General features: G+C 38.0%; 1 protein-coding gene across 1 annotated transcript; it reads right to left on the reverse strand.

The window, feature by feature from the left end:
• Positions 1 to 6,826: 6,826 nt before the first annotated feature.
• On the reverse strand, positions 6,827 to 39,376 carry LOC150089808 (uncharacterized). Its single transcript, XM_090368829.1, has 6 exons — positions 39,358 to 39,376; positions 24,272 to 24,455; positions 13,244 to 13,302; positions 11,197 to 11,331; positions 8,975 to 9,073; positions 6,827 to 6,950 (listed from the first exon to the last, which is right to left on the reverse strand). Exons 2-6 carry the CDS (start codon positions 24,360 to 24,362, stop codon positions 6,906 to 6,908), a joined length of 429 nt encoding a protein of 142 aa, XP_090224955.1. The 5' UTR covers positions 24,363 to 24,455; positions 39,358 to 39,376; the 3' UTR covers positions 6,827 to 6,905.
• Positions 39,377 to 72,089: the final 32,713 nt, after the last annotated feature.

A 72,089-nucleotide genomic window follows, 5' to 3' on the forward strand; every position in this document is an offset into this window, starting at 1 on the left:
TTGAATTATTTTCTTCCATGAAATCTTTAATAACATTTCTCACGGTGATTCGAGACTGATATAGTTGCTTATACTTCTCTCACGAGTTCTGATTTCTGTTCAGAGGCTTCTGAGACGGCGTTCTTGACTGCAACTCTTGTTTCTTTCATTACCTGCAGAGGATAGTTTCGCAGTTCAATATTTCTGTTCACAGTTTCCATGACAACTTTCTTAACAACTATCCAAGTTCTGACCACTGACTCTCTGATCTCCCCGTGCATATAAAAATCATCATTGAAGATTTCAGTAACAGCTTCCATAGTCGTTTCCTTTTCTTCCTCACAATTTCCAAGATTATATTCTTTAACTATGGATTGTATTCGATAGCATCGGAAATCGCTTAACGTATGTTAATCCGACCATCTACGACTGCTTCTTTTTCCCCTCTCTTGAGAAACAGTTCTCTCTTGATTTTAAAATTTACGAAACTGGGCATTTGCGATCATCCATATTTAATTGCTTTCTGATTCCTGCACGTGTATTTACGACGCCCTCAACAACATCCCACCCATTTGATTTTCCATTTCTCAGAGCTTTTCTTGTCAGAGTATTAAGTTCCGGATAACTCTTAACCGAATCTCGAATGCCTTCTCGTATACCACGCCTTGTCTAAAATTGATTCTTTTATTCTCCTGAGGAATTCTACATTCTTCTTGATTCCGTACTGAACCAGTTGCCTCAACTGTGATGATCACTAATTCAAAGCTTTAATAAATTAATCTCGAAGATCAGCATCCTCTCGTATTACATTTTCCACATCTTCCAACACGTTAATCCATACATCTTCTATCGCTTTTTTTTTAGATCGCCAAGTTCAGTATTTCCGTTAATAGCATCCCTAATTTCTTCAAATATTTCTAATCTCCTCTCTAAAATACGTTCTCTTATTTGTCGAGAGTATTCTCCTTGGTTCTGCATTATCTGCAGAAGTAGATCCCTTAATTCCAAAAATGTTCCTTTTGCTTTTTCTTTATAAAGATTCCTCACTTGTTAATTTTTCTTGATCACATTTTCGATATCAGTCGATTCGTCTGCCCAACCATCCTCGATGGCGTATTGTCACTCTTATGGCATTTCGGAGTTTCAGTCTCCATTCTATACTCTCTCTGATGAATTTTCCAAGAACCCAGTCACAATTTATTGCACTCTTTAGTTTTATGTTGATGAGGTCTTGTTTATCTTGCGCTTAAAGTCATACGGCTCCAATTTGTACAGTTCTTGATCAATTTCACATTCAACAGTATCAAACACTTTCCAGAAATCGAACCACATGATATCAAAACTATTTTTTTACCCCTTTCCTTTGTGACCACATCATTGTACCCAATGAAATTAGTCAGACAAGATCTCCCCTTGACAAACTCATACTGTCTGAAGTATAACTGTTGTCTTCTCTAGATGATCATGAAATGCTTCTTTAATCAGTGTCTCCATAATTTTACACAGAACAAAATTAACAGGTCTGTAATTACTCGTATCACCCTTAGATTCCCCTTTGTGAATTCGGGATATATTTCGACTCCTCCAGTCCGAGGGGACTTCCCATGAGTCCAAGGATCCTCTCATAATTATGGCTAATGGTTTGCTTACATCCTTAGTGACCTCCTTTAATGTAACTGGATAGATCCCACCTCCCCAATTGACTTTCTTACCTTTATCTTCAACTATTTTCCTCCACTTTCCTCTCCATTACCAGGAAATCATAAAGCTCCCTGTTAGAGGCTAATAAGCTTCTGTCCTCCACTTCCCTGTAGAATTCCTCATGTGTTAAATCAGTTCTGTATTTAATTTATAGATCTCTGCACCAAATTCATCTTTCTTTGGCTGTGTTGTTCAAAAGGCGTCAGTCTATTAAAACAGTTATTCGAAACCCCGAATTTCCTGAAGAAAAATAGCATGAAACCCTTGTCGGATAAAAATAACATGAACACATTGTGAAGAAGCTCACCGGAAGTTCTTTTTTCTGGGAAGATATATTTCTCGACTTTGGTTGTAAAATGGGTAAAGAATATCAAGTATTAACTGTAATGCTGATGATCATCGACGATTTTGAGTACGGTACTGCGAAGATTACGAAAAAAGCAGTGACCTGGGAGTCACTGAACTTTAATCATCGTGTAATAGTATAAAAATCCATTTTTTTTTATGGTAGGGAATGAGGGTGAGGGCTGTAGCCTTTTGTTCTTTTTCTCAGACCTTCACTGCCGGTATTAATTAAACTCTTACAACATGAAGCTTTTGTTCGGATGTTTTTTTACTTTTGTTTTAACATATTTGCTTAACACATTACATGTGTCAGCTACCCACATAGTATGTGAAGCTTTCAACCTTCCACCATAGCTCAACATCCTACTGGACACACGTTGAATAGGCTGCAGCCATGATCCATCTCACTTAACAACGCACAAGGGGTGAAAATAGATTTGACCTGATTCTATCTTCTGGTAGCTGTCTAATTGATGTACAGCCTGAAATATCTTTTCTATGCGATCATAGTCCTATTGCAATCTCCATAATGCTACAGTATATTGACTTTAATGTCAAGAAATAACAAAATACAAAACAGCATCGCTGCTCTAAATACAATCGAAAATGTCATTCAAGCCGATGAAGCCGATGTGGTTGTTCAATTTGCTAATGGTGTTATATTTTATAATTCAACGACGACAGAATACATGGATTTTTCAGTTTACAAATATAATTTATTTTTGGAAAAATAATAAAGAGTAATTTATTTGTTTGGCCTATTATTTGACGAGTAACTCGCCTGTTGAGATTAGTAAAAAAGGACGTTCACATGAGAAAAGACTTCGAATATTAAGGTGTCTGTTTCGAAGGCTGTGGATTACACAGCCTTGGAAATAGGCACCTTAGAGGAGAATTGATTGAGGTGTTTAAGGCTCTGAGAGGCATAAGTAAAAGGAACGAGGACTAAATGTTCACGGTTATAAATGATCTAGAATTAGGGGCCATAAATGTAAGTTAGGGGGAAGTTGTTTAGACGCGATTGCAGGAAGTTTTATTTGAGTCAGCGAGTTATAGATTACTAGAATAAGTTACTTACATGGGTGGTAGAGGCTGACAGTTGGGGAAATTAAAAGTCAGCTGGATAATTACCTACGGAAGGGAGGAGGGAAATGTATAGATTGTCTATTTCCTTTTCTCTTTTCTGAGGCTGTTAGGACTTGAGAACGGAAAGATACGAGGAGAAAGAAAAGGGGCGGGAAGGCAAAAGAAACAGAAATGAAAATTACGGGAGAGGGGAGGAAAAATAGGAGAAAACAAGATGAATGCACAGGAAGGTAAAAGGGAGGGGAGAGAAAATTAAAGGTTTTGGGGAAATAATTGAGCCAAACCTTAACAGGGCAATGAAATCATTCAGAGAAGGGCATGAAAACTGAAGACTATGTTTCTCCGCCCTTAACGCAACACCAGAGACTCCAACATGGGATTTATACAAGTTCCTTAATTTCTATAAAAATAGAAATTAAGAAATTTCTTAATTTATATTTTTATATACGTACTTGTTTGACCGCATACCTGGCTGCATATTTGGACAGATTCCATCCTGCGACAGATCCTAAAATCTTTTGCGCTATCTATAATTTGAGAGTCTTTGGAAGGAAGTTATATCCCATCCGCCAATAATGCTCAGTAGTTGATGATTAATGGATGCGCAGTAATTGTCAACGCAGTCCTTCTCACAACGAATGGACTCTGATATAGCTCGCATTACAATCTCATGAGAGTTTTCCAGAGGGGTGAGCGTAAATAATTTATAACTTTCTATCAGATATTTCCATTGTACAGTGTAATTCTACAAAAACCTAGCAATTCCCGTGAAATAATACCCCACTTAGAAAGGAATGCAGGCTATACCAGAAACTTGCTTGAATCTATTCATACCTGCAAGAACATGAGGGAGAAAACATTGCCTCCTACGTGCTTCTGGATCGAGAAAAGTTCCAAACAATTTAAAGTTTGTTCTGAGAAGTGACATTTCTGGAGATCCGTCCTAACCTTTTTTTATTTCGTCTGGCTGATTGTATCATTTGTAAATATGATTATGTTTTTCTTGCCCGTGAATCCCTGGTGGGAGGAATATAGCTTCATTCCAAGTGATGCAAAATTCATTGATATGCACTGGACTAAGTTCCATTACTGGTTGGAGTCATATGTCCGAACATCCTCAGAGATGTATGGTTACTCACTGCTTTGATTCAAATCACTTTATAGTTGAAAAAGGCATCATATGGATGCCGACAGTTTTTTAATTTCTATTCATTTTATTTTGTCAGTTTTAACCGTTTTATTTTTATTTAAAGATTTTAAAAGTTAGACTGTACAGAGAAGATATCGAGAAAAATTATATGTCCTCAGTTTCCTCATAGACCCAACCACTTAATCGAAGATACAAAAAAGTAATAATTAATAATAATAATAATTATTATTATTATTACTATTGTATTATTAATTATTATTATTATTGGTCTTATATTATTTCTCCCTGATTGGGTGTTCCACCTCGTGACCGGTATTGCTACCAAGAACACATGGTGGTTGTTGTTATGTCTGGTGTTACTGTTGATAGAGGAACTCTCTGATTATCCTACAGGTGTTCAGGATTGCGACTTTCTGGAATTCCTTGTAGGTGTTCTCTGGGATACCTATTGCTGCTAGGCTGTTATGTAGGATCTTTGGCACCATATCTGTTGTGGTTGACATGATGATTGGGGTGGTCGTTACTTGCTGCATATGCCACATCTCTTTAATCTCCTGTCTTAGGTTCGTGTACTTCCTGATTTTTATTGCATGGATTTTCTGCAGTTTGTCACTGTTCGGTACCACTATGTCAATCAGATATGACAATCAGCCTTTTCCTTCTTAGCCACAAGGGTTATTTCCTGTCTCTTGTACGGAATTGTCCTATCCGTTATTATGGCGCGGTCCCAGTATAGCTTGTGGGTTGGGGTCTACAATACTGCCTAGGGCTCGTACTCGTAGTACGGTACACTTTCTTCACCAAACGCCATCGATCTAAAAGATCAATTTTAAGTTTTCTTAACGAAATTTTTCCATTATTATTATTATCACGATAAGGTTTCCTTTCAAGTCCATCCTGCTGTTGGCAGGTCGAAGGTATCGTTGGTATGGTTGCGTCACATTACAAACAAGCATCATCATACTTCTCTCTGAGGACTGCTATTTATTTATAGAGTTATACCAGAGTCAATTTTTTTCCTTTAGCAATGTCATCAGCAATCTGAAAGATAATTTTAAGTTTTCTTTAGCGAAATATTGCCATTAAGCAATCCACTAATTTTGCAAATATATCAAAGCGCATCGGTTTAATTATAAAACACATATTAACCAAATTTAGGATAAAGATGAATACAGTACTCCCAAATATTGGAAAAATAATTAATTTGTTCTACAGAAAAGGAACTGCAAATTACGTTTCAGGCTTGTTCTATAATCTGAGAGACTCTTCAGAATTCGTGATTTATAACTTTTAGGTAAATTCCCTAGTTTTCTACACTGCGACTGACTTGAAAACAGGTGACCACAGACATAAAAATTCAGTTGAAGACAGGTTCTTACGACAGCAGTGACAACACTTTTTCTTTCGCGCTCGACTAATGAAACTACAAGATCACACCATTTCTTTTCCGGTGCAAAATAAAAAAAAAATAAAAGACAGAATACGATAATATCCTCTCGCAATATAGCGATTACTTATTTTGGAATAAGTTAATTTACACTGAAAATAGCATAAAAGATAATTTACGCACTCTGACAACTTAAAGTTCTGAAAGCACGAAATAGTCAGTCTGTTCACATAAGAGAATAAGCATTCTTTCTTTAGTGGTTTCAAATGCATTCATGAAAAATCGTGTTAAAATTCGCAGTGTCATAATTCCATATAAAATCAGAACTTGGATAAACCAGTCCTGGTTGCAATATTTAAATATGACGGAAATATGTTATCAGGAAGCTTTATGGAAATGGCAGCAAAAATGCAAGGAAAGTTTTTTTACAAGAAATATTACCTTCATTTATTCGAAGTCAGTTAGTGTTTTCTCGATCCTGAAATGGGGTTTCTAGAAGTAGTGTGACTGTTGGCCTGCCTAGAATGGCTGCATAAGTACAAGGCTCTATTGTAATGCTCAACTGAATTTTTTTTTTGTTGTTGTTGTTTTGTTTTTCTAATCTATTTCACATCGATTGTTATGCCTGTTGTCTGCACAAGTATTTGTTTCGGGATAATTTTCATATTGTGAGGGATGAAACCCTAAAAAAGTCAGAGAGGTAAATTCTATGTCCCACATCTAAGATTGCTAAACAGAGGTTTTGAGAATTTTCCAGTCTCTGAAGGGATGGATTCAATTTTTGCTCTCTCCAAATAACTAATGTGGAATATCGAAACTACTGTAATGTTCACGGAGTACTGGGCTGCTTTGAATCATCACACCCAAGGAATTTCTGCCAAGTAAAACCATTGTATCTTTTCTCTTTGCTGGATTTAAAAAAGTGTCGAGAGGACTCCATGGCTTCCATCAAAACTAAGTAACCGTGCTCACTTGAAAAATCCAATTAATTTCCAGACATGACTTTTGCAAAATAAAAATAAAGAAATAATTTATTCATATGAATGTCCAAAACCAAACGAACACCCTCACAAATAAGCAATGTTAAAACAAAAAAATTATTTATTTATCCAATTTTCATTACATTATTAAAAATATATTATTTGCCAATAAAAGAATTTATACATCATATATTATACATAAAATTAATAAAATGTGGTCTTTATTTTTTCTGATCAATACCTATTAGACAGTTAAGCAACTATAAAAGGTTTAAGATCATTCAAATGCACACAGAACAGGACTGACATCAATTCCACATTCCTGTAAAATAAAAAAAAAGATCAAAATTTGAAGTTAGAACAAATCTATAAAATATAATGAAGCTATAGGACAAAATTAATTTCTAAATGAACAAACTATAAGATATTGCTTCTACACTGTCCTATCAGAGCAGTGTTCCGTGATAAGAAGACCCCACTGATGGAATTAACAGCTAGGCATCATGAAGGGGTAAAATTTTTATCTCTTTTCTATTGCTCAGTACCTTAATAATCCCGAGTTGGAGCACATAATTAAGAGTAGCCCAAGGCGATCGATTCTTTTGTGGAGCTTACTGATATCTTAAAGGCAGCATGGAAAAAAATACCACTTGTCTCCTGATAATTCTCTTAGAAATTAGAAGAAATATTTTTCAGAATGAAACGACACAATGAAATTTGTCATTATGGCTAAAATGGGTTAATTACTTTTCGCTTCACAATAATTATTTGTTACTTCCAATGGAATCACTGCCCTTGTGACCATGAAGGATCAAATTTCTTTCCCTCTCTCTCTCTCTCTATTATATATAGCTGACATTTACAATACATACACATAAGCTTACTTTTCAATTACATAAATGAGTAATATTTACAAACAACTTCAAATTATATAGTAAAATTCATAATACGTTCATGTGAACGTATTATGAATTTTACTAATTCATAATACGTTCAGAATATCCACTGAGTGTGCTTTATTAGCCAATTTATTGGGAAAACCTACCTAATAGGAAATATGTTTCCCTGTAGAGCTCAGAAAAATCTGGATTTTTTGTGGGTTTGACACAACGAAGTGACGAAAGAATGCCACAGGAGTACTAGTCCATACTGGCTCAATTTCTTGCCGCAATTGTTCACAGATCTAATGGTTGCAGATCTCTACTACAAAGAGCACCTTCTACCTCATCCCACAGGTACTCAATTAAATTGAGATCTGATGACTTAAGGCAACCGCAATATGATGAATTCACTTTCTTATTCGTGGAACCAGTTTAGTAAAATGCATGCCTTGTAGCGTGATGTTATCCTGTTGTAAAACCCATTCGCAGATAGATAGACCTCAATTACAAAGGGATGCTCATGCATCTGGTCGGAAATAATTTCCAGATAACCTGTGGCATCCAAATGTTGCTCCACTGATATAAAGGATTACAAATGTGTATCACTAAAACCCTACGCACAACATTGCCGAACCACCATCTGCGTTCATTGTTGACACCTGACAGGATGGGCCCCGTGCTCTTTTCATTATGTTCTGGTCCTCCCGTCAGCGTGAAACACTAAGAACTAGGATTCGTCAGATCAGGCAACATTTTTCTTATCCTCCACTGCCCAACGTTACTATTCTTGAACCCGCTGTATATCGTCTTATTTGTTTATTTATTTATTTGACAGAAGTGAAACCCTAGTTCGGTCCAAGCTACGATACCCTCATTTGTGACAAGGTACGATGCGTTCTACACTCTGAAATGCCTCTTTGGTTACTACTGTTGTAATGGCTTGCTATTTGACAAACTGTAGCATTTCTGTTGCCCTGCACAAGCCTGTCAGCATCATTTTGTCTCTCGCATCAACGAGCTGTTTCCGACAACTGAATCGCCACTGGCCGAATATTTTTGGTGATTGGAACAATCTCGCTACTCCCAACGCATAGTCGAACGTCGAAACCTCATCAGGTTGCAGTTTCCAAAATATTCATATATTTTAGAAACTAAAATATTCATGCCGTGGTAGCCGGCATGTGATGCCAGCTACCACGCCACGTTCAAAGGCACTTAAATCTTTCGGCTTGCCTATTCTCGCAATGCACTCCACGCATGTGCAGTATCCCTGTGTATCTGCCCACCTACTTTATATCGCATGCTATGAACAAGTGATGTTTTTGCTGAAGATGAACTCTATTTCATGAAAGAGTACGTATGCTTCATAAAGTGGCACTCAGTGTACATTTCCGTCGAATGTATAATAATAGTGCAGGCGTAATTGTAAAAATTATTTTTGATGGCATAAGGAAGCCTAGCTTACCGCACTTGTTGCAAGCAAGTCTTGTATTTTTGTCTCAAAAGGAAACCCAGTAGCATTTTTGAATTCTTCAACGACACAGTCCACATATCGTTTCCGAATCTACACGAATAAATTATTTTAAAATAATTATAAAGTATTTTTTATCGCTATTTAAGTTTAATAATCAATACTCATATTGTACCACCAAAAGAATTCAGACAACCTATCCAAAGTATTGAACCAAGCGGACTAAATATGTACAATAGAGGAAATAGGTTTAAAAGCCAGTAGGATGTAGGGATATCACAAACAAGAGGAGTTTCGAAGAGATTTGTGTCGGATGCCAATCTTCAATTTCTAATTGCTTGACAAGCATACGTTTGTGCCTCAAAAGTGAACAGTAGTCGATATATTTAAAAAGGGAAGTCGTGACCATGTGGGCGTTTGTATAAGCGTGAGTGCTGATGGTCAGATAATGAAAAAAAAAAAAAAAAAGAACTGAGCATTTGGGATCGTCGATTACCTGAAGTACGTAGTGAAGGAGAATCGAATGACTTCTTTGGAAAAACGCCGAATCGCTTTCAGTTTCACATGGGAACAGTGAAATTCTTATTATTTAATTCATTTGAATTATTTTATTGAAATTAACAACATTAAGACGAAGTATTTATTTTATTTTTTTTTTTTACTGACGGTGAATGGACGAAATATAGTTTCCCATCCACGACCATCTGTCTATAAATTGCGCACATTCTTTGTCGCATTTGTTTCTTTTACTTAAAATGAAATCTGTGGAACGTTCCTCTGCGATTGACTGCATAATGAAAAAGCTTATACAACTTCTCCACAATCGAGGGTAATCGGACCCAGGCCTTTACAACACATTGTGTGGAAGGAGCAGCGATCGTAACCACCGTGCAACACAAAGTGCGTCTAGGTTGCGGATCCCCAATTTTTCATCATGCCAACGAACTGGAGTTAGAATACCACACGGTATAAAGACGATCCACTGAAGCCTCGTGGCTTTCATTGTTTAGAAATTAATCCAAAAATCCAATCCAACTTCGCAAGAGAGAGATGTACGAAATAAGCTGTCCACTGACTGTAAATAAGTGTTCGTTGCTTTCCACCAAAATTCTTCCCAGTAAACCCAACTAAATCCACAATGTACTGAAATTACTCTGTTTTTAATGAAAAGAAAAAGTTACGTAATTCTGTAGCAGGTACATAATGTGTCCTGCCGCTAGCATATTTAACGTGTTTTACATTTAGGAGTCATCGGCAGGCGATAAAAGCGTTTTAATTTTCAGATATTAATAAAATTCGTGGATAATAATAGAACAATGTTTTTATTTTATTAATAATAATTACATATCGGTTACTGAAAGTATTGGTCTGTGATCACTAAAGTAGGATATATATTTAATTTTTACATTGAAGGGTTCACGACTAAATACACCATCTGTAGTTTCATTACGTGTAGGAAAGATCTGATGACATGGACGTACAGCTGAAGATAACGTCAATTCCGTATCGCTTTCGCATGATTGTTTTTCGTTGCAATTTTTTTAGAATAACGCTAGTAAAAACGTTTTTAACGTCAATCATTATAGAATTTATGTACAGGAAGTGTAAAGTCTTTTTAGTCACGCTAAGTATAACTTTAAAAGAACTGAAAGGAATTTTTCTTTCTCAAATACTGCCAGTAGATTATAAATATTGCTGAATTAAATGCAACGTCTTATAAACTTTTCCCATTACAACTAGCCACCAGTTTATGATTTAATCTAATTATAACGTGTTGTAGATTATTAATTGTTTATTTTATTTTGACATCCCAATTTTGTTTTGGTTTTATAGTTCACATTTATTGAAAATTACTAAAAATATACAGTATAAATAATATTTTAAAAATAAGATATGGCGTTTCACTTTAATGAAAATAGAGGGAAGGTATTTGGGGCTCTTCGTGTAGGGATCTAAAAATTCTAGCTACGCCACTTGGCCTCAGTCAACTATAACGTAGCTAGAAATTTTAATTACGATTTAAATTCTTACTATTTATAAAATTCAGTAATCATATTGACTTTTAATTACTATTTATCCTTGCAACTTGCTAATAAAAGGTTATGAAAAGTATCATTTCAACTGCTTTACTCCTCGCTGAATTATCATTAAAAGTATTTTCATGAGAACCTTTGTAAGGCATTTATAATAAACCCCAGGATCAAATGTAAGTTTACCTCACTAGCGTTATGGTTACAGTTACAGTCAGAGTCATTCCAAACATCTTTGCAGATGAATTTGATAAGATCTTTGTAGCCCTGGCAGTAAGGTTCTCCGACAGCTTTCAAACAATTGAGTTTGATATCTACTATCTGTAAGAATAAAATGGAAATCTGTATCAATATTACATTATAATTTGTTACATATGTTATTATATATAATATAATATATGTATAATCAGGCCTGACGTAGCCGAGAGCATAGTACACGTTCCTTGAGTGGACCGCGTTCAAGCCCGTGACTACTAAATTGGATAAATATTTGTATTGAGGATTTATTGTAAACTCTACTGACTTGGTGGTCGTGCCGGAGTATAAACAAAAAATTTATTATTATTATTTTTTTTTTTTTATAATATCAGTGTAGATACACCATATAATAAAACTTAAAAAAATCACATAAAAACTACGGTAGTAGTGGGAAAGGCATAATTTTATGTGTATCTCATATTGTGCTCATCCTTCACAACGAGTTACCAAGTATTGCACTACCTCGAATAAGTAACGCTTCATTAATAGAGAAGACTATTGTAGAGAAGCGCTACTTATTCGAGGTAGTGCAATGCTGGGTAACTCATTGTGAAGGATGAGCCCAACACGAGATACAGATGAAATGATGTTTTCACACTACGATCGTAGTTTTTCTTTAAGAGTTGTCTGTGGTGTAACTGCACCGATATTACATAGATATAGAATCCTAAACTCTTAAAATATTATGCCTAGTTGCATCTATTTTATTTAAATAATATAATATTATAAAACATATTGGGGCATACAGTTTAATTATTTAATAAATTACGATACTGAGAGAACGGATACGCTCTGAATTTGTCTTTTACTAAGTAATGAATCGTAAACTTTATCAATTTGCGTTGGTAAAAGCTCGAAATATTAACACTTTTCGTTGTGTTTTCAACTTGAACACTCTGATACGGTAAATCCTTACATTTGTGAGTTCCTTTTGAATAAAGGTTGATGCAAGTGATTTGTAAAAATCAACTAAAAATAAGTAGAGTCGTTTATTTAGTTATTAATTTTTGTCAAATAGAGAGAATAATCCGTTCCCATCTTAACATCATGCGTGTACACGTGGGCAAATAAAAAAATAATAATACTAATGTTAAAATTAACTGTACAGCATTTAACTGAAGAATTATGAGATAAGGTTAGGGTCAGCTTGTAAGCAGAAAGGAAAGGTTGGGGCAAGAGCGGCAGTGCGTAGCACACGCTTCTTGATTAGACCGCAGTTCGAGTCCGTTACCACCAAATACGGAAAATCGGAAAGGTCAGGGAATGACCAACGGGGCAATATGGCCTTAGTTGCTAATGCTCCTAAGAACCAAACAACAACAACAATATTTCACACCTTTCAAATGATGTTTCTCAACGGAGCATAAACAGGTGCACTCATGAAGTGCGTGTTTCATAATAATAAATCTTCATTTATTATTATGAAGAGGACACGTTTGTTCTTGCAATCAAATTTCCCGTGTTTCAATCTACAAATAATGGTACACGTCTCTGCTCCACATTAATTATTTATTATGAGCAGTTCGTTTTATTTTTATTTGTATTTTAAAAGGCATTCCATTTTGTTGTTGTTGTTTGTTCCCCAGCTTTTGAGAATTCATGCAGCTACAGTCACATAAATTTTATGACTTTATCAATTAATTTTTCAATTAATTAAGGTATCTGAATTTGTTATTAGTCATGTTGCTCAATGATTATCAGTAATTCGATCTGGACGGTTGAAGAAAACTTCATTTATGCGAGAATTCGATATGATATTAGTTATAAAAATATTACCATGGATACTAGAATCATCCGATACTAAAATTTGTAACCTTATTAGAACCTTAACGATAGATACAAATTTCTTCAGGGAAATAAGTATACTGGTCGATCCAGATATTATAAATTTCAGGCAGGATTAATACAAACAAAAATAGGTATTATAACATTACATTTTAAGTAAATAATTGTACACTGAAAGAAGCATATTTACATTGTAGAACTTTTCATTCCAGCATTCCAGATACTTTAAAAGCTGGTCTTCTGTTAAAACTGCAATGAAAATAAAAAAGGTTCGTTTCGGTTTTATGTTTCTTCTTTAGAGAATCTAGAATGATGAAATTTTGAATTTATGATACTGTAAGATATAAATCTTACAAATTTAAATAAGAATATTTGGTTTTTTTTTTTGCTAAAAGTAAGGGTAAAGTTTGAAGAACACTCTAGAATTAGTAATGGACAGTTTTAAGCGTGAGAATTGAGAATAGCAGCAAAGGGGTAAACAAGTAATTCAAATAATATGAGAGAGCAAACAGGGACAGCACGACTAGGCAAAGGGGTGCCATTTGAGAACAGACGTGAAGGGATTGCTTAAGGAAGAACAATAGGATGTGAAACCGGATTATACGAAGCCCCTCCTTTGATCTATGACACCGTTAGAACCAAAACAAGAAATGAGGGGACGTCCAGAGTTCGCGTCAAAATAAACCGGCGTCAGGCTGACTGATATTTGGGTGTTCCGATGCTTTTAGAGAGAAAGGTGTGAAATGAAAATGAGTGTTTTTTGGAGGTTGCCTGTGGACATGAAAGGATCATGCCGCCTGTGAGAAAAAAATAAGAAAGTTCTAGAAAAGAGTTGGTTTGTGCGCTGAGGAGACAGCTTGCGAGAACTGTGTGTTAGCAAATAGGAATGAACGGAAATTTAAACAGAAAAAGAAGATTGGTTGGAGTCCTTGGGAGAGGCGTGCCAAACTTGAAGGGAAGAGTGAATTACGGGAAGAAAAAAATTGAGAGAGGGAGCATTCTGTGTCTGACTTCTGTATGGTGTGGTCAAAGTGGAGAAGGTCTTGAGTGCGGGTTGAAGTGGAGGTAAGCGAATTTGGTAATGTAGGCCAATGTAAAGAAAATGAGCCAGGTATGTACACCTGTGAATATATCGTCTACACAAGAAGGTGCGTCATGTCAAGAGTGCCCCAGCCGTGAGCCCAAGCCCGTCAGCCTCGAAGAAAAACCGGAGAGCCCAGAACTAGAGTAATCCTGTCAGCCACGTAGGAAGACTGAACTCAAGGAAATTGGAAGTAGCGGAGATATCGGAATGTAGGTCTGTTCCTTGTTTATTTATTAAATCCTGAACTCAAGGACTCATAACCTAGCTCTGTAAGCCATTGAGTGATAGTCCTTGTAAAAGAAAGGAACATTCCTGTTGTTAATGGTATGAATAAATGTAAGGGTGGTTCAGGAGTAGTAAAGGGAAAGTAATAGTATTAAGGAAGTAGCAAAGAAATTATATTTATAAGGGTAGTACTGTAAGGATAGGTTAATCTATTTCATTAAATTAGGCCACGTGCCAAACAAGGTAACATATCAGATGAGGTGCAAAGAGAAATAAATTTTATTAATAGAAAAACCTCTTGAGTAAAGAGGGATGACTAAGGTGATAACTAGGGTGTCTAAGATATTAATTAAGGCAGAATGGGTTACCTATAAGGAATGTTATTGAGATAAGAGGGTACCAGATGTAATACGTTTTATGTGTTAGAGGCTAGAAACGAAGATTCTAAAGGAGTAATAAGAGCTGAAATAAATATTATTGATGTAAGAGAAAGACAAAAACAAATTGGTAAGGTAAGAGAATGATTGGGTAATCATTGTGGAGTCAATTTTATGTAAAATACAACTGATGCAAACTGATGTTAATAATTCGTATATTGAGAGTAATTTAGGAGAGATAGTGTAGTGCATTGTAGCATGGTTTACATATGTATATGGAAATAGCGATGCTTGTTTGTAATTATTTGTTTCTTTTATGTAAATGCTGTATTTATGTAAATGTTGTTTTATGATCATTAAAGGTTTGTAAATTTTTGTAAATCAATGTGTGGCTTTAATTTTCTGCTAACGATGGTTTTACACAACCTAGAAATCGGAATTTTCTGAAATGTGTAGTCAGGTTTGCGAATGTGGGGTTGTGAAAGACATCAGTAGGATGTTTAGAGAATTGCAAATTGCAAAAATTTTAGTTAAGTTAATAAGAGAATTTAAAATAAATAATAATAATAAATAACAATTCAACATCACATCCCCCCAACACAATATCATAGAACATATTCAAATTAACAGATTCAAACGTTTAATTTCACAAATTAAAATGTTTAATTTAACAAATTAAATTTGAACAAATTCAAATGCTGTAATTTAAATGATATTATTATTCATTGGTATTGCAACAAAGACAAGTTACAACCGTAAAATACTATAGAAAATCTTTGTAGAATAAGAGGGAGATTTTCTTATAAAACTTAATTAGATTGAGTTTAAAATTAAATGCCTGCATTTTCATGAGATCTTCATTGTTCAAAACTGCTGGTCACTCCTTCAAAATTCAGGCATTTATGAGAAAATATTATTACTCCTCACAGTGTAGCAACTTTGAAAAAGAGCTCCCATGCAGTTTACAAGTCAGATAGTAATAATATTACTAAAGGATTGAAAATACGGTGCAAGGAAGCCAAAATTTTCTTCACCAGCAAAAAAATAAAAAATAAAAATAAAAACACTTCCATTTGTGTCTTTCCTATTCTCTCAGCTCTCAACTTCAATGCCCATGGAGGCACTGAAATGACACAACCTTATAATAATATATAATAAATAAACCTTTATATTTAGTTGTAATGGATATTTAGTTGTAATGTAAATAAGGTTAAAGTTGGAAGAAACACTGGATTTGGGAATGGGAACGGTGTAGACGAATAATAGAGAGGACAGCAGGAGTAGGTAGAGGGTGCCATTTGAGAACAGGTGTGAAAGAGTTACGGAAAGCAAGAACAGTAGGACCGTGAAACGCGATTACGAAGCCTCTCTTTTGATCTAAGCCACCGTTATGAAGTAAACAGGAAAGTAGTGGAAGTCCAGTGTTCGCATCAAAACAAAACGGCGTCAGGGTGACGCCGTTTTGTTTTGATGCGAACGTCACAGAACCTGCGAGAGAGAGAGATGTTTTAGCAAATAAGAAGGAATGAAAAATTAAGCAGAGTATGAGAATTGGTTACCAGTCCTTGGGGGAGGCTTTCCAAACTTCAGGGAAAAATAAAAGTTCGGGGGGAGTAATAGAACACGTGTCCACTCGGTATCTGACTTCTCTTTGGTCAAGAGGAGAAGGTCGTGAGTTTGAAAGTTGCAGTGGGAGTAGATCGTTTGGTGGGCGGAGTTCACATCTCTTGGCAGCAAGATGAAGAGGAGAATTAAGAAAAAACGTGAGAGAAAAGGATAGTGAGGCGTAGAGAATGCGAGTAACTGCTGACTGAAAGTTATGATGGTTTTTTGGAGGTATGGAACATGTGCGTCGACAATTGTGCAGCTAAGTGAGCCAAGAAGAGAAAGAAAGCCTGCACTTGTGTCTAGGTCAAGCCCGTTGAGAAATATCTAGTTGTGCATATATATGAGCTAAAAAGAGAAAGAAAGCCTGGTCCGGCATCGGAAGGCAGTGTGCCCAAGAAATGGAAGAAAGCCCTTCTGCCACGAAGGAAGCCTGAACGCAAGAAAATTGTAAGTAGCGGCCATTCCGGAACGTAAGTCTCTTCCTGTTATCTTTTTCTCCAATCCTAAACTGAAGGACTCATAATCTAGCTCTGTAAGCAATTGAGTGATAGTCCTTTTAAAAAAGGAACGCTCCTGTTGTATTAGGCAAGTTAGTTACTAAGGTTGAGACAATTTCTTATGAATGTCCATATACTGGTGTTGCTTTATGGCTTGTGTTGCTTATACAAAACCAGTCATAAAACCGCCGTCTTGCTGAAGGCAAATTTCCGCACATTTGACCTATCCTCCAACCATCCTATCGCAATTTGAATTTATGCCCCCATCATGTGTTTAGTCTGAGAAAGAGGAAAGATTCCACAGGAGTGAGCTCACTGAATCCGTCAAAGGCCTTAAACCCCCAATCAGCCCGCTTCTCGCCTAATCTCTAGACGCAGCAATTTGCAAAATTACTGCGTCTGGAGCCTTTCCTGGTAAGAGCACCCCTTTCTCCACTCACCAGTCTTGTTGCTTTTTTTGTGCACCTGTTCCAATACATTCACGACCATCCTAAAATGATGCTTTTACACCCGCATGCAGTACTCAAAATGTATCCTAAGCATTGCCTTATTCAATGAATATAACACTTCATTTTCCCTAATCGTAAAATTCTGTGTCTCATTAACACACTAGAGCTGTCTGCCTACACCGTTCAGAGAAAGAACTAAATGTCTGACTGCACAAAATCCCTCTCCTTCCAGCTCTTTCTCATTTTCACTACCCTGGGAGCAGTCCTACCAATTGGTACGTTAACCTGAGATTGCTGCTTTCCATAGGAACTACAGCACTCTGTATTTGCCAATATTAAACTTCAATTGCTACTGCTCAGTTCATCTGCCTAATTTGTCTAGATCTTGCTACATTGCTGATTACTGAGATTAACTATTGTGCCGCCCTTAGTATTATCTGCAAACTTAGATATTCAGACTGATATGCCTTCATCAATATCACTAACAAATGTTCCAGCAGTGAACCTGGGGGACTCCACTAACAACATTAGACCAAAAAAAAAGCAATGCCCATTGATAACCACTCTGTCTTCTACGATTCAATCATCCCTTTTCCACAGCAGCAACTTGCCCTTAATGCCACAATGCTCCAATTTGTACAACAGTATTTTACATACAAGAGTATTATTATAAACCATAAAAATCTTTGCCTCTACATAGCAGTTATCTAGTAGGGCATATACACTGCGCTACCATTAGCGTCCGACACCCAACCCTCCACGGAGTGGAAAACAGGGCCTGTGCATGCAACACGTCACAGAACCTGCAAAAAAATGTACACTGGTCTTCGAACAGACAATTGCATAAGTGCGCAAGCAAGATGACATATTCAACAAAATTACCTCAACAGTTCAGCAGAATTGATCACTTCAGCAAATGCTAAACGCCGATTAACAGGGCGTAAGGAGTGCGAATCCTGGACTGTAGAGCAGTGGAAAACAGTCCTATGGACAGATGAGTACAGGTCCGCACTCTACCAGTCTAATGGCCGTTCGTGTGTGTGGCGAATGCAAGGACAACAGTTCCTTCCTGATGTTATCCTTCCTACAATTCATTTTGGTGGAGGCAGTGTCATGGTATGCGTCTCCTTTCATGGTTTGGCGTGGGCTCATTTGTCGTTATCGACAAAACAATTAATGCTGTGAATTACCAGGACAGCCTGAACAATTATGCACTTCCAAAATTTTGGCAATACTTCGGAGAAGGTCCATACCTGTCTCATCAAGACAACGCGCCATGCCATACTGCTCAGGTCGTAACAGAGTGGAGTTTGAGGACATGGGTGTGAAAATGTTGGATTGGCCAGCCCAGAATGCTGATCTGAACCCAGAGGCGGACTGGCTATAAGCCTTACCGGTTTGGCTTTCATAGTTTGGCTTGGGCCCATTTGTCGTTATCAACAAAACGGTTAATGAGGACAGACTGAACAACTATGTATTTCCAACGTTATGGCAATACTTCGGAGAAGACCCATCCTGTATCAACAAGACAACGGACCATGCCATACTGCTCAGGTCCTAACAGAGTGGTTTGAGACATGGGTGTGAAAAGATTGGATTGGACAGCCCAGAGTACTGATCTGAACGAAGAGGTGAACTGGCCTCTGGGAAAACTCCGCGGACCGGACCCGATGGTGGGCAGTGTGATTTTGGCCATAAACTCTACTATAAGGGCGCTACAAGTTTTCCCTTGTAAGAATTTTTTACCCAGTCCGCCTCTGTCTGAACCTTATCGAGCAACTTAGGATGCATTGGACCGTCTTGTACGTGCACATCGAGATCGCCCAACGAACAAGGCATTAAAGGCCGAGTGGGGAAAGATATCGCGCCTAACACTATAAAAACTGGTTGAGAGTATGCTACGAAGATTGAAGGCCGTCATAAAAGCAAACGGTTTCAGTACAAAATATTAAAAGACACAATAAAACTCTTTTTTTTCTCTAATTGCAGGTGTCCGGATATTAATGGTAAGATAGTGTATATTCTGCATTCTTTGTCTTGTTGATTGCCTTATACGTAGAATTATATTCTATCTATCACTCACTGCGTTGTTGGCCATGTGGGTATTCTTTTGGAAGACTTGAACAGCTTATCTGTTATACTTTGGAAGGAGTATTTTAGGATTTTTTTTTCGCATATATGTAATTGTTTCTTTTGTTAACGGATTTATCCTTATTGGTTTAAATCTGTTTGTTTTATTTATCCTTATTGGTTTAAATCTGTTACAGGCATACGTATATTTAACTGTGGAGACCATTTTTTATTGATTCACTGTCGACCAGCTTTATTAGTCCAATTTACCGATTAATCTTTTGTAATGGCTTTATGGATTTTGAAAGGAGGCAGTCCCCGATATGTCCGGTCGACTCAATCCTCTCCAGACTCTGTGCTTGCCTTACTCCCTCGCCAACGGATTTCGTGATCTCGAATCGCAACTCTTTTCTTCTCAGTGGAAACTTCATGTAATGCAAGATATACTTTAACAAAAAAAGTAACCAGTTATTTACGTAGGGGCTCAGATATTGCGGTTTTATTTTTTCAGAAATAACTGATTTTCAGTTGTTCAATTTGCTTTTCTTTCCTTTTGTCAAGTTCTTGTAACAGAAATTACATCTTCGATAAATGTACAAGAAGGCAGACGCTTCCAAAAGACTCCTTTTTCATTTGCATGAAGCAGCAAGCTTTGTAAGAATATTTATCGTGATCCTGTACTTCTATTTCACAAGCTCAGAGTCACCAAGCGGAATCCTCTTCAGCATCAGTTAAGGCAACGTATGCAAAAATAACTGCTGCCACATCTAATGAGGTCTGCAAACCTGTCTGTAGATCTGCCGCCACAGTGAGTAAACCTGTTTCTGATTGCCAGTCTCAAATATCGCACCAAAGATCAAAGCAGAACAAACCGTCAGAAAATATTAAAGCATCTATATCTCAAGGTACTTTCTCCAAGCTTCCAGCCATAACTCATCAAACACAGAATGTAACTACTGCAGAAAAATCTCAGTTACTCAAACACAAGTATAATATCACAATTATTCCCACAAAAGACCGAATTTTTCTTTCTAGACTTGGACCCTCCACTAAATCTGAAGATCTTATCAACCTAATTAAAGAAGAATATGGTTTCGGAGTAGATATCCGTTCTCTGAAGACACGATGTCCCGCCTACTCATCTTTTATAATAACATGCCTTCCATCACAAACAGAAAAAGTGCTGAATCTAAGATCCCTTTTATCAGGGGCTCTAGTAAAACGCTTCACGGACAGACCATCAAGGGAGTCCAAAATCTCCTCTCCACAGGCATAGCAATCAGATACCCTGCTATCTACACATGCTACGTTCTCCTCTCGTCATAGAATCCCCAGATCCCAACTGTTCAGTGTTTACCTTCAGAATTGCAGGAGTATAATTAGCAACCTAAACCACTTCAGAGCAATCCAAGGCTCACATATTTACGACATTTACCTGCTCACTGAAACCTGGCTCTCCATTGATATTGATGATCAGGAGATTATAGATGGACAATATACAATCCATAGAAAGGACAGAGGATCTCGTGGAGGCGGAGTAGCTATTATACATTCTAACCATATACTCTGTGAAACTGCATCAAATTTCACAAATATTGAATCAGTATACTGCCTTCTTCATCTTGGCAAGTTAAAGGTTTTAATAGTATTGCTTTATTTTCCACCTCCTTTAACTAATATAGACCTCCAGTACTTAGAAAGCTCGCTGGAATCAATCTTCCCACTAATTCAATCTGCCGACATAGCAATGGTTTTGGGTGACTTTAACTGTCAAATGGCCAATTTAGAATCTTCTTCTCCATCACTGCAGACTAGGGCTCTCTTTAATATGCTTCACAGCTATGGTCTGGAACAAATTTGCAACTTTCCAACCAGAGAAAATGCCTACCTCGACCTAATATTTTCCTCTACTCATATAGATGTTCACACCGACAACCCCATATTTCACTCGGATCATTCACCAATTACTTTTGACATCACAGTGACTTCTCATAACTTCAAATGCAGCTCCCGTACTCCTCGATTCAATTTCAGAAAGGCTGACTGGCCTCTGCTCAACCTAGCTCTAAGAAACGTAGACAAGCAGCTCGCTGACGCTATGGATGACATCGATGTGCTCACCAACAACCTGATTAACTGTGTCCATTCAGTTATATCTGACATTGTTCCTCAATCCCATCTTACCGCACGCTCTACCTACCCGCACTGGTATAATAGTGAACTAATACGTAAAATTAAATCCAAAGAATTCTACAGAAACAAATATAAGCAAACAGGTGACAGTCAATACTATGAAATATTCAGCCAACTCCGCAAAGAAGTGAAAACTCTCATATTAAACTCCTACAACATGTATACAGAGTCAGTTCAGGATAGTCTGCTTACTCACAGAGATATCAAACCATTCTGGAATTTCATGAAGCATAAGAACATAACCAGTAGAAAGTTACAACTCCGAAACGCAGATGGAATTCTCTTATCTGACGAATTCAGTATTGCTCAAGAGTTTGCCAAACACTTTTCTAGAATTCAAACAAATGATACATTGAGACCTGCCTCATTTCCTGACTTCACACCTGTTAAAGATGATATCCTCATTAATCTCTTTATCACTGATGAAGATTTAAACTCGGCATTAAAAAGCATGAAAAATGACTATACTAGAGGCCCAGATGACATTCCAGGCCTATTTTGGAAAAGGACTGTCACTACATTGAAACCCCTCATACTGCGGATCTTCAACCTGTCTCTCAGGCTGGGGAAGTATCCTAATCACTTTAAGCAGGTCAATATAGTTCCTATTTTCAAAAAAGGTGATAAAAATGACGTATGCGATTACAGACCCATAACCTTGCAAAACAGCCTGGCTAAACTCTTCGACACAGCAGTGCACAAACATCTCTTCGAATTCTTCAAGCCTTTTATCGATCAGAATCAACATGGTTTCTGCAGTGGCAAGTCAGTAGTCACAAATTTACTTCCTTTCTGGCAATACACCTCTGAAGCTCTTGATAACCACCTACAAGTTGATGCAGTCTACACAGACATATCTAAGGCATTTGATAAAGTCCCGCACGAACAACTTCTGGAAAAACTTAAGCTGTATGGCATCCGTGACCCTTTGCTCTCATGGCTACGCAGCTATATTACGCATCGTTCCTTGAGCGTTATCATCGATCAAGTGAACTCAGACTGTTTTATACCACTAAGCGGAGTACCACAAGGCTCTCCCTTAGGTCCTCTTCTCTTCATTGTTTTCGTAAATGATCTTCCTTCTTTCATCTACACCTCCAATGTTCAAGTTGCTCTCTATGCAGATGATCTTAAGATCTACTCAGCAGTGAAGGAGACTACCGATTCTCAACAACTTCAATGTGCTCTCAATAAATTCTCTCTGTGGCTATCTCTGAATGGCTTGTCTGCTAACCCCTCGAAGTGCAAAGTTATCTCTTTCTCATCTTGCAGATCTCCACAACTAATGAATACGGAGTATAGTATTAACTCTGTGATCATCGAAAGGTGTGACCAAGTTAACGACTTAGGGATTCTCTTTTCCAGCAGTGCTAAATTCGATGCCCATGTCCTTAAAATCACCAGCAAAGCATTCAAAACACTGGGATTCATCAAACGGAACACATACAAGTTCAAAAACTACAGATATGCGGTTATCCTTTATAAAACTATTGTACTGCCAATCCTTGAATTCAGTTCACCCATCTGGAATCCTCACACAAAGACTTTAACTAACAAAATTGAAGCAGTCCAAAAAAACTTTGTCCGTTACCTTACGTACCGCAATCCTCTATTCTATCACTCAGTGTATTATGAATCGCTGTGTGATTACTTTCATCTAAGGCCTCTGTGCACTAGAGGAGTTACTGCTGACATCGCCCTCCTAGCCAAAATAATCACTGGAATTTATGAAGCATCTGATATCCTGAGTAAAATAAACTTCAATGCTCCCTGTAGACAAGTCAGGAACCTTACACCGTTTCGCCTTGACTCTGCCAACACGGACTTAATGAAGTTCAGTCCACTGAACAGAATCAGCAAATCAGCAAATGACTCTCGCATTGACTTCTTTGACAACTCCCAATCACTGATGAACTCCATCCACAAGTTTGCCTCTTCACTTAAACTGCAAAGTGACTAGCTCACATCTAATTATTGTAGTTTATTATTATTTGTTATATTATTTTTCTATTCTCTAACGGATTAATTATTACTTGTTTTACCTGTAACTTAACTTAATACAATCCTCTTTTGTACATATGCTTTATTGTTTGAATTTGTATCAATGTTTATCGTCCTGTAGGATTTCACATTATTGTTATTATGTTTATCGATCTGATCTCAGATACACTGTTAATGGTTACCTGTTGTGTATCTTTTTATTAATAAAATAAAATAAAATAAAAATAAAATAAAAATCCGAAAAGTTAATAATAGTAAGAAGGGTATTAAAATATCTGAATAAATTGCAGAATTTTTAAATTATTCTTGAAAATATTTAAATAATTGAAAGCAACATTAAAGTTCCAATGAAATTTATAATAAATTTTGAGAAATTCCAAATAAATGCCCAAAACTCAACTGATTTAAAATTAATGTGGCCAAATGTGAGCTATCAGGGATCGTGATGTGCACGTGCTATGATAAATTATGAAACATTAATGAAACGACGAACAATTGGTTGACGAACAGCGAGGGCTTACTGTACTACTGACAACTTGATCACATTTCTTACATCTGGATTCTTGGATTTTATGGTAATCTCATTTTACTTTGACTTACGATTTCTGTAGAATATATATAATATTTTTCCATTATTTATATTAAGATTACTCCAAAAAGATATCTGAAAGTGAATCAGTTTGTTATATTTACGTAACTTTATATATTACTCACAACATCTAGCGCAATCCGACAAAATATCAGCCTCGTAGATATCACTAAGTGCCAAACTGAAGAGGAATGAAAATGAAAGTAACTTCAACATCTTCGCTTCAGATGTCAGGAATCTTTCTCTCAATATGGTTGCTTCTTTAGAGAAATGAAAGACTTCTGGACTAATACGCAGCTTCCCTTGATTCTGGAAAAAAAAAAAAAAAAAATTACGGTAACTTAAGATTCCATCATTTTTTTAAAACTAGGTCACGAATAGCAAAGACTATTCTATAGAATAAGCACTGTAGCTTAAGCACATAAAGTTTTAATATATTCTGTTTCCAGAGTACGTGTGGGTTCCATAGTTAGTCGGGCTCTCCCTACGATAATTGTATGGATTTTTATGTAAAAAGTCGATTTTAATTTTGTACTGGGGTCATTATGGTTATAGTACTTCGTGACTTTAGCTGTCCTGGCAGCACGTGTTCTAATAATTCACGTGTAATAATTCAGCATGCGATGACGCTAATCGTAAAATGGCTAGTTGAGCTTAATGATGAATAATCTGCGATAATAATCTTTAGGGGGAATATTCTTGACACCCTCTAGTTCTCAGGGATCTCCTCGTATCACTTACCAAGTAAATGTAATTAACAATAATTAATGTTGATTTATCAACTGATTTTATATATTTGCCTCCTTTTCCATATGAGCTTGGTACTATCAGATATGGGCCTAATATTATTACACTACCCAACATAATTTTTACCTTCAGAAAATCAATGTTTGTTTCTGGTCAAGTTTTATACGTGTGAATACGCTACCTATTTTGGACTTAAAATAAACCCTAGAAAATCCAAATCTATCATCTTCTCACCTAGAGCAGAAGCAGATCTTAATCCAGCAGCTTCTCTGCAGCCCTCTATTGCTGGGCATGTTCACGTCGCCACTCATTCCGTAAAATTCTTAGGGGTCGTAATGGACGAAAACCTAACGTATAAGGACAAATCCAGTAACTGTGTTCAAGAGCATTACGGGTTTTCTGGGGTATGAAACTTGATCTCTGTAGAGTGCACAACAAGGAAACAATGAGAAAATTTCTCCTCTACTATTTTAGTTCTATCATCAGTTATGGTATTGAAGTTTGGTCGGCTGCTCCTATGTCCAGTCTGAAGACACTCTGAGGTCTGGAATTCTGGGACCTAAAATGGGCCAACAATTGGGCTCACCTACACTATACAATATCAAAATCACAGCTCTGCATAAATCCCAGTTACACCCCAGCCCAAACCTGGTATATACGAAGAAGCTCACAATGACGCTTAATCTGTGCTCCGGTGCTCTCGACTTCGTGAATATCTGGGAAATCGTAGGGTGGAAAATCCCTGATAGACCCCTCAGAAACCGTCTAGTGCTCTGTTCTAACCTGCAGAATCTTCGACCTTTAAGCGGCACTTTCCAAACAGCATCATCGGCGCGCTGAACTCCGCAAACATTGATTTGGATGTGTGGTCCAGAGATTCTACCTACAGAAGGGAAAAGCGCAAATCCATAGTCAAGTGCATTCAGCATTCCTGCAATTGTCAGCAGAATAACTCCTAGTGAAAGTTTCCAGACTGTCTCAATGTGTTGCAGCTTGTTTATAATAACTTGAGGTCCTTGAAGTTGTCATAAACATTCTTTCAGATATGCCAGACAAGCTGTACTTGCCACCTGGGAGTCTAAAACGCTGATGGAACTGATATTCGGGTGACACTCAAGTCAAATAGACCCAATTTCAGCGAAGTCCGGACGGTCTGTAGCAGCCAAATCCTCTGCTTGCACCTTCACGATGGTGCGACTGTTAGTAATCTTGGGTATATTCCTCCATACCCAAGCAGATGGTCTGCGTGGCTAGCACAGTGGTATCGTCACCGCCCTCCCCACACCGGGTGGAAAAGGCCCGGGTTCGAATCCCGTCGATGACGCGAGGAACTTTAGTGGGCTTTTTTCACTCCGTGGCTGAGTTAGTCGGTCTCAGGCGTAGATAGCAAGGTTTTCTCCCTTAGAAAATGGGGTTTTTTCGTCCAGCAAAATAGGCAAATCGACCAGAGAACACACGCAATTTACAGACACGAATACGGGTTAATGTAATCATTTACGGGTAACCCTAATATAGTATTTTTTTTTATGCCCAAGTACATGGTGGGTGACCACCCAGGTGTGAACCAACGTAAGCAGGGTTCGAGGTGTGGCGCCCACACCACAGGGAGGAATGCCGCCCCTCTATATTACCAGGCAGTACTAGGTGGTAGATGACTCTCATCAACCGGTGCAATACCATTACTTTGCTTATTGGAGGCTTGAAGTGGTGGAACCCATGTTTAGTCTCTAGAGCTAAGTTCCGGTCAACCCTTCCCTATCTCTGCTATCATTCAGTATGATTGATGACTTTTGAGGTTATGATGAACATCGTGGCGAGATCCAATCTTCCTTACATTTCGAGGGTACAGCTCTAAAACGGTGTTCGCAGGCCGGCCGCTATTTAGTACACCGGACCGAACCTATTGGTAACTCTCTAGGAGGCTTCCGGATCAGCTAGTGTATAATCTTGCTACGTCTACTCTGCCATATAGTGACTGGAGGGAGTCCGAGTAGTGTGTATGCGAGAAGCATTGTCGAGGCCACGTTATGTCAAGGATCTGGGTATATTCTTACCATATGTACGCCATATCCAAAAATTTCATTACTTCATACAGCATGTCCCACTCACTTTTTCTTACTATTGAATACACCATGAATTGTTAAACTAATAGAGCAAGCTTATCTGCGAAAAGATCTAAACCTCCCAAGCACTTCTTAATTCATTTCACAAATATACGTGTGTCTCAATTATAATCTCAACGATGTCCATTTCCACTTACAGTCTGTCAAACCCCATGTACTTTTTCTGACAGAATCTCAGTTATCGGTTGATTCAACTACTACTCATCTCAGATGCCCAAATTATTCGTTGTATGATTCCTTTCGCCGCAAAGGCGGTACTTGTGCATATGTCCGTTCTGATATTCCCTGTCAGAGACTTGGCAATTTAGAATCTCCTCTCTTTGATCTTCTCTGGCTTAAAATCTCTCCACCTCATTGTGTCAAATTCATCTGTTGTCTCTACCGTTCTCCCAACTCCACTAATCACTTGGAGCTCTTTGACTTCCTCTCTTTGCAACTTGACTTTCTCCAGTCCAACTTTCCTAACAGTGAGGTAATTTTCCTTGGTGATTTTAATGTTCACAACTCCAGCTGGCTTCCATTTTCTAGTCACACCGACCCAGCTGGTCGAGATGCTGAGGCTTTTGCAATTGCTAATGATCTTGCACAGATTGTTCATTTACCCACACGAATACCGGACAATCCTAATCATACAGCCAATACACTTGATCTTTTTCTCACAAACAACCCTTCTAAGTACACAGTCGAAGTGAGAGGTCCTTTAGGCACCTCAGATCACAAATTGGTGATTGTCTCTTCTCCAATGGAACCTTTATCTCATGGCTATTCCCAACCTCGTGTTGTTTGGCATTACAAGAATGCAAAATGGGATGACCTGCGAGACTTCTTTTCTTCTTTTCCTTGGTCGGATTACTGTTTCAAAACTTCTGATGTCAACCTTTGCTCAGATCGTGTCAGTGAAATTATTCTTGCAGGAATATAATCCTTTATTCCACACCTTAAAATCTCGTCCTTTATCTAAACCTTGGTTTTCCAATAAATGTGCTAAGGCTGTTCAAGAGTAGAACGTTGATATCGTAATTGGCTTGTTTCTAATTCTCCAGTTTCATTTTCTGCGTACACCAAAGCTCGCAACAATTGTAAAGCAGTTATTAATCAATCCAAACTAGAGTTTGAACAGGCTAAGAGTAGAAAACTTGCTTCTTGCCCTAATGGTATACGAGCATTCTGGTCTCTTGCCAAAGCTATTGGCCGCAACTTTTGCCCATCTTTGCTCCCACCTCTATCCAAAAGATCCTTTATCCTTGGCTGAAGTGCAACAGAACCATCTGGCTCTGTTGCACTTCAGCCAAGGATAAAGCTGACCTGCTAACATCCCATTTTTCTTCCAAGTCCTGTATTAATGACCTTGGTAAAACACCTCCCACCATTCCCAACACGCTCTATTCAATGCCTCCTGTGGTCTTCCGTCAAAAGGATGTCAGAAGGATTTTGACGAATCTTGATGCTAAGAAAGCTCCAGGTCCCGATGGTATTTCTCCACTTGTTCTGAAAACCTGTGCTCCTGAACTTACTCCTATTCTTTGCCGCCTCTTTTCACTTTCTTATTCCAAAGGTGTTTTTCCTTCTGCTTGGAAATTCGCTCATATCCGGCCAGTTCCTAAAAAGGGTGACAAATCCCTCCCATCCAATTATCGTCCCATTGCAATTACTTCTACTCTTTCTAAAGTAATGGAGACATCAATTAACCACCAACTCTTAAACTACTTAGAAACCTTCCGTTTGATCAACGATCGCCAGTATGGATTCCTTCAGTGTCGATCCACTTCTGATATTCTGGCTTATGCTACCCATTTATGGACTAATTCAATGGAAAGGTTCGGTGAAACACAAGTAGTTGCTCTTGACATCTCAAAGGCTTTTGATCGTGTTTGGCATAAAGGTCTTCTAAACAAGTTTCCATCTTATGGTTTGCCAACTGTTTTTAGTAATTGGTTATCTAGTTTTCTCTCTGATCGCTCACTGTGGGTGATGGTAGATGGCTCTCTGTCTTCTAACCTCTCCACTAATGCCGGTGTCCCCCAAGATTCAGTTCTTTCCCCCACTCTTTTCCTCTTGTATATTAATGACCTTCTTCCATTGACTGGAAATCCTATCCATAGTTTTGCCGATGATATCACATTGAATTCCACTTTCCATTTTGAGAAACCTTGTCCTGCTCAATCAGCTTCAACTTTTCGAAAATCTGCTACCAATTCCTTAAATGGCAATCTTCAGGTAATTCTCCAGTGGGGCAAAGACAACTTAGTTGATTTCAACCCTTCTAAAACTCAGTCTTGTCTTATATCTCGCAAAAAGGATTCTTCTGCTCCTATGCTTATCTTTAGTGACACTCCGATTTCTATGCAAAATGATATATCTCTTTTGGGGATTACCCTGACTTCTAATCTCTCTTGGCACAAGCACATTACAAATATTGCTTCCTCTGCATCTAAAAAACTTGGTTTTCTCTTTCGCTCTCGGCGTTACTTTTCTTCCAAACAGCTGCTCACTCTGTATAAATCGCAAATCGGCCTGCCATGGAATATTGTTCCCACATCTGGGGTGGTGCCCCCAAAACCTCTCTCAGGCTTCTTGATTCCATTGACAAGAGGGCAGTTAGGTTAATTAATGATTCATCTTTAACTGAGCCGCTCCACTCGCTGTCTCATAGACGTACTGTTTTTGCTGCATGCCTCTGCTACAGATACTTCCATGGGCACTGTTCTTCTGAATTGGCTTCTATAATTCCCGCTCTCTCTTTCAAAACAGTCCGAACACGTGCCGCCACCAGCCAACATCCATTTACTGTCCAACTTCAAACTCACAGAACCAACTTTTCATCTTCCTCATTTATTCATTCAACTGCCGTTTTCTGGAATAACCTTCCTTCTTACGTATTCCTGAAAATTACAGTCTACAGAAGTTCAAGTCCAATGTCAATAAATATCTTCTTTCGTCTTCTCAACCTCCAACCAAAGCACGATACTAAGTACTATAGGTTCTAATACCTCTCGTGTTTGGGGTTTACATAAAAAAAAAAAAACTATAAAATCTATATAATGCAATATAGTCAATCAATTATAATAACTATAAAATCTATTTAATCCAATATTATCTGTGTATATTGCACTGTCTATGTATTTTATGTATTTGCTGTGTACTCACGTAGTTTTTAAATACTGAATGTAATGTGTCCAGTTAATTGTAAGATTCCTTTTGTTACCTGTAGCGGGAATCGTGTCCTAAATTTCTATGAATACAGACTTTTATTATTATTATTATTATTATTATTATAATCATTTTTCCGCTAGAGGGCAGAGGGTAAGCATGTCTACAGTATCAGTGCTCTTAGAGTAAATGGGAAATCGTTGCCATTTGTAAGTTGTTTAATTCTTTCTTTTGTTATTCATTTCGTGCAAGTGCATTAGCAGAAACATCTTGTGTTAACTACGGCAAAGATTTACAAACATGAATCAAAATATATGCAAAAAGTGCAACCTACCGCTGCACGTGGTAGAAGTGGTATGTCATGGCTGGAACAATGGGTATCATTTTCGATGCTCATTGAAAGAAGCAACCTATAAAGGGATGGCGAAGCAGAAGAAACAACAGTGGAGGTGTATATTGTGCAGGAGAGAAGTGAAATTGCCTATTCAGCACAACAATTTCACGATTTGCTGAATTCAATAGCTGTAACAAACAAAGATTTAGAAGTCACACAAATGCAGGCGAACACCCTAAATATAGAGGACGTACTAAGGAGACTATCCAGTAAAATCCATTTACTGGATTTACTAACAGAAATTGTACCGAAAAAGAACAAAATGGAAGACCTGAAGACACAAGTAGAAGATATAAAAGTCGATTCCATTTGTCTCAGAATTCTTTGACAAAATACAAAAAAGCATAAGCAAGCTGCAGGACTCCAAAGCAGTTATCAACAAAAGAATTGTCGATCTGGAAGCTTCATTCAAGCGAAATGAGGAAAATTCTAACTTACGGATTGACTCGATAGAACAACAGTTATTAGAAAATAATGTAGAAATAGTAGGATTACCTGGATTAGCACGCCGAAATCTAGATCTTGTTATTCAGCAGCTAGCGCTTACATTGAACTTACAGCACAATAAGGAAGTAGAGCACTACTACGTTCCTAACAATAAAAAAATAAACGATAAGCCTACTCTAATTGTGAAATTTGCAAATCATGTGGAAAAAGAAAAATGGATGAGAAAGGCAAAGGAAATTCGACTCACAGAAAATGATATTTTTCAGAACAACAGCGATATTCCAATCTTCATAAATGACCACTTAACAACTCGCCTCAAGAAATTGTTTTGGGAAACAAAACAATTAGTGAAAACTCACAATTACAAACTTTTATGATTAAAACATGGAAGAATTTACGTGAAGATGAATGAGCTTCAAGAGCCATAAGAATCTTGAGTTCAAAGGAACTGCAGTATATAAAATAGACTCCTTTATTGTGAATAATTGCAGTTCCTTTAAATCTGGTACTAAGGTAAAATTAAGACATCAGGTGTGCTTTTTGAGGAATCACAAATTGTCATTTCACCTTTACATTTTTTAAATAATCCAAATGTTCAAGCTCTTTTAATTGATAAAAAACATTTTTTTCTGGTAGCTTTAAGTATCAGGTAATTAATAAAAAATTGGTTTAACTTACAATATATAAATGCAATGAAAGAATATATCTCATGTATATTATTAACAGAGGTTAATATAAAAAATGATGAAATTGCTAATTATAAAATACAAGGCTATGACAAGGTCTATAAGTTGAGAGAGTTGAGAAGGGGTGGAGGAATAATAATATACTACAGAACATGCTATAAGGCAATACAAGCTTACCACTTGATTCAGTCTTGTGGAAACTGCTGTGTCAAATTATTAGAAGATCCACAAAACACATTCATGATTTGTGCTATCTATAGGCTACCAGCAGATTCTATAAACAGCTTTCTAATAGAATTAGATAACATAATTCTACAATGAGATGACATAGAAGCAGATCACACCTAAGGAGACTTCAATATCAATTTACTAATCGATGAAACAAAAAATGTAACACTCAGATACTCTGCAAACTTAAAACAGTTATGGATTTGAACATACCTTATTTGGAATAACTAGGCAACAAAGGATGATGGGGGATACAACAGTAAGCTCATTCTTAGATCACATTATAACAAACATAAAGTTGAAGTATGAAAATTCCTACATACTATTAAATCAACTTTCAGATCACAGAACGTGCATGCTAATAATACAAAGGGTACTAGGAAAGTTTTGCAATATGACGCAACAATGAATTACAGGAAGCTGCTTGTTGCTGCATGTTGAGACATGTTCATACGTGCATAGTATCCGCCGCGCCAAGTCGATGGGCTCAGTTATTCATTAGTAGTGAGAGTGTAAAGTGCTTGCGATGGCATCGTGGTCACGAAATGAGATAAGGACAGTTTTGGGGTATAATTTCGTGCGTGGTTTAACCATAGACCAGTGCTTAGAAGAAATGACTCTTGCACTAGATGATGATTGTCCACATCGTACAACGATATTCAGGTGGTATAGAGAATTCCACTCTGGAGGATTCTGAGAGCCCGGGAAGGCCACGAACGTCAGTTACTGAGGAAAACGTTACTGCTGTGAGGAAAATGCTTGACGAAAACAGGCGAGTGACCTACCAACAGATAGAGGATACTTTGGGCCTAAATGCACCAGCAATTCGTTCGATTCTGCAAGATCATTTGCACGTGAAGAAACTTTGTTCTCTCTGGGTGCCGCATCAACTGACTGAAGAGCAGATGACACGACGTGTGACTTGGTGCCGGGAGATGTTAAAAAAGTTTGATAAGGGACAATCTCGGTATGTGAACAACATCGTGACAGGTGACGAGACTTGGCTGTACTATTACGATCTGCCGACCAAGGCTCAAAACAAAGTTTGGGTCTTTGATGATGACGACACACCCGTAATTGTCAGAAAATCCCGATCTGTAAAGAAGAAAATGATAGCTGTATTTTTCAAATCGAGTGGAATTGTGGAACGTGTCGTTTTGGACACGCAGAAGACAGTCACAGCTAAGTGGTATACTGAACAATGCCTGCCTAAAGTCATTGGATCTATGAAGAACCTGCGGCCAAAGTCAAGAATGAACACCTGGTACCTCCATCACGATAATGCTGCAGCTCACCGCGCCAAAGCCTGCACCGAATATTTGACCACGACAGGACTGAAACTTCTCGAGCACCCTCCCTACAGTCCAGACCTTGCTCCCTGCGACTTTGCACTGTTCCCGCATGTGAAAATGAAGCTAAAAGGGAGGCGGTTTTCCAGTGATGAGGACCTTCTACGGGCTTGGGACAACGAGTGTGCTTTACTCCCTAGTGAAACTTGGCAGAACTGGTTTAAAGATTGGTTTCGGAGGATGGAGAGGTGTATTGAATGTAGAGGAAATTACTTTGAAAAAATTAAATAAACAAAGCTGTATTGCAAAACTTTCCTAGTACCCTTTGTAGATATGCAGTCAAAACAACATCCATGTGAAGATATAAAATTAACAAATGTTGCGAAGAAAAATTATTTATCAACAGGTAAACTGAAACAGAACATGGAAAACTTGTTAATACAAGAGTAAGCATCCTACACAACAAATGTAAAAGACTTTTCAAATAAGATAGTAGAAATGATAAATAAAATAAGGTTAAATACGGGAGAAAAGTAAATCACTCTGATTGCAACATAAATCCTAGGCGTATCAGGATTAAGCATAAGAAACCTTGGATGACAAAAGAAATAGAAGAATTAATGGTACAAAAAGATAAATACTTAAGGCAGTATAGAAATAGTCCATCAAAAATAGAACGTTATCATAATTATAAAACACTAAGAAAAAAATTGACAGGTATGATTAGAAAACAAAAAAACACTTATTACAATCAACTTTTTATGGATAAGCAGATAACTCAAAAGGAAAAATGGAACATTATAAATAACCTACTAAGTACAAGGGAAAAAAGCAAGGGGAAATCAAATTAAAACATTATTAGAACAGTCAATATGAGGTTCCAAATAGATTTGCCAAAGCTGTATTAGATCTCAGTAGATACAACATACACTATTGCCAAGACTGCTTTGCTCCAAAAGATAGTCCTCCTCAGATAGTGAACTCTTGTGTAGTCTTAGCTCCACAGTACACGGAACTTCTTAAGATCATGGAACAGTTAAAGAACAAGAAAACTTACGGACTGGACTGTACTGGACTGTATTACAGTAACCGAAGTAAAGAGAAATAAAGAACAGTTCTCTGTTCTCTTGATGGAGCTTATATCACGAATGTTAGAATCGGGAAATTATGCTCCAAATCTACTTTCCTTTAAAATACTCCCTATATATAAAAAAGGACATCCAGATGACTTTTGTAATTATAGACTAATTACAATTCAGTCGGTTATAAATAAAATAATAGAAAATTATACATTTTCCCATATAAGCAAATATTTATATGAGTATGGACTGTTAAACAACTTTCTATTCCCATATCAGAAGGGCAAGAGCACACAGACATTATTAGTAAGTTTAGTAGACTCTTTTAACTTACATTTAAACAACAATAACTTCATAATGATTTTATTTATAGATTTGACCAAAGCATATGACTTAATTAATATCCCAATCTTGAAACAGAAATTCCTGAAATATGGTACAAGGCGAAGAATCAATCAACACTTAACGTCTTATTTAACCAAAAGAAAAATAACAGTAGAAGTAGAGAATACAAAGGGAAACAATCTTATAAAATAAAGGGAGGAGTACCTCAGGGCACTCATGCAGGGCCAATCATGTTCAACATCTATAAAAATGACATATTCGAAGAAATAAAGAACTCCTTTTTAAAAATTTTTGCAGATGACATAATCTTATATACAATTGGAAAGAACCTGACAAAAATGGCAAAAGATTTACAGCAGGATGTAATAAATTTACAAAATTTGTTGCATGACAATAAATTAGCACTCAGCTTTGAAAAAACAAAATTTTTGGTAATTAGACCTCCTCATCAAACCCTGGACATTCATCCCTCTATTAAATTACATGAACATAAATGCCTACATGTTCAGGATTTCCAGAATTGCAAATGTCTAACAGTGGAAGAAGTTTCAAATCACTGTTACCTTGGGTTATGGATTGACTACAGTCTAAGTTGCGAAATGCATATAACAAACTTGTACAAAAAAATGAGATTTTACGTTTAATTTTTTTACTACATTAAAAATAAGTTAAACCTAAGAACAAACGTTACCTTATTTTATGCATTAGTGGACTCCCAACTCAATTATTTAGTAAATGTATGGGCACGTGCAAATATAACTGAAATTAAGGGTAATAAACAACTTAATGAATAGGATTCTGGAACTTTTAATGGGGACAAACTCTTGGAATGACCTGAACAAGAGAAGGCAATTTTTGTTGAAATATAAAATACTTTATCCAATTCAAAAACTGAAATTAAATTTATTCTTGAAGAATCTTAACACTATTTATGAAGAGTCGAATCTTCAAAGGAATGTATCGCATAACTTTAGGAATCCAAAAACAATTGTTTTGCCTCACCCTAGGGTACGAAATAGATTTGGAGATAGCACACATTGAACATAATAAATAACTTGTTGGCTAGTGTTGATTTCTGGCTCAGGAGAAGTTATTCTATCTCCAAGTTAAAATTCCTAATAAGATTTTTGATACTCAATGATACAGTAGGTTAGACCTGATATGCAGATCAATTACTTTCTCTGTTTGCAGTGCGGAATTTGTATTCTGTGTAATGACTTCATTATCTTTTCTGTTAGTTAACAAATCTGTATGCAAAAACTGTTGTAAAGGAAGAATTACAACTTGTTGTCAAGAAATTCACTTTTCTTAACAAGTTATTTTATTGTAAACAAATTCTCTTGATAAAATTGTATTGTATTGTATTATTATTATTATTATATAGAAAATAGAGAATTTAAAAAAATTTAAAATCAATCATAAAAATTTCCTATCATGTCTCAGTATTAAGATATAGACAGATAACCCGATTCTGTACAAAGATATCATTACTGTTTGAAATACAATTTTTAAACTTATTAACTTTTGGTTGGTTTTGTTTATTGGGCTAAAAGTTAAGCAAGTACAACATTACTGTTCTTGCAATATAGTATATTTCCACTTTGATGCACTTTTCCAGACAAGCCAGTATTTTTATTACACCATTCAACTGTTCCATTTATAGTGAATGATAAACTACGCTACAAGAATTCCCCTTCTGTTGAAATTTACCAATTGCTTTTACTGTTTTTAGGTTAATGCATTGATAAAATGGTGAAGACAAGCACAGAACTTGCATCAATCACCCAGACAACGTCTGCTATGTTTGTGGACACTTAACCACAAAAACTCAGAGGAAGAAAATATACAATGTCACAAAAGTTGCATATCCATTGTACTTCGGCTGCAAGGTTGGTGACCAAGAAAATAATTGGGCTCCACATATCTTTTGTATTACTTGTACAACGAACTTAATGCTGTGGTTATACTGAAAGCTGAGAGAACTACGTTTTGCTGTCCCTATGGTGTGGCGCATGTCCAAGAATCATTTCGACGACTGCTATTTCAAATGCATGACAAAAATAAAGGTATTTCCAAAAAGAGCAAGCACTGCTCAAATATCCAAATATCCCATCAGCAATGAGGCCAGTGCCACACGGTAAAGAACTGCTAGCATTTTTGCCATCAAAATCTTCAGTGATTAGAAGTAGTGATGAAGGTACAGAATACCCCCTTTGTAAGGCTCTCTATTATCCGTAGCCAAACTAAAAATTTTGGCTCCTCACACGAGATTGTCAAACATTCCCTGCCCGTACCAGTTAAAAACCTTACAATAGTAGCCGGGACCCCCCCCCCCCTACGGTCCTTAGGCCTCTTCCATCATGGCAAACCTGGCGGTACGGTAGTTTCGCCATATGTGTTATTATGTGAAACTTCCCTTAACAGATACCTGCGTAAAAGGAACACTTCTTCTTGTTGACTGACAGACTTGGGTCCCAGCTAGAAGGATTATACTCTGTTTTAACTTAAGTTGACACTACTGAGAAAGATGCTGAGTCTCCTCGCAAAAAAAATGGCGTAATGTATTAATATGCCTGCTTCCATCTACACCATGTCACCATCTGGTTTTGTTTCAATAAAATAAAAATATAAATTTAAAAATATATATCAATATTTTTGTCTGATTCATTTATTCATAATTATGTATGTATTCATAATATTTTGCCTAACCCTATTCTGGAACGGTTTCCAAAGTTTATTTCTGAGAAACAGAGATTTTTTAGATTGCAATGTTTGCGGTAAACCTTCACATGATGTCCGCCAGCATTGCAATCTAAAAAATCTTTGTTTCTCAGAAATAAACTTTCTCAGAAATCACAAGTCAGAATTTAAAACGGAGGGAAATATGATAATAGGATTTTGGAAAAAGTACGCCTACTGAACCACCTGCTGAAGGAGTGGAAAAACAGGGGAGCCGTTACCACCAAAGGAGAGATCACCCGCAAGTTTGTTTTTTTCCACAGACAGAGTATACCCTAAATCACCATCACGGTTCTTCCCTTGACTTCATACAACGTAATTAATAACAGGGCATGGCCCCTTCAATGCTAAGCCCGCTGGCTTCGGACTCACAGAAAACCCACATTGTACTTGTGAAGCGATAGAACACTGGAACCAACTTATGTTTGACTGTTCCATCTACGAAGACTTAAGATGTATTCTGATTACAAAAGTGAGATATCTTCCAAGAGACCAAGAATTTCTCCTCTATGAAACGGAAGAAGATTATAAAGCACTATCACGATTCGCCCAGGACCTCTTCGAGAGAAGAAGGGCGCAAATTGCCATACACTGAGGAAAAGAGAAAATGCCACCCGAGTATGGCCAAAGACAAAGCATATCACTAACCAGGACTTCTCCTCCTTGAAACGGAAAAAGATTTTATATACGAAAACTTGATGACTGGCTGCAAGCGCAACCTCAAAAAACTGAATTGCAAGGACAGGACTTGTCCCAAGAATGACCCACAATCCTAGAAGTTAATGTCTCTTCAGAACTAGAACTTAAACAGGAGACCTACCATGGACTTGACCTCATTGGAGCTCTGCTGCCAACGCCACAGGAGATCCTGTACCGTTCCACGGTACTTTCTTTCCACTTCCCTGGGGAGTGAAGGAGGTGGTTTCACTGTCTCTTCCCCTCCTCGCCCTCCTTTTCCTCCTGGTAGAACATGGGCCTGCCCCACTGACCACAGGGGTCATCTCCTCTATCGACCCCTTATTCCTATTTCCTCTCCCCAGCATCTAGTCTCTCCCGTACTCTGTTCACTTTCAGAGTGTAACACCCACACAGTCTAAATTTAAATTTAAAATTTTTACCTGGGATCGCCTCACCTATTGACTCCATATTTCTGATCCCCCCACTCTCCTCAGTCTCCTCCCCTACTCTGCCTAAACACCAGTGAACAACCCAAACAATGCCAAAATTTTAAAAAATTGCCAAATTTCCAACTGCATACATAAAAAACTCCTCTCGGTCTAACGTTTCAGCGACTACTTCCCAATACTATTAAATTATTATTTATTTTTTTGTAGGCCCTAGCCACTGAAATCTCAGGAAATTAGATGGCAGAACCTGCCAGAGTGAAAACATAAAATTACTTGGTACCTGGTCTGTCTCCACGAGGCATAGTATGGACACCCCAGGGGTCTAGTGGCTAAATGAACAGAAGAACAACGGTAGACAACACTAAACTTACAAAATCCATACACTTTTAAATCTCTCGCGTTCCCAGTAAACTGGAACACCTACAATGAAAGCAAAGCGGAGATGGGGGAAACCCCTGGTGCCGTTAGACACAAATACACTATACACTACCAGACTAATATACACTAGCCATGTGCTAACACTAACAATATACCAGAGCATTATTCACTACTAGTACAATACCAGAGCAACTCTCAACGATAAATCAGTCTAAAAAAACTCAATTCCGACTTATCTTTAGCGAAAATTTAGCATTAAGCAACCAGTAATTTTTCAAATTGACGAAACTATCAGTTTAATAATAAAACAATAATAATTTTAAGGACAAAAATGTATTTGCTACTCAAAAATATTTGCAAAGGAATAAACTAATTTTTAAAAGAAGGGAACTGCAACTTACGTGTTAGCCTTTCTCTGTAAGCTATTAGACTTTCCGAAAATCGAGACTTATAAGCTATGGACAAACTACAGAACTTACCTTTCTATACCGCGGTTCATTCTATGAACATGCAGGAAACGACACAAATAAAGCATCATTTTATGTAAATCTTTCATAACGAAATTACACCGCCTCTTGCGAAATTTATTCTGAATATTCAGAACAGACCCATCAGATCAGATTGCTTCCGGTGTGAGAAATAAACAGAACACATTCTGAATACGTAAGCTTCTCTATGCACTTCATATACGCGTTTGGAAATTATAATTCGTCGTTTACCGAAACGATATTACAAAATGAATGTTTTTAAATTGGACCATTTCTGAATGCATGACATCTGCATTCATTTCATAAATATTCTCTGCTTTTACAGCCGACCGGACTAGCCAGGTGGGTAAAGTGCCTACCTGGCAACTAGGCGGTCGCGGGTTCGAATCACTCCTCAGGCTTGGATCAGAGTAAAATGCAAAAACTTTGGAGGTGTATTACGGCCGCAGAAGCCGTGCGCTAACAAAAAAAAACTGCTTTTAAGTTTTGAATTAAAAGTGGCAGCTTTGACTTAGCCAAAACTAAAGCCACTCACTACGATCACTTATATAAGAATTCATTTTTATTAGGTCATCTCAAAATCGAAAACTTGAGAATTAATTTTAAAATGCAAAACCTGTATGTGAAGTTTCAATACTTATACTTTTAATACTTCAACTGAATTGAACGTGGAGTTATTAATCGCTATTCTGAATCTTTATAATTATCCGAAGTGCGTGCAATACTTTTCTATTTAAACTGGCCTCTCGTCTCCTAATGAGGTAAGGCAACATTTTTCAACATTTTTCAGACACGCAGCACTTTCATATTGGAGGTAGAGGCCGCAGACCAAGAAATAATCTTAAAAACTATACGTGGAAATATATTAATAACTAATTTTTAAATACAATGATATGTACTCACATTTAGCAAATGTTGTACACGTTAGTTTTTTATAGCCATACCTGTACTCCCATCGCTGTGTGAATGAGACTGTTGCCTACAGCAAAAAATATCATGTTTCATTTTCGATACTCGCGGACCACTTTCATAACTATAAGTGGTGATCGAATCACAATTTCGGAAACTCTTGTATAATGGATCCATTGCTGTATTAATGGCATCATGTAATATCTTTGAGATCATTGAACACCATAAATTAACTGCGTTTTTTTTTTCTAATTACAGTATACCAGCACTCTGTCAACTTGGATAGTTTGACTACAGTAAGCCCTTCTGTCCCCTATTTCTAATGCTCTGAGAGAATAAATAAGTTTAAGTGGTATGCGAGCCTCTCTAAAGCATTTTATTGTTAAATGGACCTTTGTGAAGGTATAACTTTCTTCCACTTTTTTCTTTACAATTCCCGAATGGGTCTTCACTCGAAGACTACTCTTAAACACAGTTTCATTTTGGTTTGCAGTTATCCAAAAGAAAGTTTAGATTTATCTCTCCTTCTGTGACAACAAGTTTTCTTGTGTTCCCATTTAGGATTCCAAGTGAGTCTTTCTTAAGAAGTTAAAATAAACGACAAATAGAAGGTTTTTTTTGCTTGAAAATACAAACATTGCATTTTTAATTCTCAATACGATGAACAACATATCGGCATTTTCATTATTTCCGTTTTGATTTCCTAAACTGGGGAAACTATTTACTCGGCTAAAAAAGAACTTGCTTCAGTAAAGAACTTTTCGGGATTCTAAAATATAACACAGGCTAGTGGTATTAGCTTCTACTTCTACTAACACTCTCCCAGCCAAGGCCCTCTCTAAGAAGTTTAGTATTTACACACCTAGCATGCCTTGTATCCTTTAAACTCTTTTCCTTTTCTTTTCATCTTTCTATTCTTCTTTCTTCCGTCACTTGAACTGTCAGTGCAATACGAGGGCGATTCGGACATTCTTACTTTTCTCATTCTTGCTATTTTCGCCTCCTTTATTTTTATTATCTTCCCTTACCCTACATTATTTCCCATTTCTATACCACTGACTGTTACATTTATTGGATTTTTATACATAAAATCACCTTTTTGTCTTTTTCAAAACATTTTTCAAAAACTTTTCGTTCTTTAGACAATTCAGAATTTGCATTTGCATTTTATACTTTTAAACCAAGTATATGAAAATTAGGCGCTTTTGCTTTAATTTGTTTTACTTTAAATTACATACAGTGTGTTGGGGCTACCTTACTTAGGTTTTTGGAGGCTTTTCCTTCCCCCTCCCCTTTTTTTGTTATATTTTAATCTTTCCTCCATCAACATAAGTTTGCATACAAACGCAGTGTTTTGGTACATGATCAGATTAATCCCCTGATCTCTGTACCAATTTTATGCAGTTTCCATCAAAAGTTTTTTTTTAACCTATTTACCATCGTACGACCCTCATTTTGATGCTCACTATTATTTAACATTTATTAATTTCTGCTTTCCCTTTCAGCCCATGTACATATGATTGGCTTGTTAATTCAGCCTTTAATTCTATATAATTTTATATATATATATATTTTTTTTTTAGGTTCTTTACATTCTTTTTTTTTAATTGCTCATTCTCTTCTCTTTCTTAGTTTCCTTCTATTAGGCTTGGCACCTTGTGTTAATTACTTCTCCACTTTTTTATATTTTCTATTAATTACTTTTAATTTTATCATTATATTTTTGTATCTGTTTTTGCAGCCTTGCGCATTCAGGTGAACTTCCTGTTTTTGTTTTTCTTGCATTTCCTACTCATACATAGTATATATAAAAAGGTGAAAATTACACAAAATATCAAAGGCTAGTAGGATGAGAATAGTAGAAAAAAGTAGTATTATAGATTTGAAAAAAGCAAAAGAACAATAATATCCTAAAAGTTATGATGAATTAAGGAAATTATGGGCTGAATTAAAAAGTCAATTTGGAGGTGAACGAACTGTAAAGTAAAATTATTAGTACCAAGCGATTAAACAAAAATAAAGTAAAATATAATAACACGTGGCAGAGCTGTCATCGGATTGGGGTGGACAAATTTAGTTATAAGTCGAATACAGGGATGGCAGAAATGCAAAGTCTGATGTCAGCTGAAGTATATTGATACATGGTCAGGTAATTCATAAGGGGACTCCACCTGACCATGTAACAGGAACTGCGTCTCTATACTTGTCCATAACAGTAGACGAAATGTGAAATAAAGCCATAAAACAAAAATAATAAAATTAGCATTCATTTACAGTATGGACGCAGGTAGTTCCCCTGTCCATACTTCAGGCCGTAATGTACTGTTAAGTAATAACGTAGCAAATAAACGCAAGGCAAATTCGCTCTTGCGATGATTAAATAAAAATGGAAACTGAACGAAGAAAGTAATTTAAAAGAAAATTTAGCATTTTTCTTATGAGACTTTCGTCGGAATGGATAGAACATTCTTTAAAATCGGTGATTGTAAAATGGAAGTTTTATTCTACCAATGAAATAACTATTTTAGGACGATTCACTGAAACATCCCCTTTCTTCGGAAAAGTATTGCCAGTCCACCTGACATTACCTAATATTACTTTACACGCACGCTTCTGTTTTATAAAATTACTTAACTGTGAATATTAAATATCTTTCTTGTCTTCTTAACAGCTATTCCATAGAATACCTCAGTGAATAACAACATACTGCACATAGCATTTCCATAATTAAAAATTGAATAATAATAAGACTTCTATGAAATAAATAAATAAAGACACGTAAATAGCAACACTTCTAGCAAATAAATATTCACATTAAAAAAGGATAATCTCTCATATTGAGGTATTATCATTTTTTAGCAAATGAATTCCATCTTATTTTTTAACATTGATATTATGATTTGCATAAAAAAATTATTTGCTAAATAATAATAATGATAATAATAATAGCACTTCAAGCACTGTAATATTGTTAATAAGAAATACGTGGCAAGAAAAAAATAGATATTCTGACTGCAATAGCCAGTATTCTACATCGTTTATAAAAAATAAGCATGGGCAGGTCATAATAGATCACGTGGTATTCCCCAACATTATTTGGAACGGGCCCTGAGGCTCAAAAATAGGAATGAAAGTATAATTCTGTTTTGTAATAGTGTTGCAAACAATTCCAACTCCCCGAATAACCCTTAACATCGCTGAAAGGGGCTGCTCATCAACATACGCAAATAATACGAAATTTTATACTTTCGCTCTGTTGCGCTATCACATTCAGAACAAAATGACTGCACAGAGACCTCATACAAGCCATAGACTACAGGCTGCAATCAGATTGCTGAGAAAATCCAAAAAAGCATTTTAAATGTCGTAGTCAGCATTCCACCCTTCTGTTTTTCAGGCGAGAAATGAGGAATTAAATTTGTACAGTTGTGAAGAAAATCAGAGCTTCATCTTTTACCAAAAATTGAACTAGCTGCCAAGGACAATATTCAAATTACAACATTTGTCTTTCTCATTTCATGAATAACTCGCTTTCATACATAAATGAAGGTTATATGAATGTCAAAAATGGACAGTGTTATGGATCTAAATTATAGGGTGTATGTGATAGTCAATTGACAATAACAAAACCGGATGGTGCAATATCTGATGTATACTTTCATTCAGGAAGTTATAGTTGCATAACACATGGTATTCGATCATACAGGGCCTTGGAGTATCGCATGTATCTAAGCCACAGATCTCTTTCGTTTCACCTGATGTCCTAAAAGGTTCCACATTGAATACTAGCTTCATATTACAGTATTACTAATGGCGCAATCGATGTTAGTAACGTAGTGTGATTTTTTTTATTTTGCCTCAGATTTTAAATGTGATTTTTTTTATGAAAATTGCAAATACAAAAGATATCAGACTTATAGTAGGTGTGAGATGAAAGGCTCAGAAGACAACGGATACGGCTTAGACTTGAATTTCTGTAGGTTGCAAAATTTCTTGAAATATTTATTATTTATTTTATTGTTTTTAAATACATGTCGTTGTTTAATGTAACTCCCCTCTTTTGAACTAGCTGCCAAGGACAATATTCAAATTACACCGTTTCTTTTTCTCATTTCATGAATAATTGGCTTTTATACAAAAATGAAAGATATATGAATGTCCATATCGAATAATCATTATCACGCTAAATTACAGTGTATGTGTCTATATGTCCATTGACAGTGACAAAAGGAGATTGTGTCATATCTGACGTATCTTTCATTCAGGAAGTTGACGTTGCTTAACACATGCTATTTGGTCATCCAGGGCCTTGAATTATCAGTCAAGGATCTTGATTTGGTTTTGGGAAGCCATCCCAGATGTGGGAACAATGTTCCATGGGATGAGGGATTTAGGATTTGTACAGAATCAGTAGTTATTTAGAAGAAAAATTAACTTCCAGAGTAAAAAAAAAAAAAAAAAAAAAAACCCACGTTTTGGACGCAGAAGAAGCAATATATGATTTGTCAAGACAGAGATTACAAAGCAGGTTAATCCCTTACGTGATCTCGTCTACTACTCCTATATCATTGAAGATGATGGAAGTCATCTTCAATGACTTGTGTTTTCTTCGGTAATTGTTTCAATAATTGTGTTAAATAATTATTTTTCGGTCGGCATTTAAAGAATTGGTGCTAGATATTCCATAAGTTGAAACCGCTTGTGGAAGGAATGGTTTCTCAAACTGTAAGGTAAAATGTCGTGTACAGTCACCAGCAAAACTAGGGGTAGGATTTCCTGTCAGTCATTAATATACAAGAGAAAAAGATTGAAAAGAGATCGTTAACATGAAAGTGTAAAAGAGTGAAAGATAGCACTTAACCTAGGAAACACCAGCATTATTGGAGAAGTCAGGAGACAGAGAGACTGTCTACTAAACTATGGTTCTCGAGAAACCTGAATCCCGCCTTTCTAGATTAGCAGTGTGCTTTCAGAAAATGGAAGAGTTCAGGAACTACACACGATTTTATTAACTTTAAAAAGAAACGGACATCTTTTCTGAAGTAAAAACCACAAGCCAACTATATATATTTATAGCTGACAGATTAGTAAGCTCGAAGTGGCCATTTCCAAAGCACTGCAGGAATATTCAGATAGCTGATGGCCTCTTCATAGAATGGGCAGATAGTACGTTTGGTGAGAGTTGCGTAAAGGAAGAATCTAATTGTCCCTTCCCCATCCCCGTACGAGATTTGACTCCCCTGTCTACACTTAATATCACAAAGGAAAACCTGTTGAAAGTAATAAACGAGTTACTGAACAAAGCTACCGTTGGGCCTGATAGATTTCCTTTGTTCATCATTAAAATATATTGTGTCTTCATTGTGGATATTCTTTTACATATCTTTAATGGAATTTTGTGAATATCTTCAGTACCTCAAATTTGGACACACTACTGCGCCAAACCCATTCCGAAGAATTCGAGGCCTTAAACTGCGAAGAATTTTCGTCCGATTTCAATGGGCTCTTCGCTCCTTACAGTTTTTGAAAGGACAATCCTAGCGCAACTTATTGAGTACTATTGTCAGCACAGACCTTGTAACTTTCTCAACGTTGTCCCTTGGAGATCTACTACCACCAACCCTTTCAAACGCTGTTTCACATGCAGAAAGCTTTGAATTATCGAACGCAGCTAGATACCGTTCGCAGCACTACTTCCCCCCACCTCTGGAACAGATATGCTGTGAGGCCACATCCTAAATGCCGATCTGCATCCCCTATTAAACAGTTCAGGCCAATCTCTCGCTCTTCCAGCCTCTTGAAACTTATGGAGAAGGCATTACTTTCAACCATCACCAATCAAATCATGCCTCTCAAACCCCCACAAATTCACTATGCCATTCCCGGGAAATCCACAGTCACCAATTTAACATCCATAACCAGCACCATTCTCAGTGCACTAGAAGCTAAAGCAGAACTTGCCGTTACGTATGTCGACCTGGAAGCTGCCTTCGACTCAATCAGCATTCCCTCGCTCGTTCACCTACTAGAAAATTACTTCCATATAAAGGGTAACTTGTTGTGGTTTATCACAACCCTGCTATCAGACAGAATCGTTGTTCTTACAGCGGATCAAGATATAATCTCAAGAAAAATCACTGCAGGAGTTCTCCAAGGTGGAGTCCTCTCCGGAGCATTATTTACTGCAGTCATTATTCCATTTGTTCAAGAGAAAGAAGACATAATCTGCTATGCTGACGATATTAAGCTACACACCCAGATTAACCAGGGCGAACATATCTCAAAAATTAATGAAAACATCAATCGAAAGCTATACGACTTAGAATCCTATCTCCATCAATTTGGACTACTTATTAATCCTGCAAAATCAGCCCAAATTGTCTTTTCGTTGAAGCACCAACCCATTGAAGTCCAAGCTTCTCTAGATGGCATTCTCCTTCCAGTGGTAAATACACATACAGACATGGGAGTAGTTTTCGATTCCAAACTAACCTTCAAGCCTCACACTGACAAGCTTATAATAAAATTCTGCAAAATGCGGTGGATTACCAAACAACAACTACTTAACGTTAAGGATCTAGATGTGACTCGGCGGTACGTGTACACCTCTGTATACTCCGTCGTGTTATACGCCTCAGAAATATGGGCATCTGCAGCCCCCACGAATATCAAGCGTGTATACGCCTCCGAATACTGGCTCCTTCGTTGGATCACACATAAACATCATCGTCCACCCCAGCAAAGAACAACTGCGATGGCAACCGCACTGAACTTTACCCGACTGTCAAATCTTACAATGGAAAGACGCCTCACCCTAACTGTCAAAATGACCACTGGAATAATCTCGGAGCCAAACATATGGGAACTGTGCAGCTGGAGAATCCCTCAACCCGGACTGAGGTCAGCTCCAACACTTATAGCCAACCATAATGGACTAGCCCTTAGCGACCGCTTTCTCCCCAAGCAGATGCTTATCACAGTCCAAGCAATCGAAGGCGACCTCTACAAATTTTTCAAGGATCACAAATACCGGAGAGAGATCCTTGATGACCTAAACTCAACCAGGCAAACTGCACAGTAATGTGGTAGTATAATAAATTTAAAAAGGATGTCTGTATAATATTGTATATAACGTCAAAAATACTGTACAATATTTTTATGAATATTGTGAATAATTTAACTGAAACTTATTATATTGTTGGCCCTGGGGGATGAACCCGAACTTCGATGTGGGCCCCGTCCTCAAGGCCTTTGTCCACCAGCCAATGTGAAGCCCCTGGCATTCCTGCCGTGAAGGGAAAATTGTATACATCCTTCTGTATACAATAAAGATTATATATATAAAATTTTTCTTGACGTTAATTCTGCATATGATATGATTTCCATCACATTTTTGCTTAACATCTTGAAGAACTACTTCACGATCTCAGATAACCTCCTCACTGTACTCAAAAACATTTTGCAGGAAACACGGCTCCTTGTTGAGCACAACGGTCTCACACGATCCTTTACTGTCTTCAGAGGGATTCCACATGGTGGCGTTTTGTTAGCAGCGCTTTGGAACCTCTGCTAGCAAATTTCCAAAACATGATATCGTACGCTGACCATCTGAAGCTCTTTATTCATTCAGATCAGCCGGAGCAAGCGCTCTCTGTCCAAAGAGCTGCAACAAAACAAATCTCTCAGATAAGCACATTTCTTCAATACATTGGTCTTGAGCTGAACGTCGAAAAATCTACCCAGAAGACGTTTACAAAGAGGAGACGAATAAATCCAATGCTGATGTTACCAACAGCAAATTCAAAATGGGAAGCATTCAAAGAACTTATCTTGGAAGCTACTAGGCTTTACATACCAACTAAGAAATATTGTTCAAGGTTTAGGCCAAAATGGATGTCAGATGAACTAATGAGGCATATGGCAGAGAAGAAAAATGCATGGGATACTTACAAATTAACACATGACACAGAAGCCTATGATAGATACAAGTTGATATGCAACCAAGTTACAAAGGAGGTTAGGCAGGCGAAGGCAGATTACGAGAAATCCTTGGCAAGGGATGCAAAGAAAAACAGCAAAGAGTTCTTTACTTATGTAAACTCTAGAAGGAAGGGGATGAATCAGATTAGTCCACTTGATATTGATGGGTCAACTGTTGATGATCCTGCTCAGGTAGCTAACAAACTAAATGAATATTTTGCATCGACATTCACACATGAGGAGTTATTCAGCAAGGGGAATGCCAGAGGTGTATTCAACTCTAGCAGTAAGCTACAGAATCTTGAAATAACTGGGAGTAAAGTGGAGGAGAAACTATTGAAGATAAACACAAGAAAGGCACCCGGGGTGGATGGGATCTATCCAGTTATATTAAAGGAGGCAGCAAAGGAAGTAAGCAAACCCTTAGCCATAATTATGAGAGCTTCCTTGGACTCAGGGGAGGTACCCATAGACTGGAAATGTGCAAATGTGACCCCACTTCACAAAGGAGGATCAAAGGCTAACACAAGTAATTATAGACCTGTGAGCTTAACTTCTGTTCCAGGAAAATTAATGGAGGCACTGGTTAAAGAAGCACTGCAGGATCATTTAGACAAGACTTCAGTTATAGCTCAGACACAGCATGGTTTTGTTAAGGGGAAGTCTTGCCTGACCAACTTGATCGGATACTATGATGCAGTCACAAAAGAACTGGATGCAGGGAATAACTTTGATATTATATACTTGGATCTTAGAAAGGCTTTTGATACTGTTGCACATGGAAGACTGCTACACAAATTGGAGCAGTGTGACATTGGAGGCAAATTGCTGCTATGGATAAAGGGGTGGTTGAGGGGGAGACGACAGAGAGTGGTAATCAATGGACACTGCTCATCGTGGACTAATGTTATTAGTGGAGTCCCTCAGGGCTCAGTGTTGGGTCCATTATTGTTTTCTGTATTTATAAATGATATTGATGATGGTATATCAAGCTTAATGTCCAAGTTTGCAGATGATACAAAGGTTGGCAGGGTTGTCAAGGACACTACTGACACTATGCTGCTGCAACAGGATCTGGAAAGGTTGAGCAGATGGGCTGAGAGGTGGCAAATGAAGTTTAACATTGACAAATGTAAAGTACTACACATGGGAAACAGCAACCCCAGAGCAACGTATCAACTCTGTGGTACTACACTGACAGTGGTAGAGAATGAAAGGGACTTGGGGGTGATTGTGCAGGCAGATATGAAGTTCTCTGAGCAGTGCAGACGGGCTGCAAGAGTAGCTCATGGAGTATTGTCAATGATATACAGGAATTTTTCCAGCAGGGATAAGGAGGTGATTATTCCATTGTATAAGGCAATGGTCAGGCCACACCTAGAGTACTGTATACAGGTCTGGAGGCCTCATTTCAAGAAGGATGTAGAGCTGCTGGAACGAGTACAGAGAAGGGCAACAAGATTAGTGAATGGAACAAAGGGGTGCTCTTACGAAGAAAGGCTTAAGTTTTGCAAATTACAGTGTCTGGAGACTAGGCACCAGCGAGGTGATCTGATAGAGGTGTATAAAGCCTTGAATGGTTTAAGCATGCTCAATGCTGATGGGATTCTTCCTCTAGCTCAGAAAAATCACCTGAGAGGGCATAAATTCAAATTGAGGAAAGACAGATGTAGGATAGACGTGCGGAAATTTGCCTTTAGCCAGCGGGTGGTTGGTTGGTGGAACAGACTGCCATCCCTTGTGGTGGAGGTTGATAGCCTAAATAAGTTTAAGGCTCAGCTGGACAGGTATTTTGAACGAACAGAGGGGTGAAGTGGAAGTGGGTTTTTTTTTTTTTTTTGGCTGATGCTGCATAAGCTTGCTTTCTTGCATCAAATGCCTCTACTAATGCTAATGCTAATGCTAATGCACATCTCTATAAATGGACACCAAGTTAAACTTGTCAACTCTCACAAGGACCTAGGTTTGGTCTGGGATTCGAACCTGTCTTTTCTGGAGCACTTCAAGGAAGCAAGAAACAAATTATTCGCAGCCCTGTCTGCTCGACAGGAACTAGTTGGTTACGGCAATAAGAAACTAATAACTAGGTTTGTCCGAACATGTGCAGTACCATTGGCATTCTTCAACGCATCGGAAATCTTGCTCTCTGCCCTCCCACCTACCTGCGACAGTTATTGAGGACTGAGTATTGGCTTCTGCGATCACTCAATAGGAATTCAGGACATCCCCTTTTTATCTCTAGGGGTATACTACATTTGTTGCATGGAATGATCCATTGGAAACAAATCATCACCACTCGCAACATAATTACCCTCTCCAAACTCATTTCGGGTAGACTGCATGCTCCTAACATCGATAGCCTTATCATCCTGCCCACGAAGAACAGCAGAATAACTGACCGGCAAACATCTTTGATCAGACCTACCCTCAACCAAATCAGTTCACTCAGCCATATGTTCCCAGCAAACACAACTGGACTCCTCAACGACCTAACTATCAACCCTGAGATGATTTGCGTCGACAAAGCCTACACTTTTAGCTGGTACCTGCAATTTTAGTTCTTTCAGATCACCATCGCTTTACGTGGCTACTGTGTTGGAAGATGATCTGCGCTCCTACTCCTGTACTTGATACCCTGCAGCAACCTTCCCGGAATCTGCGCTCCTTCTCCTGTTCCTGAGAGCCTGCAGCATCTTCCCGGCATCCCTGCACTTTTCTTTGACAGACGTTGAACGTATTTAAAGTAATATGTCGGACATAATCTGTCTTAACTCCTGTAATTAATTATTGACTTGATCTCTGTATATTTTATTTTCCCTATATTGATATTGTATTCATTTTTATAATTCTGTTACCCTCCTAGCATTTGATTGCTGTCAAGTGATAGATGTAACTTTTCTTTACCTGATTAACTAGTAATAATAATAATAATAATAATAATAATAATAATAATACAATTTTATTTTATCAAGAGAATTTGTTTACAATAAAATAACTTGTTAAGAAAAGTGAATTTCTTGACAACAAGTTGTAATTCATCATTTACAACAGTTTTTGCATACAGATTTGTTAATTAACAGAAAAGGCAACGAAGTCATTACACATAGTACATTGCACACTGCAAACAGAGAAAGTAATTGATCTGCATATAAGGTCTAATCTTTTATTAGGAATTTTAATTTGGAGATAGAATAACTTCTCCTGAGCCTGAAATCAACACTAGCCAACAAGTTATTTATTATGTTCATTGTGTGCCTATCTCCAAATCTATTTGGTACTCTAGGTGAGGATCCAAAATCGATATTAGAATATCGATTTTGGATTCCTAAAGTTATATGATACATTCCTTTGAAGATTCAACTCTTCATAAATAGTGTTAAGATTCTTCAAGAATAAATTTAACTTCAGTTTTTGACCTGGATACAGTATTTTATATTTCAACAAAAATTGCCTTCTCTTATTCAGATCATTCCAAGGGTTTTTCCTCATTAAAAGTTTCAGAATCCTGTTAATTAAGTTGTTTATTGCCCTTATTTCAGTTATATTTGCTTGTGCCCATATTGTATTTACTAAATAATTGAGTTGGGAGTCCATTAATGCATAATATAAGGTGGCTTTTGTTCTTAGATTTAACTTATTTTTAATGTAATAAAAAAACTGAACGTAAAATCTCATTTTCTTGTACAAGTTTGTTACATGCATTGCCCAACTTTCATTATAGTCAATCCATAACCCAAGGTAACAGTGATTTGAAACTTCTTCCACAGTTAGACATTTGCAGTTCTGGAAATCCTGAACATGTAGGCATTCATGTTTATGTAATTTAATAGAGGTATGAATAGAGGTCCAGGGTTTGATGAGGAGGTCTAATTACCAAAATTTTGTTTTTTCAAAGCTGAGTGTTAATTTATTGCCATGCAACCAATTTTGTAAATTTATTACATCCAGCTGTAAATCTTTTGTCATTTTTGCAAGGTTCTTTCCAGTTCTATATAAGATTATATCAACTGCTAAATTTTTATAAAGGAGTTCTTAATTACTTCGAATATGTCATTTATATAGATGTTCAACATGATTGGCCCAGCATGAGGGCCCTGAGGTACTCCTCTCTTTACATTATATGATTTTCCCTTTGTATTTTCTACTTCTACTGTTATTTTTCTTTTGGTTAAATAAGGTGCTAACAGTTGATTGATTCTTCCCCTTATACCATATTTCAGTAATTTCTGTTTCAAGATTGGGATATTAATTAAGTCATATGCTTTGGTAAAATCAATAAATAAAATCATTGTGAAGTTATTGTTGTTTAAATGTAAGTTAAAAGAGTCTACTAAACTTTCTAATAATGTCTGTGTGCTCTTGCCATTCTGATATTAGAATATCGAGTTGTTTAACAGTCCATACTGATGTAAATATTTGCTTATATGGGAAAATAAATAATTTTCTATTATTTTATTTGTAACCGACTGAATTGTAATTGGTCTATAATTACAAAAGTCATTGGGTTGTCCCTTTCTACATATAGGGAGTATTTTAAAGGAAAGTAGATTTGGAGGATAATTTCCCGATTATAACATTCGTGCTATAAGCTCCACCAAGAGAACAGAGAACTGTTCTTTATTTCTCTTTACTTCTGTTACTGTAAGACCGTCTAGTCCGTAAGTTTTCTTGTTCTTTAACTGTTCTATGATCTTAAGAATTTCCGTGTACTGTGGAGCTAAGACAACACAAGAGTTCACTGTCTGAGGAGGACTATCTTGTTGAGCAAAGGAGTCTCGGTAATAATGTATGTTATATCCACTGAGATCTAATACAGCTTTGTCAAATCTATTTGCAGCCTCATATTGTTTGTTTGTACCAGAGGTCTGTTGTAATGTTTTAATTCGATTTCCCCTTGTTTTTTTTCCCTTGTACTTGGTAGTTTATATATAATGTTCCATTTTTCCTTTTAAGTTATCTGTTTATCCATAAAACGTTTATTGTAATAAGTGTTTTTTTTTTTTTGTTTTCTAATCATACATGTCAATTTATTTCTTAGTGTTTTATAATTATGATAATGTTCTATCTTTGATGGACAAGTTCTATACTGCCTTAGGTATTTATCTCTTTGTACCATTAATTCTTCTGTTTCTTTTGTCATCCAAGGTTTCTTATGCTTAATCCTGTTACTCCTAGGATTTATGTTGCAATCTGAGTGATTTATGTTGCAATCTGAGTGATTTACTTTTGTCTCCGTGTTTAACCTTGAATTGTTTATAATTTGTACTATCTTATTTGAAAAGTCATTTACATTTGTTTTGTAGGATATTTGCTCTTGTATTAACAAGTTTTAATATAAGTGAATTAGATGGAGATGGGAAAACGCCTAGGGACCACTCTCAACACAGTATACACACACTCACGCACGAGCACGGCGCTGTCCACGATTAGATGTTATTCCGTAAATGGCGTATCCCTAATATAGCCTTGACACTGTCAAAAAGTGATAGTACAATTTCTTTATCACTTCCGCGATAGAGCGAACCATACGATGAGAACCTACTATCATTCCTCTTTCAAAGTTGGTTAACTCACGACCTTTATAGATACTGACATCGAATTACCGTCTAGTGAATGTATTGATGCAGTGTACCTATATACCTGCCAAGCTGTGGGTTCGTCCACTAGCGAGAGGTATGAAAACGTCGCGATGCCAACGTATCAGGTATTCCATGAATTCTGTCATCTCAGTGTATACACGGCGCAATATGGTCTAAGTAGCTGATGCGCCTAAAGGTCTTCACCAACCAACGAACTTGTCATGCATACATCAAATATTAAAAATATGAAGTGAACTTTGCTGTGACCGTAGGATAAAATGACACACATTTGTATAATTTAAAACACGATTCAGTAATGGGATTCTCTGCGAAGTAACGCTGCGATGTAACGGGATCCTCTGCGAAGAATCAGCAGAAGATTTCAGTGATTAAACTAACTTCTCACCATGACAGAATGCCAATTCAGTTATTACCTCCACAATATGGGCAACCTTGTTATGGTGAGTCACGAACAGGCAAAGGGTTCCATTGAGACATTTAGTAAACAGAAAATCGCTACCAAGGTTTTTGGAAAGAACTTGGGTTAGCAGACTACTGCAGGATTTTGTACCGCGACATTCCGGAAAAAGTATTCCGTCCACACAACATTTTTATATCATACATATGTCTTTTACAATCCTCGCGGTAACACAGTGTTTATAATCGCTGTCCTCACCGCATTTGGTGGAAAAGGCTCGAGTTCGAATGTCCTCAATGACTCTAAAAGCTTTTATCGGCTTATTTTCATTCCGTCGATGAGTCAGGCGAAGGTTTTTTTCTCACTAAAACTTCGGTTTTCGTCTAGCAAACTATGTGTTCTCAGGGTTCTTAATGACAGAAATGGCAATGTGCAACTGCAACAGGATCTAGAAATGTTAGACAGGTGTGCTGAGAAATCGCAACTGAAATTTAACAGTGAGCAAACTACTGCAAATGGGTAGAAGTAACCCCAGAGGAACGTACCAAATATGTGGTGTTACAATCAAGGTAATGGAGAATGAAGAAGAGGTCTGGGTACAATTGTATAATCAGATATGGAGTTTTCTGACAGTGCTGACAGGCTGCCAGAGCAGGTCATGGGATCTTGTCAATGATATACAGGAATTTTGCTAGTATGGAAAGGAAAGTGATTATCTCTTTGTATAAGGCAGTGGTCAGGTCACGCTTTGAGTTGGGTACTGCGTACAGGTCTGAAAGCCTCATTTTAGTAAGGATGTAGAGGTTCTTGAGCAAGTACAGAGAAGGGCAACAAGATTAGTGAGGGGAACGAAGTGAGCTACGAAGTAAGGCTTAAGTTCTGCAAATTGCAGCGTCTGGAACTAGGCACCTGCGAGGTGATCTGATTGAAGTGTATAAAGCCTTGAAAGGGTTTAGCAGGCTTTAATGCTAATGAGATTCTTCCTCTTGCTCAGATTACAAACCTGAGGTAGCATCAATTCAAATTGAGGAAAGACAGTTGTAGAACTGATGAGGAAATTTGCCTTTTGCCAACGGGTAGTTGATTTCTGTAACAAACTTCCACATGTCGTTGTGATAGATGGAATAAATTCAACGAGGAACTGAACAAATCTTTAAAAGGAATGGATTCTGTTTCTGTTTGTCTTTTGCCAGTTTTTCTATGTTCAAATATATTGACAATTTAGTGCGAATATTCTATCAATTTTGTTTAATTTCTTTAATATACATTAACTTTAGCAGAAACCTTTAGCAGATAAGAGTGAAAATTATTAATAAAAAATAATGGAAGTGAATCAGGAATAATAAAAATCAGTACCAACTATTAATTAGTGCAATTTATTTATGTAGTTAAATTCCGTTTTTCCTCTTTGCCTTAATTTTGGCTTATGCTAAAATTAAGGCAAAGAAGAAAAACGGATAGAAATAGACCTCAATCTCCCTTGAATTACTAATCATCAACATTTTAATTTTACTATTTTATTATACTGTATGTGTTTATTTATAGGGTACAACAAAGAAGTTCAACTTAGGTTACCTAAATACTTGGCCCTTTGACCTCATGGGTATAGTTTTAACCCCTAATACTTATATTGTAAATTGTTATTAAATTGTTCCAGTTTATTGCAATTTCTCCAATTTATTCAGCTGGTATTAAGTTTAAAGAATAAAATATATATATAATAAAATAAATAAATAATTAATTAAAAATAGTAAATAATAATAATAAATAAAATAAATAAATTTAATTTTAAAATAATAATAATAAATAAATAAATAAAAATAATAATAAATAAATAAATAAATTATACTTCATATTCATAGATCCTATAACAGTTAACATAGTTTGCGGTAGACAATACTTTACATCTAACTAGGCTTTGTACAAATAAACGAATGGCTTAAGTTATACTGTGCCATATAAGTATCCTGAGCTTACCGAGTAGAATATTCTATATCACAAGCCAGATAAAATCAATCCAAGTGTATTCAGTTCAGTTCAAGTTCAAAGTCCCAACATTAATGTAATTGGCATCCCAAGATATCTACTGGCCCCTAATACACAATGTGCACAACCTCCAACTAAGGAATGGCGCTCCCTATTAATTAGCTCCACCAGCCAAAGGAGTAGCATTATTCGTAGCCGCATATCTCATTCTTCTTCTTGTGAAAACAACTGACGCAATCTGCTAAAGAGCAACATAAGAATTCTAGTCTCCCACCAACAAAGTTTCGTATCGTACCCATGAGACAGTGTAGAAACTGACAAACGAAGAACATCTCTAAAGTCATTATATATATATATATATATTTTTTTTTTTATGAAAATCCCAAACACGAAAGGTATTAAAACCTATAGTACTTAGTACCGTTCATTGGTTGAAGGAGAAGTATGGGGGGAGGGGGATGCCGGAACCTTTGCTCTAGAGACTAAACATGGGTTTCACCACTTCAAGCCTCCAATAAGCAAAGTGGTGTTATTTCACCGGTTGATGGAAGTCCCCAGTGGTCAGGAGCGAGAGTGCATAGCACGCGTTCCTTGAGTGGACCGGGGTTCAAGCCCGTGACTGCTAAATACGATAAATATTTGTATTGATTGTATTGATTTATTGTAAACTCTACTGACTTGGTTGTCGTGCCGGAGTATAAACAGAAAATTTATTTATCTACCACCTGTGAGAGCTGACAATCAAATAAAATATGGCTCCAATTTTCATTTTCTCCGCATTGAAAAGCTTCAGTCCTAGAAAAACCAAAACGACATCGTTTTTCGTTAAGAGATCCATGTCCCGTTAAGAGGAAGGATGTACATACACTGATGAGCCAAAACATTATGACCGGCAGCGAGTCGTTATGCAAATCCAAGCAACTGCAGGTGAACTACGGGGCGTGCAGGGGACGGGACACCCTATAAAAACACTTGATACTGAGCTCCGTTAATGAGCGTTACACTTGTTCTTCAGATGGAAAAGGCAGCGCACTTAGGTGAGTTTGACAAAGGCCAAATTGTAATGGCCAGACGACTGGGTCAGAGCATATCCGAAACGGCACGGCTGGTGGGATGCGCACGGTCAGCAACGGTTATTTATTTATTAAATCTGTTTATTACTCTGCCGAAGATCCACCCCTCGACAATAGGAAGCTAGGGGGGGGTGATATTTACATACAGAGGTTAAGACAGGGACATGTGTCTGGCGGTTACATGGGGAACGTATATGTTTAACCCGAAAGGTACAGAATTTACAGTGTTTATTATTTTACATAATTGAAAGAATTATAGGATATTATTTTCTCAAAAGTGCTATAAATTACAAAACCATGAGAGAAATGTATGAAATATAGAGAAATGAGGCAGTCCGTCACCGGTTGTTGCACGTGGTATCTCTTCAATCTTGGCTGTAATAGTGCTCACAGCCAGGCGTCTTTGGAGTAGTAGATTCTAAGAGAGAGTACCAGTGCTGGCTTCACTTTATTTTCCTTTTCACCCATCTTTAACGGGATGCATTGTGGTGGCATTTTCCTTCCTGGCGTCTCATAAGTGTATGTTTGCATATGTGTCCTTTAACTTCTGACGTTTGTATGTATGCTGCTCGCAGAATCTATCCAGGTCGATGGCTAGATTGTTCATCAAATCTACCGTGTTTCTGGGAACATGAGTCTCAATCCTTTCAGGTTGTTCAAACTGATTGTGAGTGGGAGTCTTGGGTCCATTTGATTCCTTCCGGCAATGCGGAGAGTTTTTATTAGATCAGTAATGTCACGGGCGTCGAGTCGTCTTGTGATTAGTGTGGCAAGTCTAAGAAGGTTTGCTGCCACGATCTGTCGTTTCCATGGGATGATTTCCAGATTTATGTAGAACTGAGCCCTAGAGGGGCTTAGAGGGAAACAGGTATCCTGTGTGTTATCAGACACTCAGCCTAAAACACTGATGGATCCAATATCTCTCTATTACAGAAGATTTAAGAGAAGTCCGGTTGGCCTGCCTCCCTAAAATCCACTCATGCACACCTTCTCGATGGTAAGCCCTGTTGCGTCACTTAGGTGGCAACGAACGTGTAGAGTGGTTCTCTTCAAGACGCCTGGTCAGCGTGAAGAGGAAAAGACCAAACCCTCCAGCAATGAGAGCACAACAATACAAATGGCCCTCAGTCCCCAGCAGCTTTCACTCTCCCTCTTACGGCAGCGAGAGGATCAGAGTGGAAGCAGAGGGTGCTAAGAATCTCTGGGTACGACCAGGCTGCCATGCAAGGAAATTGAACTTGGCCTGTTATAACGTACGATCACTCATCGGTGAAGACAGGATATTAGAGCTGGAAAAGGAATTAGAAAATGTGAATTGGAATATCATCGGTTTGGCTGAAACAAGAAGAAGAAATGAATCACTTATAAGTTTATCAAGTGGAAATCTGCTGTACACCAATGGAAACAGTGAAAGGAGTGAAGGTGGAGTTGGGTTTTTGGTCCATAAAGATTTTAAAAACAACGTTTTGGAATTCAAAAGTACATCACCAAGGGTGTCAAGACTAATATTCAAAATTTCTAAGAGGTACAAGCTAAAGATTATAATGATTTATGCACCAACATCGAGCCATGATGATGAAGAGGTTGAAGAAATGTACACTGAAATTGAGAGTCTTCTAGATGAGCAGAAAACCCACTACACTATTATTATGGGGGACTTCAATGCTAAGGTTGGAAAAAGGCAAAACAGCACAGAAAGTGGAACTATAGGAAATTTTGGAATTGGTGAAAGAAATAAAAGAGGTGAAAGACTTGTGGAATTTGCAGAATCTCAAGGACTGTCAGTAATGAACACTTTTTTCAAGAAGAGGGTGAACAGAAAGTGGACATGGAAGAGTCCAAATGGATTAACAACTAATGAAATCGACTTCATCCTCACTAACAGAAGATATATTGTGAATGATGTTACCGTCCTGAATAAGGTAAATGTTGGAAGTGATCACAGAATGGTACGATGTACACTTGATATAGATGTAGGAAAGGAAAGGAAAAAACTGACTCGAGTAAATAATACAAAGGTCTTTGAAATAACAGAGGAGGAGAAAAAGCAGTATGTACTGGAACTTAAGAACAAGTTTGAGCTTCTGCAGACTGCTCAGGACCAAGATATCGACGAGGAATATTACAACTTTCTGAAAGTGATAAAGCCCAAGAAACCTATAGGGAAACAGAAATCCAAAGAAGAAAAAATTAGTCAAGAAACACTTGTCATGATGAACCAAAGACGACAAATGAAGAGCAAGAAAAACACTGACAGGGAGAAAATTGAGTATACTGAGTTATGCAAAGCCATTAGAAAGAGACTCAGAGAGGACATAAGAAGATTTAACACAAGAAACGTAGAACAAGCATTAAGGGAAAACAAAGGATTTAAATCAGCAGCCATGAGCAGTAATACAGAAAGACAAATGATACTGAAACTGAAGAATAGCGATGGTGTACTTATAAACAGCAGAGAAGGCATACTTCAAATAGCAGAAGACTACTATAGAGAATTATACAAGGAGTGAGGGAATGATACCAGCAGTGGGGGACATGGATTGCAAAGTAGCAACACATACGACATACCCGATATTCTTCCTGATGAGGTAGAACATGCATTGAAGAAAATGAAGAATCGGAAAGCCCCGGGGGAAGATGAAGTTACTGTAGAGTTGTTAAAATTGGGAGGAAGAGACATAACACAAAAACTGGCAAGGCTCTTCACAAAGTGTGTTAGAAAAGGTGTGATGCCTAAGCAGTGGAATAATTCAATCATAGTTTTGCTGCATAAGAAAGGAAATAAATCAGAAATTGGAAATTATAGACCAATTAGCTTGTTATCCCATATCTACAAGTTGTTCACAAGGGTCATTACTAACAGATTAGAAAGAATACCTGATGAGAATCAACCGAAAGAGCAAGCTGGCTTTAGGACAGGATTCTCAACTATGGATCACCTTCACGTAATATCACAGCTAATGGAGAAAGCAAATGAATATAAAACACCATTATGCCTGGCATTTGTGGATTATGAAAAGGCATTTGACTCCATACAGCATAAGGCAATGTTTCGGGCACTGGAAAGACAAGGCATAGATACTCCATATATTATGATTTTGAAGAAAATATATGAGAGTGCTACATCCTTTATTAGACTAGACAAAGACAGTAGCAAATTTAAAATCGAGAAAGGAGTTCGACAAGGAGACACAATATCTCCGAAGCTGTTTACTGCTGCCCTTGAGGAAGCTTTCAGAAGATTAGACTGGTCACAGAAAGGAGTCAATGTGAACGGAGAGTACCTAAACCATTTACGATTTGCAGATGACATTGTAGTCATAAGCCACGATCCCAAAGAATTAGAGGAAAATCTTAATCAGTTATGCACAGTTAGTAAGGATTTTGGACTAAAGATGAATATGGCTAAAACAAAAGTAATGATGAGAAGTATGCCACAGAAAGGGAAATAATGATTGAAGGAGCAGTAATTGAAAAGGTGGAGTCATATACTTATCTGGGACAAGTTTTAGCTGTAATAATGATAAATGGCTGGAAGTCAAGAGAAGAATAAATTTTGGATGGATAGCATTCAGGAAATATAGTCACATACTGAAGAGCAATATCCCAGTTTGTCTGAAACGTAAAATAATGAACCAATGTATACTCCCCACCATGCCTTATGGAAGTGAAACTTGGGCACTCACCAAAAGAATGGAAGAGAAGCTAAGAACTACACAGCGAAGAATGGAACGAATTATATTGGGAATCAGACTGTTAGATAAGAAGAGAAACACATGGATTAGGCAGCAAACTCAAGTAAAGGACATTCTTATCAAAACTAAAGAACTAAAATGGTCTTGGGCAGGACACATAGCTCGAAGACATGATGACAGATGGACTAAGAAAATAACAGAATGGTATCCAAGAGGAGCTAGAAGAAAACCTGGAAGACAAAGGCGGAGATGGATAGATGAAATTCATGAGTTTTTGAGTAGTAAATGGATGGCCAGTGCTCAAAACAGAAGGAACTGGAAAGTTGATCGGGAGGCCTTCATCCTGCAGTGGATTGAAAATGGCTGATGATGATGATGAGCCCTAGAAATGGTGTATTGGTTGCCAGTCCTCCAGTTGAGCCATTTCAGGAGCCATTATTCCAGGCTCAGGAACTTGTTGAAGTGTGTTGTGGGAGCAGAGGACCAAATGGTTGCGGCATAGAGAGGTATGGGATGGACACATTGGACAACATATTTCTTTACCAGGTCGGCGTCATGAATTCCCGTTAGTTCCTGGCGGATCGCCCTCATAGCGGAGTACATTTTGGTTTTTTGTGTTCAAGAGGTGAGCCTGGAATGTTAGCCCCTCATCCCATACTAATCCGAGATCCTTGTGTGTTTTAACTTTTGAATGGGTGATCCATTGATGATATGATTAATGTCATTGCGTGACTTCTTCCAGGTGAAGGACATTTGAGCTGTCTTTGCTTGATTAATCTGTAGTCCGACGGAAGCCAAATATTGTTGGAGGTTATGTATGGTTTTACTTGCCTGCAAGGTAGTGCTAAGGATCTGAGTTTAGTCAGAAGATGTGATATAAAGTTTCAGCTCATCAGCGTATCATTGGAAGTCAGTTTGGGATGCCAGGAAGGGCTCCAGCGCTGTGGCGAATAGGGTTGGTGATAGGACTCCCCCTTGTGGGACACCCCTATTAGTAATACAAGTTGGTCGAAATCTGCGATGTGAGACGATGAGATGTCTACGCTATGCTCCAGGATTGATTTAATGATACTGAGAGTCCTTCCAGTGAAGTTAAAGTAGTGCTAGAGAATGGTGATTAGAGCTGTTATGTCTATTTTGTCATAGGCCGCTTTTATGTCAAAGGAAATAACATCAAGCTGTGTCCTGTTGTTGAGGGCTTTCTGGATTCTGGTAAGGGTGTCTAGGAGGTTGCTGTTAGTAGATCTCCCCTTAATCACAGTGTGGAGGTACGGAGGTCTGTGATTGAACAGTAGTCTGCAATGGTGGGCCGGATTACTTTTACAAATATCTTTAGGAACACCCAGTCGATGGCAATAAGCCTGAAATCTTGAGGCCGCTTGGGGTCCCTGAATTTAGTGACTGGCCGAACAGAGTATGCGTTCCAGATATTTGGAATCTCTCCACTTTCAAAGATTTTATTGAAAATATGGAAAAGGTGGTCTATAATATATCTACTGCAGATTTTGATTAGAAACAGAGGTAACCGGTCGGGACCGACAACAGCTTTCAGTGGAAGTTTTTTGACGATCTCCATCAGATGGTTTCGGGTTATGGTTATGAGTGATATTGGAGGTTTGCAGGGAGTGCTAAAAAGTGTAACGGGGGGGTGGAGTATGTGACTGTTCGGTCTGTTGAAAAGTGAGCTCAGTCCATTTTTTAAATATTTCTTCCTTCATAGTGACTTGCTTATGGCTCTGTTTCTGGAGTATTTTAGATCTTTTCAGCTTATCCAGGGCAAATTGGTTGCCGACAAGTCGTTTCTGTCTTAAGAAGGGAGCCCTTGCCTTTTTATAGGAGCTGAAGTTTTCGGCATCAGCTGATATTCTCCATCGTCTGTATGCCTTCTGGTTCTGGAGAAAAGTTTTCTTGATTGTTTGGTTAAACCATACAGAGGTTCTGGAGGTGATGCGTATTTCTTTTGCAGCTCCCTCTTTGGCTATTCCATAAAGCTCTTCGGCTAGGTGGCTTAGGGCTTCCCCAAGAGGGACAGTAAACAGGTGTGTCCAGTTGAATTATCTGAGACGTCTGATGATAATTTCTGGTTTCAGGAATTTTGTAGAAAACGTTAGTTCTCTCTCAAGTTGGTTTTATTTTCTGGGCAAGAGATGATTGTGATTTTTTTGAAAGGCGATTTCACATGTGATAGAATTGTGGTCAGAGTAGAATTTAAAAGAAGTGGTGGTCATAGAGATCCTGTCAAGATTATGGAATACGAGGTCGAGTGTGCTATTACCTCTGGTTGGGCTCTCGTAATAATTGGCACGAGGCCCAGGGAAACAAATATGGTGTCCAATTCTTTCCTGGCTTCTTAATGGCGTGGTGTAGGCATGTTCAAGTCACGGGTCACTATGGTTTTGAGGTTTGTTTCTAAGTTTGTGGCTATCCAGTTGTGTAGCTCCACTCTTGAATCTTCAGTATGATTTGTGGGGAAATATATTACACAGACTTGAATCTGGGTATCACTAAACGATAACACTGTGGAAAGAGATTCAAAGTTAGATGTTTGGCTGGTTTTAGCTTTAGTGGCTTGAAAATGTTCTCTGAACACCAGTGCCACTCCACCTCCTCTTCTGACGTCTCTGGAATTCTCTAGAGATCTATACCTTGTTGGTTGCGTGAGTGTATCTAGGTGATTGCTCTTGGTAACCATATTTCTGTGATACATATAATTTCATATTCTTCCATGAGGAGCAGGGATTGAATTGTATCTAGTTTGTTGGTGAGACTTCTGACGTTTTGGATGAAGCAACTGAGCTGAAGGTATTTCGGGTCCACATGTTCCTGATCTGTTGGTTGCTATGTCGAATGGTTGATTTCGTTGGTGGAGAAATTTTCTCTATAAACCCTGTCAATGAATGGTTTAACCAGGATTCCTGGTGGTCAAATTTTGGAATCTAGAATTATGCTTTGTTTATCCGGAGGACAGAAAATGACATATGAGGTATAACTTGGGCATCTTGTTTTGACAGGTTTCACCTCTACCTGTGCTGCGAACTCGGTGTCCAACATCATCTTGATGTTTTCACCCGATGTAGCTGGGCTCAATCTTGAGACGAAAATTTTCCCGCGAGTTGGGACAGCAGTGATATTATAAATGGAAGACAGGCGTTGTGAGTGTTGGTCTCTTCGAGGTATCGATAATCTGGTGTTCTGGTAAATAGTTATTTGCGTGAGGAACATTGATTCCTGGGTCAATTGATTGAACCACGTCAGCTGATTGTGGGTTTAACCGCTTGACAAGAGGAGAGGGAGGTTTAACTACTGACCATGAGGTTAACCTGTCGTGCTTTTCTGGGTACATCTTTACCACCTTAGCATATGTCTGTTTGGTGGGAGGGCTTGAAGGGTCACCCCGGTTGTTATTCTGGGGGTTATCTGAAGGCTGGCTCTGGAAGCTTCGTGATTTTGTACTTTGACTGATGATAGTTGCTAGGTTGTTCTCTTGTGACAGTTCACAGGATGTCTCCACTGGGAAATGCTTCTGCCTTGGGAGTGCGGTTGACAGTGAGGTGTGATTCAATGGGGTGTGTTTGTTTGGAGAATTGATTCTCTAGTACTCAGTGGTTGGATATCCTCAGAAAAATGATAAGAGGGGACTGGCATTTCTATCCTAATGGCGTCAGGGGTGAGTTGCTGCGTCCCGCTGTTTGAAAAGGGCCCCACTTGTTGATGTTCGCATTCAGATCCTGGTTCAGTTCTGTTATATCAAAATCAACTTGAGACATGGTTTCGTTATGTCGACTCCTGAGGTGTTCAACAGATTTAGGAGAGTTCTGAAGGTACTGAGATTCCAAAAAATAAGTGAGTTTCAATGTTTACTAGCTGTGATTTTAGGTGGTAGATTTATGTCAGTATCTGTTGGTTCTGCTCGCAAAGCGAGTGCATCTCTTCTATTAGTATACCATGATTAGATTGGATGCGATGGACGGTATTACAATCTACAGCCCGATCCAAATTGTTCTGTCGAGTTAACTGTACGTTATATGTGTCTAAAACTTCAGTCATAAGGTTGCGAAAATCGTGGACCGTGTGGGTCTGTGAGATGGTTACTTGAGGTGTTAAGTTTTCTTCTTGAGTGAGATGTTCAAGGCTTGATGTGGCTGATTCTGGGTCTCCTATTAGTTCCTCATCAGTTGGAGTTGTCGATTCAGTAACATCCATGTTAGGCAAAGTCTCCTGTTGTGTTTCTTCAGGAGTTATGTGTTGCGTTGGAGTTATGCAAATTATCTTCTTTCGTTGTATCCTCTGTAGGAAGATCTGTGTTGTGAATAGTAGAGGTATGGTTTCTACATGATTCTCAGATCCATGCGCGTCTTCTTTGCTTATTTAATTTCTTTTGTGAGGGGGTAAGGCAGGAGCTACAAATTTTCAGGTTGCATCGACAACAAGTTAAATCAGGTTCCTTATTTAATTCACAGATGGCACACGTGGATGGGTGCTCAGTGTGTTGTTCGTCCTGTGTTTTCTTATTTTATTATCCTGTTAAATTTTGAGCACTTAGAATTCGATTGCGTTATGCAGCAGATACTGTTCAGCGAAAGGAATATATTTGTTTATGCCCTGTCTTGCAGAAGGCAGTCAGGGGTGGCTGCGAACTGCTATTGTTGGGATAAGCTTCCTGAGGCGTGACGACCTTGTGCTGCCCTTGATTATATCCGTAGGCTTAGTGATTTGTTTTTGTAGTATGTTCATAAAGAGGGCAAAGACAAAGTAGTGGGCGAGTGGCTAATATAAAAAAAATAATAAAAGTTTACCTGTTGGAAGATCTTCCGTGGAAAATTAGTAGCTGACGAGCGAGTCTTTCCATCAGTACAGTCTTTAGCTGTCGTTCCTACGTGAACTAGGAATACTTGAAATTATGGATTAATGAAGAGCACTCAAATAATCAACCGCACCGTGGATGGTTGCCGGGAAATTTTTTAAAATAAATAAATATCCTTTTCTCCTTCATATGAAATTTTTTCCGCTCCCCGACGAGCACTGGAACCAAGTGCATGGGCTGGTTGGGTGTGTCCGATTACTATTATTATTACTGTGGTTGTTATTATTACTGTGACTGTCCCACAGGCGTTCAACAGGTTAGTACCTACCGAAAGTGGTCCGACGAGGAAAAACCCACGAACCGCCCCCGAGGTGTTGGACAACCACGGCTCATCGATGCACGAGGTGAACGAAGGCTCTCTCTCCCGAATGGTAGGTGGCAACAAAAGGGCTTCTATGGCCCAACTAGCCGGTAATCGGAATGCTGGTAACGGGAGTAATGTGTCACAAAACACACAGTACATCGAACCATGCTGAAAATGGGGCTGCGTGGCCGCAGGCTCCTTCGATTGCCCATGCCAACCACCGTTCATCGGGGACACCGCCTACAATGGGCATGCGAGCATCGAAACTGGACCTTGAGTGATTGGAAGAAGGTCGTCTAGTCTGATGAATCACATTTTCTGTTGCACCATGTAGGTAGCACAGTGGTATCGTTACCGTCCTCCCCATACCGTGTGTAAAAGACCCGGGTTCGAATCCCGTCAATGACTCGAGGAACTTTAATGGGCTTTTTTCACTCCATGGCTGAGTTAGTCGGTCTCAGGCATAGATAACAAGGTTTCCTCCCCAGAAACTGGGGGTTTATTGCCCAGCAAAACAGGCAAATCGACCATAGAATACATGGAATTTAAAGACATAATACACCATGCACGGCCGATGAATTTAAATATTTGAGTTGCCTAATATAATTCAGGAACTCCCCGACTTACGTAATGGTTGCGTTCTTCGGAATTGTACCTAAGTCGGAATTTCTCTCCTGCTTGTGCAGCACTCGCAACTGTGCTCGCTGAATTGATTGAATCAAAAAATAAATGTTCGACAAACTTGTAAATAGAATTATTTGTTGTATTTATTCTTTTTATTTGTTCTATTTATTCATGTTTTTTTATCTCATGCGCTGGAAAAATTACAAAAGCGTACAATTTAAAAATATTTCAAAATTATAAAATTACACAAAAAGAGAGGAGGCTGGCATAACTTCAGTAAGTTTTACCTCTCGAGTTTCGTTGCCAGAATCGACGTCATCAGCTGACAAGTAAGTCTCTTGGAGGTTGGGGGCTGTGGAGATTTAGAAGGGGTCGGCCGCTCAACCTTACGAAAGAACATATTAATTGATGACTGGACGGTGGCTTTTTTCTTTTCTTCGTTGATTTCTTCGTAGCAAGCAAGCATGTCATTCACCCCTTTGTTAACTTTTAAGAATCATTCGCTGTCAGGATCCATCTTCTCAAATGTCACCATTCCAATGAAATTTCACGAACTACCATTGCCATCTCTCTGGTGATGAAGTGTCTCGATTTCTCATTTGGGTCACCTTGAGCTTCGTCAGCATTTTGTTTTTTCACTATTGCTACCAGCAAATCAGTAAGTTCTTCGTTAGATAATTCCTTCTCTTCTTCCTCAATTAGCTCCTCTACGTCTTTGGCATCAACCTTCCAGCTGAAGCAGCTCTGCAACCTTTACAATCTTATCTGTAACCGCTTCATATGATTCGTCTTTTTCAAATCCTTCGAAGCCTGTTACGTGCGCCATTTAAACAACTTTTAGAAATTTCCGCCCAGATCTTATTAATGTTTAAGTTGGCGTGGCAGATTAATTTTATTTGAAGTGATATTTTATGAAATACTATTGTTGTTACAGACTATATTCAGAAGGGTAAAGATTTATAAAAAAAATTAGCCATTTAATGGTACTTTGGATCTTTAGATTGAATTTTGTTCGTTTGTGAAGGGGAAAATGAAGCAAAATCATTATAAAAGAGAATGGGCACTGGTTTCTATGATTTACAAGAAGAAAATACAGTACACTCAGTGAAAGCGGTAACTAAAATAAATTTAATAAGTTTTTAACGCGACGAAGAAGCTTTTGGGATAAGGAATCCCTTCCTCAGCAAGAAAGGTACATACATGCAGAAATGCAAACGTAAAATAAAATTTTACGATTGGAATTAATTAATCGGACACTGGGCTAAGAAGTGCTTTGAAAGGCTGTCAGTTGAAGGTAAAGCAAAAAATGTCCAAGTATATCAGCTAGAGGATATGGCACAACATATTTTAGCGAGAGAATGCGTTTGAGAGAATGCTTTATCCACATTCACTATTTCTAGAGAAGACCTCATCAATGCCATTAATTCCTTGCCTTACAAATCTACGATAAGGTTTCCAGACGGGTTTCCTATCTTTATTTTAAAAATATGCAGTGCCTATGTTTATATTGTGTATGTGCTGTCGCACATTTTCCAAAACATCCTGAAAGATGGAGTTTCCCCCACGAGACGGAATCGCTCATTTGTGCAGCCGTTGCCAAAACAGAGGAACCCTAAGTCCTCTTCAGACTTTCGACCTATATCCATCAGTTGTCTTGTAAAACTCATTGAAAAAGCCATCCTTTCTGCTTTAACCCAACAATGTTTTGCACACAGTCCACCCCACCTCCATACCGTAGTACCGAGACGATCCACTACTACTAATCTATTGGAGCCTCTCTTCAGAATGCAGCACGCATTAAATGAAAATGCCCAAATTGGCATCATCTTCCTTGACATAAAGGCAGCTTTCGATAATGTGCCGTTACTTGCGCTTCAAAATATATTGAAAGTTTATTTCGGCATTCAGGGCAAACTATTAAAAATCATCAAGACCATTTTGAAGCCATGGTACCTAATTGAACAACACCAAGAATTCCGTGCAGAATACACCCTCACTAGGGGCCTCCATTAGGGAGGTGTTTTATCAGCATTGCTGTTCGCTGCCGCCCTGGAGGCTTTTGTGGCGCGGAATCAGAATTTTATTTCCTATGCCGACGATATAAAATATTTTGTTGTCTCTAACGAAGGATCTCTAGTGTCCGACGTCAATTTCCACGCCAACTCTAAGCTGTGTGAACTGAAAACATACCTACATAAAATCGATTTATGGTAAACTCAGACAAGTCAGCACAACTGAAATAACTAATAAGATAAAAAATCAAATCAAATTATCTATTAATGGAGCACTGATTAAGAAATTCAGCTCATACACCGACCTAGGAGTGATGCGGGACGGAGGCCTTACTTTCCAAAGGTACTTTCAGAACACCACATCAAAGCGCTTGCTGCCATTTGGGCTGTAAGACTAGAAATAACTGGGATTCCAAACCAGCAACTAGTGACCCAATATATTCAAAGATGTATCGTTCCTCTATCCTTATATGCTTGTACAATTGGTCCTCTGTTCCCAATACTTATATTAGAAAATTTCTCAGCCTGGAACACTGGTTGCTCCGGTGGTTCAATAGGATTGCCGGGAAGCCCGTCACAATTTCAAAATCCATTATTGTATACAAAATTGAACATAGATCCGTGGATTCAGATGGTTACAATACGTAACATCTGCACTCTGGCACAACTTCTGACTGGGAGTTTAGATGCCCCTCAAATTGAAAAACTTGTAGTAAGGCTCCGCCCCGGAGTCCGCCGCCGCAACCCTCTTAGTCTCCGAAGCGCTCTAAATAACACGGACGGATTAAGATGGATGTTTCCTGCCAATACTCTAGAGCTCTATAGAGACCTCAAAATAGACCCGAACAGGTACTGCCATGAGAAAACTTACAAGAAGCTCTTTGCAGCGGATCTGTATACGAAACTACAAATATGATGAAGAACGTAATTCAAGAAAGACTTCAAGTGCCCTCGAACTTATAAAAATCTGAAATGAACGATTTATGGTGTCTCTAAAAGACTCTTATAGGACTGAGAGTGTTCCTTTTTGTTCAGAGAATGACAATCAGAATCAATTCATAGACTAAATGACGGTGCCATTTTTCTATGTATGTATAATGTTTTATAATTTTGTAATTTTTCTCTGAATGTATGATTTCTGTACGTATGTAATTTTTCCTCTATATTTATTTATTTTATTTTATTCTTTAATATTTTATTCTTTAATAAGTTTAGTTGGATGTAGGTATGAGCCATCCTCCTAGATAATTTCTGTACAGGAGTGTTTGTTGAATAAACTGATGATAATAATAATAAACTAAATAGTCTGTGCAGGCTCAGACGACTGGGAGAGCGCGTACATGAACGCGAGAGTGTTCACTCACTTACTAGTTCAGATCACCTGACTGTTGTTGGTACGAGACGCGCATACGGGATTGCTGCAAGCGTTTTTCGTGCTTCAAAACTACTGACTCCAAAATTGGATGTAGCCTTGTACCCTCCTGCGATTTAAACTTTGTGACAGCTGGATATATTTAGGGACTTCAACCACGGGCGGTGATAGTTGTGTCAAGATTGGTCGATCACCTCACTATCGCGCCTGGGTTTGAGGTCCTGTTCAGTTGACCAAAAGTGCTGTGCGATTGCAGAGTGCTCAGAGTCACCCGGGCGGATGGACCTGTCATGTTCCACGAGGTGGTCCTGAAAACGTGTAGAGTTTCTCCTACACAGCCATACAATGCCATATGGCAGGTGATCCGGTATACAATGCCGCTGCGAAGGAGAGGGACGATGGGCGTTTTTACTCTCGAGACCAGAGATCGTAAACTCCTACCAGGAAGTTGTTTGCATTTCACGTGGTACTCAGGTGTGTTCTTAGAAATCTGGTCTGAGGCACCCAGTAAATACGGAATATAAGCAGTAGGTACCGTGTGACTGTCGCGAGGGTGCGAGGGCCTCGGGTGAATTGCAAGCTCTTGTGCCTGTACTAAGCATCTGTCTATCATACGAGCTAGGTTTCCACAATTGGTGAGGTCAGATTTTACTCTAGAAACCTCGGTGCGTCTGGATTCCTCTGAACTGGAATGACTCCAAGCTCTCTCTCTCTCTCTCTCTCTCTCTCTCTCTCTCTCTCTCTCTCTCTCTCTCTCTCTCTCTCTCTCTAACTTGGATTACAGAAAAGCGGTCAGATAGTTCAGGAATAGGTAGCCCTTCGCCGTGAGGCACGAGACGAATTCCAGATCCCATATTTGGTCATGTCACTGGCCACTTTATCTTCATAGTCATCCCTTTTCTTATAGGATGCTTCAAACATAAGTAAAAGTCTGTGACATGTTTTTTTGGTTCTCTCAAATCATGGTTAATGTGGAAGGCATAAAACGTCCATTTCGATTTACCCACGCGTTTTCTTTTGACGAACAGGTTGTGGCGAATATGTAAAACTCAGTCCTTTTCCTTGTCGCCTACTGAACACCCAAAGTAGCCCTTTTTTATGGCTCGATTAAAGGGACGCCTTCTTGAAACTAATGACTTCTTCACATATGTTACAGAAGTCATTCTGAATATTCACACAACTGCGGGCATATAAATCTTACACGACCCAAATACTGCACAAGAAGTAGGAATCTCACAGAGAACAACCGTTAACTGGAAATAATCATCCTTCAGTACCTAACCGAATTCGTGGATTACTGCAACAGATTTGAAGACGCAATTGAGGGGAGAACTTTCCACGTGATGAAGGGCGAGGCGACAGTTGTCGTTCACGTGATAAGAGCATGGCATTGCTGAAAGTAAGGTGTTGCCTCGCGTTTTGCAGAGAACCGTAGTTGATAATATATTGTAGATAATATATTGATTGATAATATATTGTAAGGTATCGCGAGGCAAGAAATAACTACACGGCCAAGATTAAGCAGAAGAAAAAAGAAACATGGGAAACTCTGGTCAGTGCAAATGGCAATGCTGACCCATGGGGAATTGTTTATAGAGTTGTCGCTAACCAGCTCCCAAGAGGAGAAATGGTTACAGCCACCGAAACTGCACCGGGATGTTATACCAGAACCTGGAAATCATCAATTGACAACATATTAGAACACATCTTCCTACCTCAAACTGAACCCCAGACTGAGGAACAGAGAAAACTCTATGAAGAAAACTCCTCTTATTGTACCACGGCAGTTGAGCTCCCCTTTACAATCATGGAGCTGAACATAGCAGCAGCAAACATTAAAAACAGGAAAGCCCGTGGTGACGACATGATTGAACCAGAGATGCTCAAAAAGGCAGTAGAGAAGATAC

The sequence above is a fragment of the Mastigoproctus giganteus genome, chromosome 2 (genome assembly GCF_048544385.1).
Source record: "Mastigoproctus giganteus isolate SK-2022 chromosome 2, ASM4854438v1, whole genome shotgun sequence".
In the NCBI taxonomy this organism is placed as follows: domain Eukaryota; kingdom Metazoa; phylum Arthropoda; class Arachnida; order Uropygi; family Thelyphonidae; genus Mastigoproctus; species Mastigoproctus giganteus.

What these genes read in the sequence shown, in the direction of transcription:
- LOC150089808 (XM_090368829.1), bottom strand. Translation starts at nt 24,362, where the DNA reads ATGTTGAAGTTACTTTCATTTTCATTCCTCTTCAGTTTGGCACTTAGT. An exon ending in GGAATGAAAAGTTCTACAAT is followed by an intron (nt 11,332 to 13,243) that starts GTAAATATGCTT and finishes TTATTCTTACAG; the next exon opens with ATAGTAGATATCAAACTCAA. An exon ending in GTAACCATAACGCTAGTGAG is followed by an intron (nt 9,074 to 11,196) that starts GTAAACTTACAT and finishes TTATTCGTGTAG; the next exon opens with ATTCGGAAACGATATGTGGA.